The sequence below is a fragment of the Dendrobates tinctorius genome, unplaced genomic scaffold, assembly GCF_039654945.1.
Source record: "Dendrobates tinctorius isolate UK_male_01 unplaced genomic scaffold, ASM3965494v1 ptg000019l, whole genome shotgun sequence".
Classification (NCBI taxonomy): domain Eukaryota; kingdom Metazoa; phylum Chordata; class Amphibia; order Anura; family Dendrobatidae; genus Dendrobates; species Dendrobates tinctorius.
In genome coordinates, this window is record NW_027361687.1 from 64,465,203 (window position 1) to 64,537,291 (window position 72,089).

Here is a 72,089-nt window from a genome sequence, read left to right on the forward strand (position 1 = left end):
CACAGGGCCTGTATTGGGCCTGCTTCTTTTTAACCCCTTTACCCCCAATGGTGTTTTGCACGGTAATGACCGGGCCAATTTTTAAAATTCTGACCATTGTTCCTTTATGAGGTAACTCTGGAACGCTTCCATGGATCCTGGTGATTCTGACATTGTTTTCTTGTGACATATTGTACTTTATGCTAGTGGTAAAATTTCATTCATATAACTTGCGTTTATTTGTGAAAAAAACGGAAATTTGGCAAAAATTTAGAAATTTTCGCAATTTTCCAACGTTGAATTTTTATGCCCTAAAATCCATGTTGCCCAGTGACAAGCCCAAAACATCACTGCTTTAGAGGAGATCTGCATGGAGGAATGGGCCAACATACCACCAGCAGTGTGTGCCAACCTTGTGAAGACTTACAAAAAATGTTTGACCTCTGTCATTGCCAACAAAGGATCTATAACAAAATATTGAGATGAACTTGTTAATGACCAAATACTTATTTTCCACCATAATTTGCAAAATAAATCTTGCCAAATCAGACGTGATTTTCTGGATTTGTTTTCTCATTTTGACTCTCATAGTTGTGGTCTACCTATGATGTCAGTTACAGGCCTCTCTCATCTTTTTAAATGGGAGAACTTGCACAATTGGTGGCTGACTAAATACTTTTTTTTTCTCCACTGTATGTATATGCCTGTATGTGTATGTATGCATAGTATATGTGTATATATAGTCCCAAATTAATAAACTCTTTGAAGGAGTTGTTGCATTTCCATGGCTGTATGTCACTTATTTATGGGTCCATTTCTGTAATTGCATCTATTTAATAATTGAGGTGATTGGTTAAAAAAAATATACACATATATATATATATATATATGTATGCATTTGTTTGGAGGGACAGGGCTGTAGTCATGGCCAAAATTAACGGTTCAGGCGGCCCTGACCTCCCATCACATGGAAACAGTGTCCATTACTCTGCAAATCTGTGGCTCCTTCATCTGCACCGTCAGGGTCCTCTCTGCATTGCTGAAGGCTCCCTATAGACGGACTCAGTCCATTTCAACTTTCAAATGAACAACTTTACTGATTTCTTTACGCAGCACATCCATATTCTTCACAACATTAACAACAGGTTCTACATTGCACATTTCTTCCTCTTTCCCTGCACTTCTCTCTCTGTCCACAGCATGTACTCGGGTCAGACCAGCATCCTCCCTGTTCAGCTCTGCTGCATTTAGACGCTCCCTAGTCTGTTTTGCCCCAGACATGAGAGTATCTGCCTCCGAAGTCAGCTGCCACATAGTGAGCAACCTGCCCATCTGTATTGCCCCCTGCGGTGATGCAGCATCCTCTCGATCCAAACTCACTGCACCTGGGGGTTCCCTCAGCCATTTCACCCTGGACTTGAGGGCATCAGCCCATGCGATAAGTTTCCACATTATGGAGCCATCTGCGTCCCCGTACTGTCCTGGCCTTGTCCTTGGCTTCTGTTCCAACACTGCTGTAACCCGTTACTGCTGTTCTGGCCTATTGCTGTTCTGACCTGTTGCCCTGGATGGCTGGGCTTCTCTCTTAAAATGTTAAGTGGTCACTGCTCCTATTCCTGGCTCTATAGCCCGTCCAGACGGTTTGGGCACCCTGGCCTGACTGACTCTTATAGGAAGTTATCTCTCCCTTAACTGCAGCTGACCACTCCTATATTAACTATTTACAGTGCTATATCTAAAACTATAATGTACCCCATTTTGTGGCTAAATCTGGGTACTGCGCTTTCACTATGTCAAAACTATAATACATAGCAATACAAGCATAACATTTATACAAATATAAGCATAGGGAATATTTACACTAAGGAAGGGAGTAGAGTACTACGCGATCCCGGTACACCCCTTACATTAACCACACAGCTAGACATCACACTTGACACAGGTCACCTTGACTTCACAGTCCACCCAGCTGTGAGCTGATTGACATCTGAGTCTGGTCTCCCTGATTTTCCATCTAGACACCACCCTTGACACAGATCACCTTGTCATTTAGATTGTGAGCCCCATCGAGGACAGTGATGATAATGTGTGCAAACTGTAAAGCGCTGCGGAATATGTTAGCGCTATATAAAAATAAAGATTATTATTATTATTACCTTGTCTTCACTGCCTGAATTACTGTCCAGCTGTTGTGACCTGATCGACTTCTGTGCTTTTTCTACCTGACCTCACATTTAGATACCCCCTTTGATACAGGTCACCTTGACTTCCCTTCCAAAAAATTCTCTGCCCAGCTGTTGTGACTTGATTGACTAATCTGTCCTGTCTCTGTAAGGGTGGTTTCACATTAGCGTTTAAGGCCGCAGCATCGGCCTGCGCACGGCTGCCGCTAAGCCCCGCCCCTGCCGCGCCTCCACCGGTAGCTCCGCCTATGGGCGCAAGACGCTGCATGTGTCCTGCGTCCCCTATGTTTAGCACTGGGGACGCAGGCCGTGCGCAGGTATGCGATTGGCTGCGCATGTGTCCTTTTGACGGTGCGCCGAGTGCAACAAATTGCAACAGGTTGCGTTTGACGCACCTGTCAAAAGGACGCATGCGCCGCCAAACACATACCTGCGCATGGCCTGCGTCCCCAGTGCTAAAGATAGGGGACGCAGGACGCATGCAACGTCATGCGCCCGTAGGTGGAGCTACCGGCGGAGGTGCGGCAGGGGGCGGGGCTTAGCGGCGGCAGTGCGCAGGCCGACGCTGCGGCCTTAAACGCTAATGTGAAACCACCCTTAGAGGGACGACCAGACGGCGGGTACCTGCATGCCGGGTCTAGAACTGATGAAGCCGCATCCCCTGTACCCTGGGGGAAGCAATAGCGCGCCGGACCAACCTCCTGACAGTGGGGGGCTAAAAAGCAAAACCGCGCAGCAGGACAGTTCGGCGCGAAGTCACAGCAGCGCACAGTCAGGTGATCGGAGCGGTCTGCCTCCCTTCCCCAAACAAGGCACCAGCGCCGCGACAGGCCGCACTGACAGGATCAACTGACATCTGCAGGACAGCTCTGCTGAGGGGAGACATGCATCCAGCAGCAGTCAGGCAGAGGAGTGCTCCGTACTGGGAGCATCAGCAGCATGCATCTCCCACCACCAACAGCGGGGACCAGAGAGAGAGAGAGAGAGAGGAACGTGCAGTGTGTGCCCGGTGACTACAGAGAGAGGTGCAGTGTGTGCCCGGTGACTACAGAGAAAGCTGCAGTGTGCTGGTGACAACAGAGAACAAGGTGCCAAAAGTTTTGGGCCAGTGAGTAAAGCGCATGTGCCACATTAGAGGGATCGAGTACGGGAATGACACTTGTGCACTGAGTTTTGACAGTTTATATTTTCTGAGCCACGTTGGGCTCGTACAGCACTGTGGCCCGCACCCTTTTCAGCCACTGCAGCATATGGACTAGGCTCAGCGGACGGTACCGGAGCCCGACTGCTGCTGACAAAAGACGGGGCACTGATGTCCAGAGAACCCCATTGGAAAAGACACCGCGCAACCGCTGCCGACACCATCGACTTCTTGCAGGAGTCACAGTTTGCAATTAGAGTGATTAGTCCCGTTTAACCCATTACCTCCCTGCGTGGAGTATTCCCTGTTCATTAAAAATTGTTAAGTTAACCCTTGCTCTGCCTCCTGTCCGTCACTGCATCCTGCAACCTGCTTACATCTCTACTCACTTTCAACCAGTATATGAAAATGAATGAAACACGCTGTGTAAAGGCCAGGTTGTGATATTAATGAGTTTATTTGCATAAGAATAAGCAGATTATTCCAATATATACTATGACATGATACATAATGAGACTTGTAGACGCTCACAGTCTCCCCTGTAGCGATATCTTCATTATAGGCAAATACTAACTTTTAACATTGCCTGACTCAGAATTCTTTGCTGCAGACATCACTGGGATAATATTTGTTCATAAATGATGAAATGTATTTATACAATTGACTTATATAAAGGGTGACTCCACATTACATTGGAAATTCCTGTTTAGCCAAAAATTAATCTTTTAATTCTGCAAAGCTATAGATTTCCTTATTCCTGCCTCCTTATAGTTGTCGAGACCCTCTTATACTAGGCTTTTTATGTATAAACCTGCAGTAAAAAGGGGGAGAAGTATGACAAGCCATCATATGTGTAAATCAGGAATAGCTGCTTACTTACCACTGATTTTTGACTAGTAGAGTACTTTCAAAATGGCACCAAATTAATCAGAGTAGGCTTTCCACTTAAAAAAAAAATCAATTTTAAGTATGTGGCAAATATCACATAATGTGTTCATGGGCCACCAAAATAGAAAGCACAAAGAATTACACCTGGCAGAGAAAATAAATTCATAAATTGATCAACTCTATGTGAAGCTGCACCTTTAATTAACATTAGTACCAAAATACAAGATCGGGCATCTTGGGTCTTCTTAACAATGTATGTTCTCCATATCTCAAATCAATTCATGTAGCTTTCTGTAAACCACAAATAAGTAGCTTGATGATTCTGCTGCATTTAGTACTTTGAGTGCACAAGGGTGCACTGTTCTATGCTATCTGATTATGAAAGTAAAACCTAGATATACCACAAGGCCTGCCTCATTGTGCACTTTTGCACTTAGCTACAAGGAATATTTATCTGTTTGAGAAAGAACCAAAGACAATTAAAAAAAGTACACCCTTAGGTTCTCAAAGTACTAAATAGAGACCCAAATTCTGTAAATTGCCATCCATCACTAGCACCTTGGGTCTTGAAATTATATGTTCTTTATTGTTCAAATAAATACACATTTATTTCTGGAAGCCATGAACAGGTTGCTGTTGACTCTGGTGCTGCACCTAGTACTTTCAGTGCACAGAGGTGCATTGCTCTGATAATCAATCTAAAACTTAAATATACCACAAGGCCTGCCTCATTATGCACATATGATTCACTTTGTTACAAGGATTATTGAGCTGATAGTGAAAGACCCAAAGTGAATTCAACAAGGTACACCCTTGTGCTCTCAGAGTACTAAATTGAGATCCAAATATCAATAAATCACCGCCCATTACTAATTATTTGTAATATGAGATTTTTGTCTGTTTTCTACAGGAAAAAATATATGATATGGCCATAATATGAAGGTTACCTTTAGCTTTATATTTATGGTGCCATAAGGTGACATTTATATAATCATAGATAACCTATTATATTTTGTGCTCCTATTCTTTGCTACAATTTTTAGTATAAAATGTATGATGCATCTTTTGCTTAAAAAAAGTACAAATATAACAAGATAAAGGTGTAAAAAATATATATAATTTTTAAAAAATAACATTTGTTTGACCTTTCTAAAACAGTCAATGCCAAAAAGTTGTACAACATTAAGGCAGAAATCCTTTCGCCTTGTTGGCACCAGACTATACTACTTCCCAGCCATGAGCTCTGTGGCCAAATTTGGTAGCACCATCATCAATGTTGGTTGATTGCTTTGACCCATTTGTTGTCTCTCAGGATCAGCCCACATGTCATAAAACATAGATATCCAGGTGTCACTATGCCTGTGTCTGCTGCTCAGGGTCCTCAGTGAGCACAGAGACATGGCCTTCTTCATGAGGTACCTGGAATAAGAAAAATATGTTGGCATTCAGAAGTAGCAGAGTTGAATTTTTTCACAGAATTTTTTTTTTTAAATATTATTTTAAATGTCTAAAATAGTATTTTGCCACCATCTACTGGTGGCTAGTGAAACTGCAATTGCCATAGGTTGCTGGACAACAGGTGTCAAAAATTAGGGAGTAAAGTTGTAGGACCCTTGTTTTCTTCAGAAGTGCAACACAACTATGTTTGATGTTGTACACTTAGTTTTTATTACCATTTTCTTGATCCTTGTACCTGGAAACCATCAGCAAGATGTGAAATTATAGATTAGTTTTTTTTCTATCTTTCTGAGTGTCTTTCGAGCTTCAGATGTGGAAGTCTGCAAATTTGAAAAATCCTAACCACCCCCCCAAAAAAATAAAAATACAAAAATGTCCAATAACATGCGCAGAAAATATTTCGATAATGTGCTGGCTACTATTTATGTAAGGGGGTATTTGCATCTTTTTATATGGATGTTTTTTGATAGAGCTTGTAAATGCAAGCACTTTTGCAATTTACTGCTTATTCAAATTTTCAGTCGTTCTTAAGATATCAACACTTATCTTCTGTTTCTTTCAACTTGTTACCTTGGAGACCGGCCACTGCAGCTAGATAGCAGAACATGCGTAGTGCTTACAAGCTCTTTTATATTTAGCATGTAAGCACTGTTTTAAAGCTGGCCCGGATTGCTGGAGCGTGCCCTTACCTCGTAATCCAGTCCGGCTTCAAAGTATTGGTTATAAGCTAGACAGCAGCGGTGGTCGGTCTCCTAGGCAACGAACTGTAAAAATGTTAATATCTCAAGAACCGTTGTAAATGTTAATAAGCAATAAATTGCAAAAGTGCTTATATTTACAAGCTCCATCCAACAATATCCTTACATACGAAGATAGGAATAACCCTTAAGATATAACAGACTTAAAAATTGATTATGAAAGATCGGTTAAGGGTCAGTGTACACGTTGCGGATTGTGCTGCGGATTTTTCCACGCGGATTTGGCTAAATCCGCAGGTCAAATGACCTGTGTTTTACCTGCCAATTAGCCTGCGGTTTTCCCCTGCGTTTTGACACCTGGTGATGGAGAAGGTGTCAAACCGCTGCGGATTCCGTACAAAGAAGTGACATGCTGCGGATTTAAAACTGCAGCTAATCCGCACGGAAAAATCCGCAGCATGTGCACTGCGTTTTTCAATTTTCATAGACTACAAAAGGTACTGTACAATGCAGCAGAAATTGCTGCGGATCCGCAGGGCCAAATCCACTGCGGATCCACAGCAGAATCTGCAACGTGTGCACACACCCTAACAGTATAACACCTGCTTGCTGACGGTTTCCATGTACTGACAGATATTTTTCGACACTGTGCAATATAAAAACAGGTGATAAAGATAAATTATACATTTTCCTTTTATTAGGCCTCACCTCCCAATAAAGAGAATCAGCAAAACATTCAGCATCAGACGGAGCTCCAAAGATGGGTAGCTTCAAAATAAATCCTGTGCGTTAAAAGTAACAAAAAAAAATGAAATTCTGCATCATACTTTTTTCCCAAATTACAAATTTTTAAATAAAAATTATAACTTTCTTTTAAAATTTTAAAAATACATTTAACAATATTTCCATGTGGTGCAGCTGAAATATATGACTTTTTTAGTCGTGTTAATAAGGAAATTCATACAATGAACAGCAAATAGCATGGGGCTGAATGGTTCCTGATAGCAATCAAGTGCAATCAACAGATCTCTGGTTGATTGTGGGGATCGTAACATGATGTGGTAACATGTCGCCACCTAGTGGCTACATTATAGTATGCAATGTAAATCACTTTGCTCTGAACATGGTTCGCAAAAAAAAATAATATATATATATATATATATATATATATATATATATATATATATATATATATATATATATATATATATATCTCTTTAGAATTGAAAGTCTCCACTGATATCGGAATAAAATAACTCACCTACAATAATTCCCCCGAACAGAGCAAATCCCAATGCTACCATAAGGGCGAGACCCTGATAGAAGGCTTGAGAATGGGCAGTGCGCGAAGAGTCAGCAATTAAAGGGAACACATCACTCATTCTGGAGGAAATAAAAATGGGAAAAAAAGGAAATGTTTTGGATATATTGTGTAAAGCAGAAAGAAAGATAGATATCTAAATATGTATAGATGAATAATAGAGTGATGGATATAGACAGAGTCACTTACCCACCACCATAGATGTCGGCAGTTGCTGTAAATGCCACTATGGCGCCGATCATTGCCCCCAAGACGCCAGGCATACCGTGCAGGTTGTGGACCCCACACGTGTCCTGAATCTTCAGTTTGGAGTCTAGGATCGGCTGCAGATAAAATAGGAGAATAAAACATAACCACAAAACAATCGGGGCCTAAACTGAAGAGGCAAAAACAATTACAAAACAAATCATGTAATGAGAATGCTCCAGATTACTTCTACCCTGGTTCTGAAGTATTGCTGCTGAAATCTCACAACGCTCAGTACAGACTGCAGCTGTTGGTCAGCCTCAGTGGACAGAGACAAACACTTTCAAATGTGGAGTTATTAGTCATTGACATTAATTTGCTTATATATTGTGCAGGCACAAAAAAAACAGGGATTTTTGTGATAACTCACCGTAAAATCCTTTTCTCCGAGACACTCATTGGGGGACACAGAGACTGTGGGTATATGCTTCTGCCGCTAGGAGGCTGACACTAAGTGAAAAAAAGAGGTTAGCTCCTCCTCCGCAGTATACACCCTCGCCCCAAATCAGTTTGGTACCAAAGCAGTAGGAGGACAACAAAATCAACCTCAATACAGGTACAACATGTCCAAAGGAAAAAACACCACCCTTATATCAAATAAGTAGACACATATTAATTTAAACAAAACAAGAGCCAACTGGCTGTCAGGGTGGGTGCTGTGTCCCCCAATGAGCGTCTCGGAGAAAAGGATTTTACGGTGAGTTATCACAAAAATCCATGTTTCGCCTTCGCCTCATTGGGGGACACAGAGACTGTGGGACGTCCTAAAGCAGTCCCTGGGTGGGAGTTAACTCACCGATCCAAGCTACATGCACCTCTTGTTTAAAGGTGCGCCACCGCTGCTTGGAGAATCCTTCTACCCAGGCTCGCATCCGCAGAGGCCTGAGTATGGATATTGCAATGTTTGGCAAATGTGTGCAGGCTGGACCAGGTTGCTGCCTTGCAAACCTGTTCCGTCGAAGCCTGAAGCCAAAGCGCCCAAGAGGCGCCCACTGCCCGAGTAGAGTGCGCACTGATTCCTGCTGGAATCGGCGTGCCTCTTATGCGGTAGGACTCCTGAATAGTCAAACGAATCCATCTGGCTATGGTCGATTTTGAGGCAGCGAGTCCCTTCCTGCGCCCTTCGGGGAGCATGAACAGCGTGTCCGTCTGTCGGAAGGGTGCCGTCTTCGACACGTACCTCCGGAGGGCTCTTAGCAGGTCTAACGTGTGAAGAGCCTTTTCCACACAGTGCACCGGTGCTGGACAAAATGAAGGCAAGACAACATTTTCATTAATGTGAAAAGAGGACACCACCTTCGGCAGAAATGGAGGGGCTGGTCTGAGCACCACCTTATCCTTATGGAAAGCGATGAACGGAGCTCGGCAGAATAGGGCCGCCAGCTCTGAAACCCGCCTGATAGACGTGATGACCACTAGGAACACCACTTTCCAGGAAAGGTACCTAAAAGAGACATCCTGAAGCGGTTCAAAAGGAGCTTCCTGCAGAACACTTAGGACCAGGTTAAGGTCCCAGGCGTCCATAGGCGCCTATTAGGAAGGTACCAAGTGGGAGACTCCCTGGATGAAAGTCTTCACCTGCAGATTGGTAGCAATTCTGCACTGGAACAGGACGGATAAGGCCGATATTTGTCTCCTGAGGGAACTTGGGGCCAAGCCCGAGTCTAGCCCCGACTGGAGGAAAGCCAATATGCTGGGGATCAAGAATCTCAGCAGAGAAACACCGCGGCCTCGACACCAAGTGAAGAACACCTTCCAGGTGTGGTGGTAAATTCGTGCTGAAGCAGGCTTCAGGGCGCTAATCATTGTAGCGACCACCTTGCTCCCGAACCCTGCCTGGGTTAGAATCCAAGATTCAACGGCCATGCCGTCAAACACAGGGCCCCTGAGTTCGGGTGGCAAATCGGCTCTTGAGAGAGTAGATCCGGGCGCTCTGGTAGGTAAGGGACGTCGGCGAGCAGCAGCATTAGATCTGTGTACCACGCTCCACGGGGCCAATCTGGGGACAGCAGAATTGCCTGGACCCCTTTCATCTTGATCTTCTTGACGACTCTCGGAAGTAGTGGTAGCGGGGGAAGTAGATATGGGAGGCGAAACTGGTTCCATGGCAGAATCAACGCATCCACAGCGATTGCCTTCGGGTCCCTGGCCCGAGCGACATATGTGGGCACCTTGGCGTTCACTCTGGATGCCATCAAGTCCACATCTGTAGTTCCCCACCATTGACAAATCTGCTGAAAGACCTCGGGATGTAGAGACCACTCTCCGGATGCAAGACCCTCCCGGCTGAGAAAGTCTGCTGCCCAGTTTTCCACGCCCGGGATGTGAACTGCCAAAATCACCGAGTGGTTTGCTTCGGCCCACTGAAGAACGTGCCCCACCTCGCGCATGGTTGCTCTGCTGCGAGTGCCCCCTTGGTGAATTATGTAAGCCACCGCCGTGGCGTTGTCCGATTGAATTCGGACAGGGCGGCTTGCTAGAAAGTGATGGAACTTCTGCAGTGCCAGCCAGATTGCTCTTATCTCCAATAACTTGATCTGGAGGCATGCCTCCTGTGGCGACCACTGTCCCTGGGTTGTGTGGTGGTGAAACATCGCTCCCCAACCAAGGAGACTGGCGTCGGTTGTCACCACCAGCCAATGGTCTGGGGGAAAGGGTTTCCCCTGGGTCAGAGAGGAACTGGTTATCCACTATCCGAGCGACTGCCTGACTTGAGAGGACAGACGACACCGCCAATCGAGCGTGAAAGGGTTCTTGTCCCAGGCTGACAATAGGGCGGGCTGCAGGGGGCGAAGATGGAACTGGGCGAAAGGTATTGCTTCCATTGTTGCCACCATTTTCCCTAGAATCCTCATCCCAGATCGGATGGTATGAGGGACTGGTTGGCAAAGTGTCAGGACTCCCTGCCGGAGAGCTAATACCTTTTCCTGAGGGAGAATCACCAATCCTCGGCAAGTGTCGAAGATCATTCCTAAGAAGATTTTCTGAGCTGGCACAAGGGATGACTTCTTCGCATTGACCAACCACCCTAAGCGGGCAAGAGTATCCAGCGTGATGCTGACATTTTCCTCGCATGCCCGTATTGACGGGCCCTTGACCAAGAGGTCGTCCAGATAAGGGACGATGACTATGCCTTGAGAATGCAGTATGGCCATGACAACTGCCATAACCTTTGTGAACACTCTGGGAGCCGTGGCTAGCCCGAAGGGTAGCGGTACGAACTGAAAATGTCGACCGCTGATGGCGAAGCGTAGGAACCTCTGAAGAGGAGGAAGAATGGGAATATACAGATATGCATCTTGGATGTCTATTGAGGCCAAGTATTCTCCCTGCTCCATGGCCGATATGACTGAATGGGAGACTCCATCCGGAAATGTCTGATCCTGATGAATCTGTTTAGAAGCTTCTGGTACAACACAGGACTGACAGACCCGTCCTTTTTGGGAACCGCAAAAAGGTTGAAATAGAAACCCTGAGCCCTTTCGTGTTCCAGTACTGGAATAATGACTCCGTTGTGATGGAGCAATTTGATGGATCCCAATAGAGCCCTTGCCCGGGCATCTACCCTGGGAAGCTGGGAAAGAAAAAATGGTCTTGGGGAGTCTCTGATAAATTCCATTTTGTAACCTGAGGACACCAATTCTTTTACCCATGCGTCGTGAACGACGTTGGCCCAGACGTGGTGAAAACAGAGTTGGCGGCCGCCCACCTTGCTGGTGTCGTCTGGTAAAGACCTCGAGTCATTTGGCCGATGATCTTTGGGATCTGGATCCCCTCGACCTGACCTGTTGAGCACGCATTCTCCCCAATGGGTTGGCTCTATATGAGACTTGCCACTCCCTATCCTGGTTGGGGCGGCCTGAGGCGGCGGAATTGGGCCCCATAGTCCACCCGGGGTTGCGAAAAGCCCGAAAACGTGCCTGAAGCGGGTGACGAAAAAGCGGTTTAACCTTTTGTTGAGGGAGAAACCCGCTCTTTCCTCCATTGGAGTCTGAGATACGTTGATCCAACTTTTCCCCAAATAGGCGGCTGTACTGATATGGCAGGGAAGTCAAGGACTTCTTGGAAGTACCCAAGTTGCTGGGAACGAGGGTTGAGTGCAGACCCTGACGCATCATATACTGAACGAGCTAGGCTCTCAATAAGGCGGTCCGTGAGATCCTTAATCGAGGAAACAGTAGGGACAGATAACAGGGTCTTAGTGGCCAGGCGTGAAACCGGAGGATCCACAATCGGGGATTCCATCCATTTTTTACGGAGGTCCGGAGCAAACGGATACCTCGTTTCTAGTGCCTTTTGACCCTCGAAACGCCGGTCTGGACGTACTCTGTGCCGCTGCACTATGCCCTCAAACTCAGGGTGAGAGGAAAAAATTATGTGCGGCCGCTTCACTCGTTTAAATGGCACCTTATGCCCCGTAGCCACTGCTGGATCATCCTCAATCCCCAGGGTCTGATTGACGGCTTCTATGAGGCTGTCCACTGTTTCACGTGACCCTGGAGTGTCCAGGTCAAGGGGCTCCTCTGAGTCGCAATCTGAGGTCTGGTCGCTATCAAGCACTGGTGACGGGGAGAGAGAAGCAGAGCTTACGGATGCCAAGGCACCGGATGGACTGGGCAACACCGTGTGGATTCGTTTCCTCCATGTCTGCCTGGATTGAGAGCGGCCCCTGCAGGCCGGAGGCTCTAGTGAGGTGGAGGTTCCCTCTAAAGGCGGCGAGCCACTGTCCCTGCCCCTATCTGGGGCTTGAAGGGACTCTATTGCTCTCGTAAGCGACGCCACGGACTGTGACAGTGATCGGGCCCACTCAGGGGGATTTGACACATTGGTCGCTGTCGCAGGGGAGGGCTCCTGGGCGCGTTCGGATTCACAGGCTTTGCATAAACGCTTGCTCTGTGCCCGCGGAAGCGCAGCCCAACAATAGATGCATGCAGCGTAAAAGAACGTGTGCGTCTTTGCCTTTTCAGACATGCTGTATCTGTCCGCTGCTGGTATATGGGGAGGAGGTAGCACCTCGTTTTTCCCTGTAGCGTGGCCTCTCGGGCAGCACTTACCCCAGTCCTGCACCCCCCGACCTGGATGCTTCCTTTAAATTGCTTGCCGACATCTGTGGCGCGCGCCAGCCTGTAAAAACCGCTCTAGGGTTGGTACTTCCGCTTTGCGGCCTGGCCGCGCTCCGAAGCCGGGGCCTCGATTTTTACCGCCGCCCAGTGCAGGGCGGGCCATCGGAGGTGATGCGCGGCCCCGGGGGCGGAATTTCTGGCCGCGGCCTAGCTCCGGCCGAAGCCGCGGCCTCAATTTCTCCCCTACCCGACCGGGGGGGCGGGCACGGTACCACAAAAAAAGGCGCTACTGACCGGCGCGGCGTTCCTGACCCAGGCTGCTGCCTGACGGATTGGGCCCTCTCTTGCATGGCTAGTGGTCGCGCTGTGGGCTCCAGCCCGAAGTCTTCGTAGGAGCCCTCCCAGACCCTCTCCCTACCGATGATCCTCTTCAGCCTGAGCGCAGGTATGTGAGGGGGTCTTTGATAAAAAAAAAAAAATGGGACGGTGCAGGGACCCTTGCTACATCTAACCCCTTCAGGGGGTAAGGAGAGGGTCCGTCCGCCACCTTGCAGCACCGCAGTGTGAGCATTGGTGGAGCAGTGGGGGCTGCACGGACTAGTCTTGCGCCTCTGTACAGCCCATGGTTTCAATACCTAGGGGTGGTCAGGGCTAAGTCCGGCATTGTGTCCCACGACGCGGGAGAGGATACGTGGAGGGACACTCGCACGTGCTCGCCTATTGTTGGTTTGGGGAAATTGGACCCTTTCAATAGGATCCATTGCCCCTGTCACATCTTCATGGGAAAAAGATGGAAAAAGTCTGGAGAGAAAAAACAGACGTGTGCCTCCATGGACACTAAGCAAAAAACTGATTTTCGCCCGCAATAGGGGCGAGGTTGTATACTGCGGAGGAGGAGCTAACCTCTTTTTTTCACTTAGTGTCAGCCTCCAAGCGGCAGAAGCATAAAACCACAGTCTCTGTGTCCCCCAATGAGGCGAAGGAGAAATTAAATTCGAGGCAACCACCACAGCTCTTGTATGCATTTTCTAATTTACTACTGGATAATATAATAATGAAGATTGTACTAACCGTCAAAAATTTGTATCCAAGAGTAGAAATTATACCGGCTAGAGACCCAGCAATCATGGCGCCAAAGGGAGTCAACATCATTTCTGCAGAGGTTCCCACTGCAACACCACCAGCTAAAGCTGCATTCTGAATGTGAACCTAAAGGGAGGAGACATCACATTGTGTAAGCAAGGAAACATAGTAATGTATATTCTTGTACATAGGAGCAGTAGTATAGTAGTTATATTCTTGTACATAGAGGGCAGTATTATAGTAGTTATATTCTTGTATATAAGGGCAGTATTTTAGTAGTTATATTCTGGTACATAGGGGACATTATTATAGTACTTATAGTCTTGAAAATAGGAGCAGTATTATAGTAGTTATATTCTTGTACATAGGGGCAGTATTATAGTAGTTATAGTCTTGAATATAGGAGCAGTATTATAGTAGTTATATTCTTGTATATAGGGGCAGTATTATAGTAGTTATAGTCTTGAATATAGGAGCAGTATTATAGTAGTTATAGTCTTGTATATAGGGGCAGCATTATAGTAGTTATATCCTTGTACATAGGGGCAGTATTATAGTAGTTATATTCTTGTACATAGGAACAGTATTATAGTAGCTATATTCTTGTACATAGGAGCAGTATTACAGTAGTTATATTCTTGTATGCAGGGGCAGTATTATAGTAGTTATATTCTTGTATATAGGGGCAGTATTATAGTAGTTATATTCTTGTATAAACTGGGCAGTATTATAGTAGTTATATTCTTGTACATAGGAGCAGTATTATAGTAGTTATATTCTTATACATAGGGACAGTATTATAGTAGTTATGTTCTTGTACATAAGAGCAGTATTATAGTAGCTATATTCTTGTACATAGGGACAGTATTATAGTAGTTATATTCTTGTACATAAGAGCAGTATTATAGTAGCTATTTTCTTGTACATAGGGCAGTATTATAGTAGTTATAGTCTTGTACATATGAGCAGTATTATAGTAGTTATGTTCTTCTACATATGGGGCATTATTATAGCAGTAACATTCTTGTACATAGGAGGCAGTATTAAAGCAGTTACATTCTTGAATAAAGGTGCATTATTATAGTAGTTATATTCTTGTACATAGGAGCAGTATTATAGTAGTTATATTCTTGTACATAGAGGACAGTATTATAGTAGTTATATTCTTGTACATAGAGGACAGTATTATAGTAGTTATATTCTTGTACATAGAGGACAGTATTATAGTAGTTATATTCTTGTACATAGAGGACAGTATTATAGTAGTTATATTCTTGTACATAGGGGCAGTATTATAGTAGTTATATTCTTGTACATAGGGGCAGTATTATAGTAGTTGTATTCTTGTACATAGGGAGCAGTATTATAGTAGTTATATTCTTGTACATAGAGGACAGTATTATAGTAGTTATATTCTTGTACATAGGGGCAGTGTTATAGTAGTTATATTCTTGTACATTTCTCTATCTTTCTTACAAAATACACTTATTATGAAAATTATCTCCTCCTTGGGTATATTAAATATGTAATGTTTGCTCCATCCAAATACATGATGTAAATTATGCTTATTTTGATGCTTACCATATCCAGCTTTCCTTCATTATTTAACATGGATGACAAGGCAAATGTGGACAATGTGCAAGCAGCGAGAGAGTAGTAGGTGTTCAACACTGTCCGATGTTGGTCATCCCCATGGGCTGTGATGGCAGAATTGAAGCTGGGCCAGAACATCCACAGGTAGATTGTTCCTGGGTGAAAAAAAACGTTAAAGGAGAATTCCAGCTAAAGGAATCCCTTGACATGTTGTGTAGAGATTACTGTAAAAACTATAAATGGGGCTACCACTGATGCTGATTGTCTAATACAAGGACATTGGACCAAAAATAATACAATTGCATTGTGCTGAAAAACTAACATTTTACGTACTGCAATTAGTAGTGCCAAAAAGTGCAAAGGTAATAGTAGTGTTATAACAGATAGTGATCACAAGATCATGAAAACTCACTGTGGTCAAGTTTAGTTAGAATTCTATTTTGCTTGATGAACTAAATAAATTATTGCCGCAAATATTTGTGAAATGTAATTAGTGGGAATATACCTATCATCGCGAAGAGGTCCGAATGATAAACAGATCCTTCCCTTTTACGGCTCTTCTCCAGATGAGGTCTGTACAGCACACGAGATACCACTAACCCGAAATAAGCTCCAAATGTGTGGATAGTCATAGAACCCCCGGCATCTTTGGCCTTATGAATAGAAACCAGGCAAGAATGACATATCAAACATTCAGTATGAGTCTTAAACCTATGAATCTATGCTCAGAACGTCATTTTAAGGTGACCCTCTGTATTCTTTGTGACATGGGTTTCTAGAAATATGAGGAGCACTGCAACTAGGCCTGAAGAGCTGCATAGAGAAAAAGCAAGGAGCAACAGAAAAAGAAGAAAGGGGAGAGACGACATTGAGGTTTGTTTTTAGCCCTAGAGACTCTGTTACTGGATGTAACTCGTATGGACAGTATCAAGATCTGGCTACAAGACCTCAAACCTCTCAAGAATGGAAACCTGTGGGCTTTCGAGCCTAGGTGGGTCTTGTATGCTTTTCATTCTTGACCTATATTACTGTTAACAAGTTGAAGAAGTCTATGAGATAAGGGCAAGATTGGACATGATGACCACTTATGGTTCCTATTATGGGTCCAGTAACTCTTTGTCACTTACTCCAACTAGGTTGAGAATTATGTACTCGTTGATGCCAAATAGAGTCACTTCAAATAGAGTCATGACAATCAGCTGGACAGGACTTGTCTTGCCAAGGAGAGCTCCGAAGGAGATGAGAACAGCTCCAGTGCAGAAGTCGGCATTGATCATACTAAGAAGAAAAGAGATCTATATGTAAGTGACTAATAGTCTAAAAACCATCTCCCTTGACCATGTCCTTCAAAACCATAACCTTTTAGAATGGGTCCTCAAAAACTCTGCTAGTACAAATCTGTCTGAATAAGACCTAAACTCATTTTTCTCAAATGAATGGCCTACCTACATTCAGTAATGATGGTCCATTGGTTCGCAGACGACACAACCAGTACACGACTATAACTGCCGTATGGTATGAGGCAATGCTACCGTGAACCACCAATGTAAGTTTTTATCTTCACTTAGAGATCTGCTTGTCAAGGATTTAATTTATGTCACTTACTATGCTATCATCTTAGGACTATATGGCATTATTATTTGGTAATTGTATGGCGCTATATTAACACTGTGCGGAATATTTAAGTCAGCACTATACGTGAGTACTGTTGTGTTAGAAATGAATTATAGAGCGTCATATTTAGGAGCCAGAGTCCCGTTCTTGGGATTGTTGGTATGACCAATCAGTAAGTTATTCCCTATCCTACAGATAGGTAATAACTTTCAGTTGTTTGAATAACCCTTTAGTTAACCAACCAATCACTTAGTACTTAATAGGGACATATAAGAAATAGAGACCTGTCAACAGCTTGTTGATGGTTTCCGAGAATACATGATTGTTTTAATGGAAAATTAAAACACGAAAAATATATATATTTTTTTAAAATAAATTTTTAATAAATTTTTAGAATATTTGATACCAACTTTATAAATGTGAATCCAGGCTTTGCAAATAGTATAATGATTTATAATCCCCTCCCCCAAAAAACAATAAGTACACATAAGAATTAGAGATCTAACAACAGAAACTTGTTAATGGTTTTCCAGGAGCAACATTTATGTAGTATATATGTATGACATTGATGATTATTGCATCAGAAACCAGGTTTGGATTAAAATATATTCCAAAAATACACCGTAATAAGCACACATGAGAATTAAAGATCTGTCAACAGCAGCCTTTTGATGGTTCCATTACATACGTAAAGGATTAATGTATTAGCTACCTATAGTGTAAATGATTGTTTTAATGTGAACCCCAAAACACACCAATTAGTATAAATATATTGTGTTTATATGGCATAGATGATTATTATATTAGATAACTATAGTGAAAGTGTATGTTCAGATTTTTATTATTTTATAATCAGGGGAGGACACTGACAGCTCGGGGCCCCTGTGCAAGAATTGTGAGGGGACCAGGAAACAGCAGAGAGGACTGATTTAAGCTCAATGCACTGATGTGCTGTGAGCTCTTCTCCCCCAACCTCTTCTCTGTGAGGAGATGCTGCGGGGAATAGACCAGTGTACGGAGCAGAAGACCCACTGTAAGTGCTGCTCTTCCCCCACTGTTGTCCCTTGTGTGTGTATATATGTGTATATATATATATATATATACACACACACACACATACACACACATACATATATATATATATATATATATACACATACATACATACACACGCACGCACGCACGCGAGCGCACGCACGCACACACCTGCAGTGCATGCAGGGCCCCCTCCACCCTCCACAGTGCGTGCAGCCGGTCCCCCCTCCCTAGGGTGCAAAGTGCAGCCAGAGTGATTGTAAATGTAAAGTGCCAGGCTGCCAGCACAGTGAGGGGACACATTTAACAAAAAAAAAAATCCACCCCCAGCCGGGCTCACCGTCTTATGTGTGTGTCCCTCGCCCTGAGTGAGAGAGGCTCATGAATGTTTTCTGCTTTCTGCTTCCTGCAATGCACGTGTGCTGCTCTCTGGCTGCCAGGAGGCGTGGTGTTCTTATGCAAATCCAGCCAGAGACTTCAGCCAACTGCTGACCAGGAAACAAGGAAAGGGGAGCTTCAAGGGGCCAGGGGGTATACAGCGGCCGGCGCTTACATTTAATTAAAGGAGATAGTACTGTGTCAGCACAGCTGCCAAACCCCAGCGGCCATCGTGGGCCCCCTCACCCATCTGGGCCCCCTCACCTGTCCAGGCCCCATAGCAGCTGCATGGTCTGCTACTATTGACCATATGCTGCAGTTAGCGCTCTCACCAGTCTGGTGAGGAAAGCGTTCATTGGCCATCGTCTCGCCCTGCATTACACGCCCCCTTTTCCAATCCCTGCACTCTGTGCACTGCTCTCCCTGGCTCTGGGATCCACATGATTACGAGTGGGAGTGAGGGGAGCCTGATGCTGCATGACACTGGGCAACTCTCATTCCCACCCTTATGTTCACTGAGTGGCCCCATAGCAGCGGCGTGGTCTGTCTCTCTGGGCAGTACCCCCCTCCACCTCTGGCCCAAGTATGTCCACCCCTGTGTATAATGATTTATGTTCTTCCTTCATATCCTTCCCCAAAAATTATTTGGAACCATAAAAATAATTATTTCAATTTTACTCTGGAAGAAAAAAAGTCTTCAATAGAAAGTTTCTAATGACTTATTACTAAAAAAAAAAATATATATTTTCTATATTTTATCCAGCGAGCATTAGTAACTCCTGGACAATATCCAGCAGTGACAGGGTGCTGGTCTCAGGTTTCCATTGATCTATTGATATAGCCGATTATGACATGCTATATCAGCCTGTTTGAGAGAGTATTGTGTCTTTTCGAGGCTAAATTCCAATAGTATTAAGTTACATACCGGTAACGGTATTTTTCGGAAGCCCATGACAGCACCACGGGAGAGAGGGGATCCGCCCTTTAGGAACAGGAAACCTACAGATACAAAAAGGGCGGCACCTCTCCCACGCATCAGTTGGATTACAGACCTTGAGAGGCTACCATGGTTAGTACACAACCTATCTACCCTATTTATCAGAAATATTTTTATACCATCTCCCACATACAGTAAACTGTGGGCAATCTTCTAAAGGAGTGCACCCCTATATGTGAACAAGGGAGGGAACTAAGGGTGTTGTCATGGGCTTCCGAAAAATACTGTTACCGGTACGTAACTTAATACTTTATTCGGACTCCCATGACAGCACCACAAGAGAATTACAGAGATGTAAACTAACTTAGGGAGGGACTACAGCCTGCAGCACCCTTAGCCCAAAGGTGAGGTCTGAGGAGGCACCCATGTCTAACCAGTAGTGGTTAAAAAAGGTGGAAGGAGATGACCAGGTGGCCGCCTTACATATCTGATCAATTGACACTCCAGATCTTTCTGCCCAAGACGATGCCATGGCACGAGTGGAATGCGCCCTCAGGTTCTGCGGAGCCGGACCTCCACCTGCTGTGTAGGCAAGAGAGATAGCCTCCCTAATCCACCTTGCTAATGTGCGTTTCGATACCCTACAACCTTTCCTGGGACCTTGGAAGGATAGGAATAATGCATTCTCCTTCTTCCAAGGATCCGTGGCTGCTAAATATTTAAGTAAGCATCTCCTAATATCTAATGCCTGAAGTTTTTGCTCCTTAGGGTTGGTCGGATTAGGGAGGAAGGAAGGTAGAACTATCTCTTGTGTCCTGTGAAATTGTGATGCTACCTTGGGAAGGTGTGCTGGATCTGGCCTTAGGATTACTCTATCCTGTAAGAACTCTGTGTAAGGGGCCAATCTGGAAAGTGCCTGTATGTCGCTCACTCTACGTGCGGATGTTATCGCTACTAGAAACGCTGCCTTAAGAGATATAATCTTTAATGAGGCAGAATCCAAAGGTTCAAACGGACTTTCTGTCATGGCTGTAAGGACTAAGTTTAAGTCCCAAGGCACACATCTGTCTTTGTGTATGGGTCTCGATCTAGCCGCTGCTTTGATGAACCTTGCTACCCAATAGTTATTGGCAATATCACATGCAAACAAGGCTCCTAAAGCTGAAACCTGTACTTTTAATGTACTTGTGGAGAGACCCAATTCGAGACCCCTCTGGAGAAACTCCAGAATATGTTTCGTGGGAATTCCGTCTCTGACATCAAACTGAAAGGTGGACAGGAATCGCTTCCAGGTCCTAGCATAGATGTTAGTGGTAGTTAGTTTTCTGCTTTTTAGGAGGGTATCAATTAAATTCTTGGAGAACCCTCTATCCTTTAATAGTGTCCTCTCAAACACCACGCCATCAAATGGAGTCCCGCTACTTGCGGGTGGCTGACTGGCCCCTGGTAGAGCAGATCCGGAAGGTTTGGCAGTACCCAGGGATCGCATACCGACATGGTCCTCAACCAAGCGAACCAGGTCCTCCTGGGCCAAAAGGGGGCAATTAATATGACTCTTGCCCGATCTTCCCTACTACCAGAGGTAGAAGATTTAATGGTGGGAACTGGAAGGCGTATGCCAGAGAAAAGTTCCATCTTATCAGGAGGGCATCCACTGCCAGTGGATTTTCCCTGGGATTCAGAGAGCAGAACGATTTTTCTTTTCCGTTTTCTCTGGTGGCAAAGAGGTCCACCTCTGGCTGACCCCATCTGCTGACAATCTGGTGGTAAATATCCCTGTTCAAAGCCCATTCTCCTTGCTTCAGAGCCTTGCGGCTTAGAAAGTCTGCCTTCACGTTGTCTTTTCCTCTGATGTGGAGGGCTGTTAAAGATAGAAAACTTTCCTCTGCTATCTGAAGGAGACGTTCTGTTATCCGCATCAGGGCGTTGGAACGGGTTCCACCTTGGTGGTTGATATATGCTACCGCTACCTGGTTGTCCGAGAGTATCCTCACGTGATGGCCCTGTAGGTACATAATGAGTTTTTTGACTGCCCGCTCTATCGCCAATAGCTCTCTCTGGTTGGATGAGATCTCAGCATCAGAATCCCAATGTCCCTGTACCACTATGTTCCCCATATGGGCCCCCCAACCGAAGGGACTAGCGTCTGTGGTTATAATACGGGTTATCTGCGTTACCCAGGGCACCCCTGAGGCTAGGTTCTTGTCATCGAGCCACCATCTAAGCGACGTAACAGCTGAGGGGCTTAGCAACACTTGACCCTGTAAGGAGCCTCCCAAGGCCCTGCTATTAACCAGGACGTCCTTCTGAAGGGCTCTAGTATGGAATTGTGCCCACCTGACTGCTGGGATGCATGAGGTTAGAGAGCCTAACAGGGACATGGCCTGTCTGAGGGTCATAGAAGGATTATCAATCGCCCGAAGGACCTGCTGCTGTATATTTTGCAATTTATCCAATGGTAATAGACACTGCTGAGTTTCTGAATTTAATAGTAAGCCTAGAAACTTCTGTATCTTTAAGGGCTGGAGTCGGGATTTTTCATAGTTTAATATCCACCCAAGGTTTTCTAACCTTGATTTAGCTTTTTCTATCTGGGATATACAATGGCCCACTGATTTTCCCACAATTAAAAAAATCATCTAAATATGGAACAATTAAGATGTCCACTTCCCGTAAATGAGCCATAACCTCGGCCACTATTTTTGTAAATACCCGGGGTGCTGCTGAGAGACCAAAGGGAAGGGCTCTATACTGATAATGACGGACTGTGCCGTCTACTGAAACTGCCACTCTCAGGTACTGCTGGAAATCTGCATGGATAGGTACATGATAGTACGCATCTTTCAAATCTATGACTGCCATAAAACACCCTTTTAACAATATTTTTATTGTTGTATTGATGGACTCCATCTTAAAAGTACGATTAACCAAAACTTATTAAGGAAACGTAGATTAATAATCGTCCTAAATGTCTTATCAGGTTTTTGGATCAGGAACAAGGGAGAGTAGAACCCTCTTCCTCTCTCAGAATCTGGAACCTCTATCAGGACGTTTTTCTGGCAAAGGCTTAAGACCTCCGCTTCTAAAGCTGCTTGTTCGAGGGGTGAAGATCTTAAAGGAGTTGATTTAAAAGTATCCCGCGGGACCTGGGTAAACTCCAATCTAAGCCCGGTGGATATTACCTTGCGCACCCAGTCACTATTTGTAATCTGTAACCATGCCGGGAGGAAGGATGACAGTCTACCCCCCACGGGAATTACTAGTCATTGATTCTGTCTCTTTTGATCTCTCGACGAGCGTCTGAACATGTAGCCCGTACCTCTTCTCCTTCTATCTTCCCATCTGGGACGGTCTCTAATAAGCGAAGAATTGCGCCTTCTCCCCTGACCGAATCTCCTTCTACCAAATGGACGTCGGTAGGACGCAGACCAGAGATTTGGGAATTTTTTCTTGTCGTCCCCAGCTTTCTCAAGCAGTTCGTCCAGGGCTGCGCCAAACAAATATTCACCTTCACACGGAATAGCACAGAGCTTCGCCCTGGACTGAATGTCCCCCTGCCAGCACTACGAGCCGCATTAGAAAGACCTGCTGCCCTGGCGGCCATTCTTACTGCATCCGCTGAGGCATCTGCTAAGAATGCTGCTCCCTCTTGGATTGTTGGTAGGGCCCCAAGAATTGTTTGCCTTGATGTACCCTGTTTTAATTGTGACTCTAACTGGTCCAACCAGACCATCATAGACCTGGCCGTGCTTGTTGATGCCACTGCTGGTCTTAAGGACCCGGCAGCCATTTCCCAGGTATTCTTAAGGAAGGTATCTGCCCTCCTGTCTAGGGGATCTTTAAGGGATCCCATGTCCTCAAAGGTTAGCGAGGATCTTTTCGATGCCTTCGTAATGGCTGCATCTAATTTGGGGGCCTTGTCCCAAGTATTCACTGCCGGATCATCGAAGGGATATCTGCGTTTGAGGGCTGGTGGTAGTGACCCTCTCTTATCCGTTTTTTTCCCACTCTCTGTGGATCAGATCCTGGATTTTCTGATTTAATGGGAAGACTCTACGCTTCCTCTGCTCCAGGCCCCCGAACATGACATCCTGCATGGATAACTGGGGCTTAGGCTCCTCTACTTCCATTGTCCCTCTGACTGCTTTGACTAGCTTGTCTACACGGTCAAGTGGCAGACAAAACCGCCCAGATTCCTCTTCTCCTGAGGAGGACGAGGGAGATGAAGCCTGGGAGTCTCTACTTCTCCTCCATTCTGCCGAGGAATCGGACTCCACCGGGACCCCGCCCCTTAGACTTTCCGGCTGGGACAAAGACTTTAGGGTTTCCTTCATTTCTGCCCTGACTATGTCCCTTAAACTCGCCGCTACCGCGGGCGACTCTTCCGCCACTGTCTGCTGAATACAGGGGGGGCACAATTTTTTGGGGCATGAGTCAGGTAATGGGCATGCACAGAGTGCGCATTCCCTGTGTTTAGTTTTACTTGTAGCCTTCTTCCCCTAGAATAAAACACAGAAGGGGGGTCCCGTCACTGAGTGAACTTTCACGAAGATCACTTACCAGAGCCACAATCAAGTACTGGAGAATGAGGGGGATTCTTCTCAGTCGATGCTCCTGTCTGCCTAGAGGAGCTTTTATGACTGGATTGGTCACTTCGTCCCGCACGTTCCTTACTGTCACGGGACTCTTTCTTTTTCTGCTTGACCTGCCGAAGGTCATCCAGGGGCGGCAGTGATGCTTGTCGCTGCTGCCGCCGTTGCTGCTGCTGCCGCTGCTGCTGCTGCCGCTGCTGCTCCTGATCGCTCTCCATTACTGCTCACAATAATGTGGCTAAGGCAAGGCACCCTGCCAGGGTCCTGCCTATATACCCCTCCTCCGGACAGCAGTATTCCTACCGCGCTCCTCCCCACTTAATGGGGCTCCCTTCCCCAGCTGGCGCCCCACCTGGCCGGAGACCCGACGCTTATCGGCGTTTTCGATGGGCGCCGCCATCTTGGTTTTCTCGCGCCTGCGCAGTGGCGCCGCTGACCCGGAAGCGCATCCTCCGCCCGCCCCCTGACGTCACCGTGACCCCGACGTGACCGGAAGTCACGCGGGACGCCCGGGCGCTCCGGAATGTAGCGCTCCCCGGTCTCGGCACCCCGCAGCCGCGCCGGCCCCCGATACCACCGCACTTGCGCCGCCGGAGCCAGGAGCCCCCGGGGGGGCATACTCACCGGCGGCGGCCTTACGCTGGAGATGGACCTCCTCCGGACGCCGCTCCCTGCTGCATACGCCACCGCCGTGCCACCCATCCTGGGCCACCGTGGCGTCCTCCAGGAGTTCCGCACCAGGCCGAGGTAGGAGACCCCCTCGCTACCTGTATCGGCCGGCCTGGGATCCGGTTCTCTGTAGGATCCCGTCCCCTCAGGAACAGGAAACCAACTGATGATGCGTGGGAGAGGTGCCGCCCTTTTTGTATCTGTAGGTTTCCTGTTCCTAAAGGGCGGATCCCCTCTCTCCCGTGGTGCTGTCATGGGAGTCCGAATAAAACTGTGTTTTTTTTGTTTTCTTTTAATTTATTTATTTTTTTCATTTTTTTATTTTTTTCTGCTTAGTAAAATTACCTGCCGGATTGCAGTGGTTGTAAGCTTCTGAGCGTCCGTTTAATATGCATGAAGCAATCACCAGTCCATTTCTACTGTCTATGTAGACTATCATCAAAAGTGAATTAAAAGAAGTGATAACCAGAAATCCCCTACAGTATAGACTCAAGAGAACACTGCCCCCCAGTGGCCAAATTATCATAAAGTGGCCAAACAGAAAATAAAATGCAGAAATATTACAGCGGTAGATAACTTTCGCTTTATCTCTTGCCAAGCACATTTCATCATTTTTTTCCCTTTGTTGAGGACTTGAAAAAAGAAAAATGTTTGGCAACAATTCAAAGCAAACAGCGGATTTCTGCCAATTCCCAGCTATTTATTGATCAGTCTCAGGTGACCAGTTGTGATCATGGCCTTGTCACGAATCCTCACCTCTCTATACCAACATGGATTTTTCCATCATGGAAGCCATGAAAAAATCCTTGGATGAGCGTGGACCACTGGAGACCAAAGGATGCGATCAGGAAATTGAAGGCCACGCTGCTGAAACCGTAAAGCTTTAGGAAGGTCATCAGAAAGCCAAAGCCTATAAAGATCATGGTGTGGACATCTTGGAAACCTATAAAAAAAATATAAAATGGTGAATATAAACAATAAAAAGGTAATTAAATAATTCAAAAAACATTTCCCTGTACTTACTATTAATATACACCAGAGGGCGAAATAACTCAATATTCAAACATTTCTTTATAATCATTGGTTTAATAATTAAAAAAATTATAGTAAGAGATGCACGGAAAACATTTATAGTGCAACCAAACTCATACAGTACATTCCTATTCTTTTAATAAAATGCCATAATTGCTTAGTAAAAGAATACTATAATACTGCCCCTATGTGCAAGGATATAACTACTATAATACTGCTCCTATGTACAAGAATATAACTACTATAATACTGCCCCCTATGTACAAGAATATAACTACTATAATACTGCAGCTATGTACAAGAATATAGCTACTATAATACTGCCCCTATGTACAAGAATATAACTACTATAATACTGCCCCTATGTACAAGAATATAACTACTATAATACTGCTCCTATGTACAAGAATATAACTACTATAATACTGCTCCTATGTACAAGAATATAACTACTATAACACTGCCCCTATGTACAAGAATATAACTACTATAATACTGCCCCTATGTACAAGAATATAACTACTATAATACTGTCCCTATGGTCCCTATGTACGAGAATATAACTACTATAATACTGCTCCTATGTACAAGAATATAACTACTATAATGCTGCCCCTATGTACAAGAACATACTGTAACTACTATAATACTGCCCCCTATGTACAAGAATATAACTACTATAATACTGCTCCTATATACAAGAATATAACTATTGTAAATACAAACCTATGCTTTGTATCTCCCCCACCTCATTGTAGATTGTAAGCTCCACAAGCAGGGTCGTCTTATTTCGCTTTAATTATTGTATTGTTAACGTTGTTACTTATGACTGTTGTGTTTGAAACTGTTCAACTGTAAAGCGCTGCGGAATATGTTGGCGCTATATAAAGATTATTATTATTATTATTATTACTATAACACTGCCCTTATGTACAAGAATATAACTACTATAATACTGCTACTATATACAAGAATATAACTACTGTAACACTTCCCCTATGTACAGGAATATAACTACTATAATACTGCCCCCTATGTACAATATTATAGCTACTATAATACTGCTCCTATGTACAAGAATATATCTACTATAATACTGCCCTCTACATACAAGAATATAACTACTATAATACTGCCCCTATGTACAAAAATATAACTACTATAATACTGCTCCTATATACAAGAATATAACTACTGTAATACTGCTCCTATGTACAAGAATATAACTACTATAATACTGCTCCCTATATACAAGAATATAACTACTATAATACTGCCCCCTATGTACAAGAATATAGCTACTGTAATACTTCTATGTACAAGAATATAACTACTGTAATACTGCCCCCTATCATGTACAAGAATATAACTACTATAATACTGCCCCCTATCATGTACAAGAATATAACTACTATAATACTGCCCTATGTACAAGAACATAACTACTATAATACTCATAATAATACTATAATACTCATCCATAAACATAATGGGGATGTCAGCTTATTTGAGGTCTGCGGTATTGAAAGGGTTAAAGCTCCGTTTCAAGGGGGAGATATAAAAATAAAAATGACCAACAGTGAGATATTGTGGATGTATCAACTTAAGTCCAGAGCCCCCCTAGGCATGAATATTCGGCAAGATCTTATGAATTATTATGAATGATAAGTAGCGTTGAGCATTCCGATACTGCAAATATTGGGTATCGGCCGATATTCGCTGTATCGGAATTCCGATACCGAGTACCGATATTTTTTCAATATCAGAATCGGAAGTCCCCATAATGCAATGAGCCACTGTTGTGGCTGTGATTGGCTGCTGAAATGATGTCATCACGATGCGCGGTCTGCGCCGGCTGCCGGTGGTCTGTACGGGCCTCTCGGGGGTCTGTACAAGCCTGTCGGGGACGTGTGCCGGCTGCCGGTGGTCTGTACGGGCCTCTCGGGGGCCTGTGCCGGCTGCCGGTGGTCTGTACGGGCCTCTCGGGGGCCTGTACAGGCCTGTCGGAGGCCTGTGCCGGCTGCCGGTGGTCTGTACGGGCCTCTCGGGGGGCCTGTGCCGGCTGTCGGTGTTCTGTGCGGGCCTGCCGGGGGTCTTGTGTGTGTGTGTGCAGGCATCGTCCGATGGGACTACAAGTCCCATCGGGCGATGCCTGCTCCAATGACAGTGATTGACACATTAGCCAATGATGGGACAGTAGTAGTCCCATCATCCGGCTAATGTGTTGAATGTAAAAAAAAAAATATATACTACATTCATACAACATACATACATACTACATAAATACTTCATATATACTACATTCATACAACATACATACAGTGAGGAAAAAAAGTATTTAGTCAGTCAGCAATAGTGCAAGTTCCACCACTTAAAAAGATGAGAGGCGTCTGTAATTTACATCATAGGTAGACCTCAACTATGGGAGACAAACTGAGAAAAAAAAATCCAGAAAATCACATTGTCTGTTTTTTTTTTCATTTTATTTGCATATTATGGTGGAAAATAAGTATTTGGTCAGAAACAAAATTTCATCTCAATACTTTTTGATATATCCTTTGTTGGCAATGACAGAGGTCAAACGTTTTCTGTAAGTCTTCACAAGGTTGCCACACACTGTTGTTGGTATGTTGGCCCATTCCTCCATGCAGATCTCCTCTAGAGCAGTGATGTTTTTGGCTTTTCGCTTGGCAACACGGACTTTCAACTCCCTCCAAAGGTTTTCTATAGGGTTGAGATCTGGAGACTGGCTAGGCCACTCCAGGACCTTGAAATGCTTCTTACGAAGCCACTCCTTCGTTGCCCTGGCGGTGTGCTTTGGATCATTGTCATGTTGAAAGACCCAGCCACGTTTCATCTTCAATGCCCTTGCTGATGGAAGGAGGTTTGCACTCAAAATCTCACGATACATGGCCCCATTCATTCTTTCATGTACCCGGATCAGTCGTCCTGGCCCCTTTGCAGAGAAACAGCCCCAAAGCATGATGTTTCCACCACCATGCTTTACAGTAGGTATGGTGTTTGATGGATGCAACTCAGTATTCTTTTTCCTCCAAACACGACAAGTTGTGTTTCTACCAAACAGTTCCATTTTGGTTTCATCAGACCATAGGACATTCTCCCAAAACTCCTCTGGATCATCCAAATACTCTCTAGCAAACTTCAGACGGGCCCGGACATGTACAGGCTTAAGCAGTGGGACACGTCTGGCACTGCAGAATCTGAGTCCATGGTGGCGTAGTGTGTTACTTATGGTAGGCCTTGTTACATTGGTCCCAGCTCTCTGCAGTTCATTCACTAGGTCCCCCCGCGTGGTTCTGGGATTTTTGCTCACCGTTCTTGTGATCATTCTGACCCCACGGGGTGGGATTTTGCGTGGAGCACCAGATCGAGGGAGATTATCAGTGGTCTTGTATGTCTTCCATTTTCTAATTATTGCTCCCACAGTTGATTTCTTCACTCCAAGCTGGTTGGCTATTGCAGATTCAATCTTCCCAGCCTGGTGCAGGGCTACAATTTTGTTTCTGGTGTCCTTTGACAGCTCTTTGGTCTTCACCATAGTGAAGTTTGGAGTCAGACTGTTTGAGGGTGTGCACAGGTGTCTTTTTATACTGATAACAAGTTTAAACAGGTGCCATTACTACAGGTAATGAGTGGAGGAAAGAGGAGACTCTTAAAGAAGAAGTTACAGGTCTGTGAGAGCCAGAAATCTTGATTGCTTGTTTCTGACCAAATACTTATTTTCCACCATAATATGCAAATAAAATGAAAAAAAAACAGACAATGTGATTTTCTGGATTTTTTTTTCTCAGTTTGTCTCCCATAGTTGAGGTCTACCTATGATGTAAATTACAGACGCCTCTCATCTTTTTAAGTGGTGGAACTTGCACTATTGCTGACTGACTAAATACTTTTTTTCCCCACTGTATATACATGCTACATATATACTACATTCATACAACATACATGCTTCATATATGCTACATTTATGCAACATACATAGTACATACTACATACATACAACAGGCTACAGACATACAACATACATACTGCATACAATACATTCATACAATACATACGTAACGTAGACATATAGTACATATAACATAGAGAACATACTCACCATCACTTGTCACTTTGATCCCCGAAGCCAGTGTCAGCTATGAAAAAATATGAAAATAACAAACAAGCCATATACTCCCTGATCCGCAGAAATCCACGAGGGTCCCACGCCAATCTCCCGTGGAGAACAGCAGCATCAGCTGATGCGACCGCTCTCTAGGGGCTTCAATAATCCAATGATGGGAGGTAGGCATCCTTCCACACTGTATTCCTCCGCCACTGTAAAAAAAAATAGTCCCTAGTCTCACTTTTGGCATTGCTGTGTGAGAAAGTTCCCACACAGATTTTGCCATAAAGTGAGACCAGGGACTATTTTTTTACAGTTGCGGAGGAATACAGTGCGGAAGGATACCTAACTCCCGTCACTGGATTCCTGGAGCCCCGTAGAGAGCGGTCACATCAGCTGATGCTGCTGTTCTCCACGGGAGATCGGCGTGGGACACGCGTGGATTTCTGCGGATCAGGGAGTATATTGTTTGTTATTTTTGTATTTTTCCACAGATGACACTGGCTTAGGGGATCAAAGTGACAAGTGATGGTGAGTATGTACTCTGTTATATGTACTGTAAGTCTATATGTATGTATTGTATGAATGCTTGTATGCAGTATGTATGTATGTAGTATGTATGTTGTATGAATGTAGTATATATGTAGCATGTATGTATGTTGTATGAATGTAGTATATATGTAGCATGTATGTAGTATTAATGTATGCTGTATGAATGTAGTATATATGTAGCATGTATGTAGTATTAATGTATGCTGTATGAATGTAGTATATATGTAGCATGTATGTAGTATTAATGTATGCTGTATGAATGTAGTATATATGTAGCATGTAAGTATGTTGTATGAATGTAGTATGTATGTAGTATGTTTTTTTTTTTTTTTTTTTACATTCAACACATTAGCCGGATGATGGGACTACTACTGTCCAATCATTGGCTAATGTGTCAATCACTGTCATTGTAGCAGGCATTGCCCGATGGGACTTGTAGTCCCATCGGACAATGCCTGCACACACACACACACACAAGACCCCCGGCAGGCCCGCACAGACAGCCGGCACAGGCCCTCGGCAGCCGGCACAGGCCCCCGAGAGGCCCGTACAGACCACCGGCAGCCGGCACAGGCCCCCGAGAGTCGGCACAGACCCCCGAGAGGCCCGTACAGACCACCGGCAGCCAGCACAGGCCCCCGACAGTCGGCACAGACCACCGGCAGCCGGCACAGGCCCCCGACAGTCGGCACAGACCCCCGAGAGGCCCGTACAGATCACCGGCAGCCGGCACAGGCCCCCAACAGTCGGCACAGACCCCCGAGAGGCCCGTACAGACCACCGGCAGCCGGCACAGGCCCCCGACAGTCGGCACAGGCCCCCGAGAGGCCCGTACAGACCACCGGCAGCCGGCACAGGCCCCCGAGAGTCGGCACAGACCCCCGAGAGGCCCGTACAGACCACCGGCAGCCAGCACAGGCCCCCGACAGTCGGCACAGACCACCGGCAGCCGGCACAGGCCCCCGACAGTCGGCACAGACCCCCGAGAGGCCCGTACAGACCACCGGCAGCCGGCACAGGCCCCCGACAGTCGGCACAGACCCCCGAGAGGCCCGCACAGACCCCGCCCGCACACACAGACACGCACAGTGTCCGCCCACGCACCGCCCACACACTTCCCCCCTCCCGAACAGGATGTACAAGGCAAGAAAGGGTTTTTTTAATTCCGATAATTCTGTCCCATTGACTTGAATGGGACTTCCGGTATTGGAATCGGCGATACCCGATACTTTTTGTGTATCGGGCCGATCCAAACCGATCCGATATTTCTGAATATCGGATGGTATCTCTCAACACTAATGATAAGTTATAATTTTTGTATTTTTTTTTTTCTTCTCTTTCCTTAAGCATAGTATCTGTATATGCAAATTCCAGGCTGAACGCATTAATTTTCTGAAGGTGTTGCTCTGTTTCTGTTTGCAGGATCAGATGGTGGAACCTAATGGACCAAGTCCTTTATAGCAGCCCTTTTCCATTTTATTTTTATCACAATGATTAAGGTGGCACGACCGCTGAAACATGTATAATTTTAAATGCACTTTAAGCCTGTGACTGTCACTGGTAAAGAACTACCCGTTTTTTTGTGTCTCTAGATATAAAGATGGATTTTGGACTTATGTGCTTTTAATGAAAATGGAATAAAAGTTAATTTTTATGGATATCACCCACACTGGACTTCTGCTTCACCTTCATACTACTTGCAGCAATGCATGATCCGCGCGGTGGGACTGGAGAGGAGGTGAGCTGATCTTTGTTGCTTCTATTTTTTTTTTTTTACTATAATATTGCCCCTATGTACAAGAATATAACTACTATTATGCTGTCCCCTATTGTAGGGATTCGCTCTGGTAGGTAATGGCAGGGCTGCAGTAACGAGGTAACACACAGGCTTAAAGTCCAATTTCAGTGGTTTAATGTCACGTTGCAAACAGCAGATTAACAGAATGTAAGGAACATAGCTATACTCCAGCTTGGAAAACCACTGGTCCCAGACTCACCCCTTGCACGGGATTGGATTAACTAAGCGGCTGCCAGGTCCGCGGCATCCGCCAGGTGTCATTCAGAGGGTTGTTGAGAGTCTTGCTGCCACAGTCCTGCAGCACGGGAATCCTGTATACAAGTTCAGGCTAAATCCAGCCAAGTTCCTGTAACTTCCAGAAACACACTATCCCTGTGCCAAACATCAACCTCCATTACATAGCCCATAACCCCTCCCACAAGTGAGGTTAACATCACATGGGCTGATCACGTGACCATGACATCATCACAGGTCCTGTCTTTAGGGAAAAACCCCGCCAAACATTAACTTGCTGGGAGAAATGTATCTCCCATCCAGTAAAACACCCTTTACTGTACCACACTATGTACAAGAATATAACTACTATAATACTGCTCCTATGTACAAGAATATAACTACTATAATACTGCCCCTATGTACAAGAATATAATTACTATAATACTGCTCCTATGTACAAGAATATAACTACTGTAATACTGCCCCTATGTACAAGAATATAACTACTATAATACTGCCCCTATGTACAAGAATATACCTACTATAATACTGCCCCCTATGTACAAGAATATACCTACTATAATACTGCCCTATGTACAAGAATATAACTACTATAATACTGCTCCTATGTACAAGAATATAACTACTATAATACTGCCCCTATGTACAAGAATATAACTACTATAATACTTCCCCCTATGTAACAATAATATAACTACTATAACACTGCCCCCTATGCACAAGAATATAACTATTTGTCATGTCCTCCATGTCTGTCATGTCTGTTTTGCCTCGTGACCCCTGGAGCGGCGTGCACGCGCATCTCATGTCTGCTACCCTGCATGATCCCTAGAGCAGTGTGCACACTCACCTCATGACTGTTGAGCTGCAAGATGCCTGTGTTTCTGCTCTGCCTTCTGTGATCATCTCGTCATGTCTAGAACCCCTGATCATGTGTCCTTCCTATGTTCCAGCAGAGGCTGGTTCTGCATTCATCTCTGCATGTCTGGAACTCTGATCATGTGACCTGCCTAGGTTTCAGCACTGGTTCTGCAATCATCTCTGCATGTCTGGAACTCTGATTATGTGACCTTTCCTAGGATCCTGCACTGTCTGGTTCTGCAATCATCTCTGCATGTCTGAAACCTTGATCATGTGACCGCGCTCTGTGATCCTAGAGGAACTGAACTGGAAGTTCTTCCCTGAGCCTGACCCAGAAGTGGTGGTGCTATGCCCTATATTAGACCGCACCTTCCTATGCTCAGGGCCTGAGTATTGTGTTGCTTCCCTGCATGGCTGCTTGGTCTTCTGGGTCGCTCCCTCTAGTCTGTGCCCTTGCACTCTGCTCTGTCGTGCGTCTCTGCACACGCTTCGTGCTCGTATTCCGTCTCGTGTCTTGTCTGGTGTTTGTCCCTTGTGCCATGTTTTGTCTCTGCTCTGCTTTGCCTTGTAGTCCTTCTTTGCTCTGTGTCCGTTCTGTGTTTCTGTCTATGTTTCCGTGCTTTGTTTCCTGTCTTACCTTGCTTAGCTGCTTCGTGTACTCTGTCCCTGATGTGTCTCTCTACACGTGCAGGCCTTCGCTCTGTCCCTATCCCTGGCGTGTCTCCTACACATGCAGGCTCCGCTCTGTACCCTGTCTAGTCCCAAGGCTCTCCCTTGGCCCGGCTCTGGCCTACGCTCCGCTGCTAGATTCTGTCCCTGTCCCTGGCGTGTCTCTACACGTGCAGGCCTTGCTCTGTGTCTGTCCCTGGCTTGTCTCCTACATGTGCAGGCTCCGCTCTGTACCCTGTCTAGTCCCAAGGCTCTCCCTTGGCCCGGCTCTGGGCTTCGGCCTACGCTCCGCTGCTAGACTCTGTCCCTGTCCCTGACGTGTCTGTCTACACGTGCAGGCCTCCGTTCCATGCTCTGTCCCTGGCGTGCCCCTCGATACGCACTGGCCTCGCCCTGTACCTTTCACCCGGCATGTCCTTTGCATGCGCAGGGTCTGGTCTACTACTCTATGCCTTGTCTCTGATACTTCATGCGCTCTTGCACTTTTCGTACTAGGCTTTGCCGTGCTGTCTCGCACGTGTCTTGCCTAGCCCTGCCTTGTGGCTCTGTGCCTCCGTGCACGTGCCTGGTCACCTGTGCCTGCCTGTTGTGCCGCAGCCGTGCCGCCTCTAGTCGTCCTTGCCTGTGTGCCTCAGCCGTGCCCGCTGTCCAGTACTATAGTGGTTTCCGGCTGTGTGGCCGCAGCGTTGCCGCCTCTAGTCGTTACCACCTGCTTATGCCATCGTCGGTACCACCTGCCGGTGCCCCCAGCTGTGAACTCCGTGCTCCCTTGCACGCACGCTGGTTCTCGCACTGTGCCTTTTCGTGCTACTCTTGCACAAAGTCTTTTGCTCTCATTGCTCTGCTCTGAACCCTGTCTTGCCTGCCGGTTTCCGTAACCTGCCGACCGCTGCCAGAGGTCCGGACCTAGATGACTGCGGCCTGATGTCCAGTGCTGATGTCCGTAGCCTGATACCTGGACCCTGTCGATCGATGCCAGCACCCCGGTTTCCGATGCCACCGTTCCTGTCCCTGGTGTGCCCCCTGCATGCGCAGGCCTCCGTCCTTGTGCCTCTCCCTGGAGTGCCCTCGCACGCGCAGGCCTCCGTCCTTGTACCTGTCCCTGGCATGCCCCTCGGCATCCGCAGGCCTCGGTTCTGTGAATCTGATCCTGGCATGTCTCCTAGCACGCACCCTGTTTTTTCTCCTAGTTTGTCTGCCGGATTCCTGAAGCTTGCTGACTACTGCCGGAGGTCTGGAGCCAGATGTCTACACACTGATGCCTGGATCCTCTCAGCCCTTGCCAGCCTTCTGGAGTCCGATGCCCTCGCACCCTGTCTTGGACTTTGGCGTGCCCTTGCACGCACCTCGCTATATAGACTCTGCATGTTCACGTTTTGCACCTGTGTTACCTAGAAGAGTTTCTCATGCTTTGGACCTCGGCGTGCCCTTGCACGCATCTTGCTTTACGTATTTTGTGTGTTCACCTTTTCACCTGTTGTACCCTGAAGTGTTCCTGAATGAAGTTTACTTGGACTAATGCCTTGTCTCTTCTTGTCTTGCTTCCTGAGCCAGCCGTCTGGTCCAGTAGCCGTGGTGGCTCACCCCCTTGGTCCTGCCCCTGACACTCCCTGTATAGGGGGTGGTTCCTCACTAGGTCAGCTCGCCCTAGGTGGGTGGGTGCCACAGCCCAGAGGGTCCACTCTTTCAAAGAAAAATGACTCAGCTTAAGCTGACACTCGTCACACCACTATAATACTGCTCCTATGTACAAGAATCTAACTACTGTAATACTGCTCCTATGTACAAGAATATAACTACTATAATACTGCTCCTATGTACAAGAATCTAACTACTGTAATACTGCCCCCTATGTACAAGAATATACCTACTATAATACTGCCCCCTTATGTACAAGAATATAACTACTATAATACTGCCCCCCTATGTACAAGAATATACCTAATACTGCCCCTATGTACAAGAATATAACTACTATAATACTGCCCCCTATGCACAAGAATATAACTACTATAATACTGCCCCCCTATGTACAAGAATATACCTAATACTGCCCCTATGTACAAGAATATAACTACTATAATACTGCCCCCTATGCACAAGAATATAACTACTATAATACTGCCCCTATATACAAGAATATAACTACTATAATATTGCACCTGTGTACAAGAATATAACTATTATAAGGCTACTTTCACACATCCGGTGTGTGGGGTCCGGCGGCGTGCGGCGAAAAGCCGGGCCGCCGGATCCGGCCTGCAGCCGTGACACCGGATGTGTGTGCGGCGAGACGATACGGCTCGGACATTATTAAAGGAGCCGCAGGACGAGGTGGACAGAGGCAGCCAATGAGACAGCTGCTGAAAGGGAGGTGAGGGGAGGAGAGGATAGGAGAGGGGAGGGGAGGAGAGGGGAGGGGGGTGGAGAGAGAGAGACATGGGGGGTTAACACTTAGTGTCCAGGCAAGAGAATCTCTCTCTCTTGCCGGGCACTTGTGGGGTTAACCCCACAGAGAGATCTCTCTCTCTCACCCAGACACTGTGAGTGTTAACCCCACAAGTGCCCGGCGAGAGAGATCTCTCACAAGTGTCCGGGTGACAGAGAGAGATCTCTCTCTCGCCGGGCACTTGTGGGGTTAACATTCACAGAGTCCGGGCATGCGCTGTGGAAAAAGCCGGTCCGGCGCTGACAAAAAACGTTGCAGGGAACGTTTTTTGCAGATGCTGGACGGCTAATTTATGCCGTGTCCGGCAACAACCGGACACGACGCATAACCATCCGGCACGATGCGGCGCCCATGAAAGCTTATGGGACAAAACCGGATCCGGTGCTGGATCCGGTTATTAAAAATTTTGCCGCATCGTGCCGGATGACAAAAACCGGATGTGTGAACGAGGCCTAATACTACTCCTATATACAAGAATATAACTACTATAATACTGCTCCTATGTGCAAGAATATAACTACTATAATACTGCTCCTATGTGCAAGAATATAACTACTATAATACTGCTCCCATATACAAGAATATAACTACTATAATACTGCTCCTATATACAAGAATATAACTACTATAATACTGCTCCTATATACAAGAATATAACTACTATAATACTGCTCCTATATACAAGAATATAACTACTATAATACTGCTCCTATATACAAGAATATAACTACTATAATACTGCACCTGTGTACAAGAATATAACTATATATACTGTATATATACTTATAATACTGCCCCTATGTACAAGAATATAACTACTATAATACTGCTCCTATATACAAGAATATAACTACTATAATACTGCACCTGTGTGCAAGAATATAACTACTATAATACTGCCACTATGTACAAGAATATAACTACTATTATACTACTCCTATGTACAAGAATATAACTACTATAATACTGCACCTGTGTACAAGAATATAACTACTATAATACTGCTCCTATGTACAAGAAATATAACTACTATAATACTGCACCTGTGTACAAGAATATAACTACTATAATACTGCCCCCATATGCACAAGAATGTAACTATTATAATACTGCTCCAATATACAAGAATATAACTACTATAATACTGCTCCTATATACAAGAATATAACTACTATAATACTGCTCCTATATACAAGAATATACCTACTGTAATACTGCCCCTATATACAAGAATATAACTACTATAATACTGCTCCTATGTACAAGAATATAACTACTATAATACTGCTCCTATGTACAAGAATATAACTACTATAATACTGACCCTATGTACAAGAATATAACCACTATAATACTGATCCCTATGTACAAGAATATAACTACTATAACACTGCCCCTATATACAAGAATATAACTACTATAATACTGCTCCTATGTACAAGAACATAGGTACTATAGTACTGCCCTTATGTACAAGAATATAACTACTATAATACTGCTCCTATGTACAAGAATATAACTACTATAATACTGCCCCCATGTACAAGAATATAACTACTATAATACTGCCCCTATGTACAAGAATATAACTACTATAATACTGCCCCCTATGTACAAGAATATAACTACTATAATACTGCTCCTATGTACAAGAATATAACTACTATAATACTGCCCCTATGTACAAGAATATATCTACTATAATACTACCACTATGTACAAGACTATAACTACTATAATGCTTCCCCTATTGTAGAAGAAAGTGATTAGCGAGTGTCTGTAGTGCTGGATGCTCTCTCTGTAATTTTTGTTGGTCAGTGGAGTTGCTTTGTTCTACATGTCCTTTCCTTTTAATGATTTATCATGCCATCCAAGTATAAGTTTTTAATTTGCTCTGTTCCTCTCAGCAATGATCTGGAACAACAGCCTGTTAAAATCTATCAGGCATGAAATGTCCGGACCATAGTGGTTCTCTACCGTAACCTTGGTCGAGAGTTCAAAGGAAAACACAACTGTCTTATTAGAGAGACTATAATTTTTTGCTGAGCCCTGTATCTAATCCTCTCCTGTGTGATACTGTCTGCTGAGCCGTGTATCCAATCCTATCCTGTGTGATACTGACTGCTGAGCCGTGTATCTAATCCTCTGCTGTGTGATACTGTCTGCTGAGCCGTGTATCTAATCCTATCCTGTTTGATACTGTCTGCTGAGCCGTGTATCTAATCCTATCCTGTGTGATACTGTCTGCTGAGCCGTGTATCTAATCCTATCCTGTGTGATACTGTGTGCTCAGCCGTGTATCTAATCCTATCCTGTGTGATACTGTCTGCTGAGCCGTGTATCTAATCCTATCCTGTGTGATACTGTCTGCTGAGCCGTGTATATAATCCTATCCTGTGTGATAACGACTGCTGAGCTGTGTATCTAATCCTAACCTGTGTGATACTGTTTGCTGAGCCGTGTATCTAATCCTATCCTGTGTGATACTGTCTGCTGAGCTGTGTATCTAATCCTATCCTGTGTGATACTGACTGCTGAGCCGTGTATCTAATCCTATCCTGTGTGATACTGTGTGCTCAGCCGTGTATCTAATCCTATCCTGTGTGATACTGTGCTCAGCCGTGTATCTAATCCTATCCTGTGTGATACTGTCTGCATAGCCGTGTATCTAATCCTATCATGTGTGATACTGTCAGTTAAGCTTTATATGTAAGTCAGTCTGGCATGAGCTGGTCACAACCATGAAATTGTCATGTTGAGTGATGGCTTCATATGTTTCCATTCATTGACAGCAAGCAGATAGTTAAAAAATAAAACCATGAAGTATATAGAAAACCCAGATTATTTGCCTTTTTATAAAGGGTCTCACTAGTGACAGCTGCTTGATTTTGATGATAGGGATTTAGTGCCCTCTTTCCAGACATGACATGCCTATTTTCCGTTCACCGCTCACTGCCCTCGAATGAATGACAATTTCTTCTTTTTAATGTCAGGTCTGGTTTTTCAGGTTGTATCATGAAGATGGAAACTGCCTGTGAAATCTCACAAGTGTTTTCATCTCTATAGAACGTGTGGCTGACAGTCTGTCACAAACTTCTCTTTACTTTTCTTCCAGTTGAAAGATTTCCAAATCCTGGAAAGTCCTGATACCTTCAAGGTTCTTCAGCCCACCAGGGAATAAATTGTTTAGCATGTTTTAGCAAGGTACTACCAGTGGGTCATACACATAATCACTGGGCCTAAACAAGAGGGCCACTGGGGCATGGTTGCTCAAGCTGAGGACCACCAGAAAAGTGCTGCTCTACCAGAAGGCCAAAAGGGTCTAAATGCTTGACCACAGAGCCACCTGGGCATGGATGTTTACCCACAGAGCCACCAGAGAATGGCTGCTTAAACACCAGACCACCTGGGAATTGTTGCTTAACAGTAAAACTATTTAGGACCCAGCGAGCCACATGGGAATAAATGCTTAACCACTGGGCCTCCAGGAACAAGATACTTGACAGAAAGGCCATCACAGAGTGGTTAATTACACACAGGACCACTAGGTAGTGAATGAATTATTGAGAAACCATCATGAGAACATGAAATGGCCATAGGACTACCAGAAGGACTACCTACTTAACCACATGGCCACCTGGGAATAGATGCCAACCGAGAGTGGTTTCTTATCCACAAGACCTTGAGGAAGTCATTGTCAGTCACCTGGGAATGGATGCTTAACCAGAGAGCCACTAGGGAATAGTTACCTAACCATAGCGCTACCTGAGATGCTTAACCACAGGGCAACCAGGGGGTTGTTGCTTAACCTTGGAGTCACCAGATAGTGTTTGCATAACCTCAAGGACACCAGAGACTAAATGCTTGACTACAGAGTCCCATGGATATCAAGGTTAACCACAGCTCCAACAAGGACTAGACACTTGACAATAGGGCCATCACAGAGTGGTGTTTACCAAAATGTCCTCCAGATAGTGAATGCCTTACTATGGGACAATTATGGGACCGGAGGATGACCAGACAGTAGATGTAGTAGACATTATGCCAAGTGCATGTGAAATTGGGTCACTCATGATCAGGCACTATCCCATGAGATCCCTCAGGATTTGGAAACTATCCCATAAGGTTCGGCAGTGCTGAGTGGAAGTCTACGAGGTCAGGTAGGAAAGACACTATCCCATGGGGTCATTTGAGAATGGAAACTACGGTATCTTGCACGACTGGAAACTTTCCTATTGGGTCACCAACATTGGATACTATTCCATGGAGGTCTACCAGAAGTGGATGTATTTCCACCGAGTCACCCCGGACTGGAATCTCTCCCACTGGGTCACAAGGACAGGTCGCTATTGATTCGCCCCTTGGAGGTGGAGTACACAGTCCTGAGTCTACGGAGGTCCGGATGTATTGGTTCAGGGGCAATTAACTGGAAATCTAACCAGAATGGAAAATCCCACCCAATTTTCAAGGTGCACTATCAATATACGATAACTCCTTCCGTCCTTCATATTTCACATATCCTAAATAATGTAGTGTATATGATGGTGTGAGTGGTTATCATTTTAGGAAGGGGTCCCACTTCCCTCCTAAAAGTGTCTCCAAATATAATGACGTTGACAATGCGTGCTGTCACTGAAGTGGAACATTCTTGTATAAATTACAGTTTGTTACAACTGAGACTCTCTTTCAATGTATCAGCGCAGGTCAAATGTATCTAGACTGACAGATTCTCTCTTGACTCAACTCACTTCCAACAAAACCCTCAGTTCTGGTTTCCATTCAGTGACAGCAAGTGGAGTTAATATCTGCAGTGGTGAAATGACCCCTTGAAATTAAGGGTTAAGACCCCAATAAAAGAGTGATCGGTACTTACTTGGATAACGATAGTAGAAATCATTATCGTAGTCGGAGACGTTTTTGTGGTGCCAAGCGCTGGCGTCCGTTTCGTGGTCGTACCGCACGAAGATGGCGAAAAGAATGATAGTGATGGCTTCTAGGAGGAGGCAGAAGAGGGGCAGCTTGACCCTCATGTTGGTGGCATGAGTGCCCATGATGACTGTTGGTAGAGGAGCGCAGCAGAAGACGTAGAAAGTGAAATCCTATATGAGTGAGACATTTAATGTCAGAGCTGATCCCGCCCTGCACTCAGTACAAGGACTTCCCTACCTGGGAAAGGGGCACACCCTCCACCCCCTCGCCCAGACGTGTCCTAGCATATCTGACACTCCAAAGGTCTCCAAATCCCAACCCAACAGATGTGATATGGAGTCCGCAGCGCACAAAGTTCCTGAAACTACAAGAAGAGCTTAGGTGCACGGGAACATCAGCTTACACACACCACAGGCTTAGCTACAGCAGCTCACACTGTCACTCATGCTAGCATTAGATACAGCAGCTCAGCAGAGAGTATCACACATGATGGCATCAGCTTCACTTTACTTTCACTATACAACCTTTATAATAGGTGATCAACAGGATGTGAAAGTCGCGTCAGTGCGTAATGGTGTCTGCTGCATTATCTGTTACACACTTAGCAGGAAACAGATGGGTCACATATACAAACTATTATAATACTGCTCCTATGTACAAGAATATAACTACTGTAATACTGCTCCTATGTACAAGAATATAACTACTATAATACTGCTCCTATGTACAAGAATTTAACTACTGTAATACTAACCCTATGTACAAGAATATAACTACTATTATACTACTCCTATGTACAAGAATATAACTACTATAATACTGCTCCTATGTACAAGAATATAACTACTATAATACTGCCCCTATGTACAAGATATAACTACTATAATACTGCTCCTATGTACAAGAATATAACTACTATAATACTACCCCCTATGTACAAGAATATAACTACTATAATACTGCCCCCTATGTACAAGAATATAACTACTATAATACTGCTCCTATGTACAAGAATATAACTACTATAATACTGTCCCCTATGTTCAAGAATATAACTACTATAATTCTGCCCCCTATGTACAAGAATATAACTACTATAATTCTGCCCCCTATGTACAAGAATAAAACTACTATAAAACTGTTCCTATGTACAAGAATATAACTGCGATAATACTGCCCCTATGTACAAGAATATAACTACTATAATACTGCTCCTATGTACAAGAATGTAACTACTATAATACTGCTCCTATGTACAAGAATATGACTACTATAATACTGCTCCTATGTACAAGAATATAACTGCTATAATACTGCTCCTATGTACAAGAATATAACTACTATAATATTACTCCTATGTACAAGAGTATAACTACTATAATATTACTGCTATGTACAAGAGTATAACTACTATAATACTGCTCCCTATTTACAAGAATGTAACTACTATAATACTGCTCCTATGTACAAGAGTATAACTACTGTAATACTGCCCCATGTACATGAATAAAACTACTATAATACTGTTCCTATGTACAAGAATATAACTACTTTAATACTGCCCCCCATCTACAAGAATATAATACTATAATACTGCTCCTATGTACAAGAATATAACTACTATAATACTGGCCCCTATGTACAAGAGTATAACTACTATAATACTGCTCCCTATTTACAAGAATGTAACTACTATAATACTGCTCTGTACAAGAGTATGACTACTGTAATACTGCCCCATATACAAGAGTAAAACTACGATAATACTGTTCCTATGTACAAGATTATAACTACTATAATATTGCCCCTATGTACAAGAATGTAACTACTATAATACTGTCCCCTATGTACAAGAATATAACTACCATAATACTGCCCCTATGTACAAGAATATAACTACTATAATACTGCCCCTATGTACAAGAATATAACTACTATAATTCTGCCCCCTATGTACAAGAATATAACTACTATAAAACTGTTCCTATGTACAAGAATATAACTGCGATAATACTGCCCCTATGTACAAGAATATAACTACTATAATACTGCTCCTATGTACAAGAATGTAACTACTATAATACTGCTCCTATGTACAAGAATATAACTACTATAATACTGCTCCTATGTACAAGAATATGACTACTATAATACTGCTCCTATGTACAAGAATATAACTGCTATAATACTGCTCCTATGTACAAGAATATAACTACTATAATATTACTCCTATGTACAAGAGTATAACTACTATAATATTACTGCTATGTACAAGAGTATAACTACTATAATACTGCTCCCTATTTACAAGAATGTAACTACTATAATACTGCTCCTATGTACAAGAGTATAACTACTGTAATACTGCCCCATGTACATGAATAAAACTACTATAATACTGTTCCTATATACAAGAATATAACTACTTTAATACTGCCCCCCATCTACAAGAATATAATACTATAATACTGCTCCTATGTACAAGAATATAACTACTATAATACTGGCCCCTATGTACAAGAGTATAACTACTATAATACTGCTCCCTATTTACAAGAATGTAACTACTATAATACTGCTCTGTACAAGAGTATGACTACTGTAATACTGCCCCATATACAAGAGTAAAACTACGATAATACTGTTCCTATGTACAAGATTATAACTACTATAATATTGCCCCTATGTACAAGAATGTAACTACTATAATACTGTCCCCTATGTACAAGAATATAACTACCATAATACTGCCCCTATGTACAAGAATATAACTACTATAATACTGCCCCTATGTACAAGAATATAACTACTATAATACTGCCCTCTATGTACAAGGCTATAACTAGTATAATAATGCCCTCTATGTACAAGGCTATAACTACTTTAATACTGCCCCTATGTAGAAGAATATAACTACTATAATAATGCCCCTATGTACAAGAATATAACTTCTATAATACTGCCCCTATGTAGCAGAATATAACTACTATAATAATGCCCCTATGTACAAGAATATAACTACTATAATACAGCCTCCTATGTACAAGAACATAACTACTATAATACTGCCCTTATATACAAGAATGTAATTACTATAATACTGCCCCATGTACAAGAATATAGCTACTATAATACTGCCCATATATAAAAGAATATAACTTTTATAATACTGCTCCAAGTGCAAGAATATAACTACTATTTTACTGACCCTTTATAGAATAGTATAACTACTATAATACTGCCCCTATGTACAAGAATATAACTGCTGTAATACTGCTCATCTATACAAGAATATAACTACTATAATACTGCCCCAAGCACAAGAATATTACTACTATAATACTGTTCCTATGTACAAGAATATAACTACTAAAATACTGCTCCTATATACAAGAATATAACTGCTATAATAATGCCCCTATGTAGAAGAATATACAGTAACTACTATAATACTGTCCCTATGTACAAAAATATAACTACTATAATACTGCCCCTATGTACAAGAATATAACTACTATAATACTGCCCCCTATGTACAAGAATATAACTACTATAATACTGCACCCTATGTAGAAGAATATAACTACTATAATACTGCCCCATATATAAAAATATAATTACTATAATACTGCCCTCTATGTACAAGAATATAAATACTATAATACTGCTCCGTATTTACAAGAATATAACTACTATAATACTGCCCCTATGTACAAGAATATAACTACTATAATACTGCTCCTATAAAGAATATAACTACTATAATACTGCCCCTATGTACAAGAATATAATACTATAATACTTATCCCTATGTACAAGAATATAACTACTATAATACTGCTCCATATTTACAAGAATGTAACTACTATAATACTGCCCCCTATTTTTTATTACCCTACGTTTGCATGAATGCTTTTCGCAAGAGTTATCCAATTCTTTGGGTCAAAAGTGCTCCACTCGTGGACCTGACTTTAATTTGTCTAAACCCATTGCCTTGCAAGAAAGAACCGGATCTTTACAGCCATCTGTGGGTAGCATCGGGTACTGCAGTATCTATATTTTGTACAATTTAACTGTAATTATAATTCTATTGTCCAAGGGCAGTAGAAAATTTATGTTCATTTATCAAATAAACCATGATGCTAAAGGAAGTTGATAGGAGGTAGTGACTGTGATTTTCATTTTAGAGGGCAATGTCCTTTTATGAACCACACAAACTAATATGATCACTAGAGATGAGCGACTTTGCCTTTTTTAGGGTCGAGTCGGGTTTCATGAAATCCGACTTTCTCAAAAGTCGAGTCGAACGAAATCGGCCGATTATCTGGTAAAGTTGGAGGTCCGACTGAAACACGAAACCCAATGCAAGTCAGTAGGGAAGCAAAGTCGGCAGGGAGTGGAGGACAGTAAACACACCTACAGTGCCCATTTCAATGCCAACAACATCAATTCTTATTACTGAAGCTTGTCAACCTTAATTTACTTTATAATAATAGTTACGCATTGAAAACTGGGGGTTATTTGGCTAAAGTTGTGGGGGGGGGGGTAGGGCTGGCTCCAGGTTTTCGTGTATCCCGGGCGAAAGAGTGTCAGTGGGCCCCTTTAACACATACCACAATTCATGATGCTCCGATGCGGCAGAGAAATATTGGTATAGTGCAATGACAAATACTTCACTTCTTACATTACATGACTGATATATATATTTTAAATTCTACAATAGCTCAAAAACCAGACAGTATATTCCTCCATACAGTATTATGGCCACCACATAGTGCACCATACAGAATAATGAGCCCCATATATTGCTCCATACAGAATAATTGGTCCCATATAATGTTCCATACAGTGTATGATGAGCTCCACATAATCCTACAGTATATGATGGTCCCCATATAATGTGTCGTACAGTATAGGACGGTCCCCATAGAGTAGAATGAGCCCCACATATTGCTTCATACAGTATAATTAGTCACATATCAAGCTCCATACAGTATATGATGGGCCCCATATATTGCTCCATACAGAATGGGCTCCATATAATGCTCCATACAGAATAGGCCCCATATGTGCTACATATAATGCTCCATACCCTATATGATACCCCATAAATAATGAACTCCATATGATGCTCCAGTATATGATGGGCCCCATGGATGATGCTCCATTGTATGAATGGCCTATATAATGCTCCATATATAATGGGCCCCATATGATGCTCCAGTATATGATGGGCCCCATGGATGATGCTTCATTGTATGATGGGCCTATATAATGCTCCATATATAATGGGCCCCTTATGATGCTCTAGTATATGATGGGCCCTGTATGATGCTCCAGTATATGATGGGCCCCATGGATGATGCTTCATTGTATGATGGGCCTATATAATGCTCCATATATAATGGGCCCCTTATGATGCTCTAGTATATGATGGGCCCTGTATGATGCTCCAGTATATGATGGGCCCCATGGATGGGGCTCCATTGTATGATGGGCCTATATTATGCTCTATATATAATGGACCCCATATGATGCTGCAGTATAAGATGGGCCCCATGGATGATGCTCCAGTATAAGATGGGCCTATATTATGCTCCATATATAATGGGCCCTATATGAGGTTGCAGTATATGATGGGCCCCATAGATGATGCTCCAGTGTGTGATGGGTCTATACACTGTGTGCAGAATTATATGGCAAATGAGTATTTTGATCACATCATCCTTTTTATACATGTTGTCCTACTCCAAGCTGTATTGGCTTGAAAGCCAACTGCCAGTTATGTAAATCAGGTGATTTGCATCTCTGTAATGAGGAGGGGTGTGGTTTAATGACATCAACACCCTATATAAGGTGTGCTTAATTATTAGGTAGCTTCCTTTCCTTTGGCAAAATGGGTCAGAAGAGAGATTTGACGGACTCTGAAAAGTCAGAAATTGTGAGATGTCTTGCAGAGAGATGCAGCAGCCTTGAAATTGCCAAACTTTTGAAGCATGATCACTGAACAATCAAGCGTTTCATGGCAAATAGCCAACAGGGTCGCAAGAAGCGTGTTGATAAAAAAAGGCTCAAAATAACTGCCCATGAATTGAGGAAAATCAAGCATGAAGCTGCCAAGATGCCTTTTGCCACCAGTTTTGCCATATTTCAGAGCTGCAACGTTACTGGAGTATCAAAAAGCACAAGGTGTGCCATACTCAGGGACATGGCCAAGGTAAGGATGGCTGGAAAACGACCACATTTGAATAAGAAACATAACATAAAACGTCAAGACTGGGCCAAGAAATATGTTAAGACAGATTTTTGTAAGGTTTTATGGACTGATGAAATGAGAGTGACTCTTGATGGGCCAGATGGATGGGCCCGAGGCTGGATCAGTAAAGGCCAGAGAGCTCCACTCTGACTCAGATGCCAGCAAGGTGGAGGTAGGGTACTGGTATGGGCTAGTATCATCAAAGATGAACTTGTGGGACCTTTTCGGGTTGAGGATGGAGTGAAGCTCAACTCCCAGACCTACTGCCAGTTTCTGGAAGACACCTTCTTCAAGCAGTGGTAAAGGAAGACGTCGGTATCGTTCAAGAAAAACATGATTTTCATGCAGGACAATGCTCCATCACATGCATCCAAATACTCCCTTTTTTTGGTTTTGAATGTCAGAAATGTTTATTTCTAAATTTTGTGTTGTTATATTGGTTTACCTGGTGAAAATAAACAAGTAAGATGGGTATATATTTGGTTTTTATTAAGTTGCCTAATAATTATCCACTGCCGCTCGACGACAAAGCCAGAAAGCAAGCGCGATGTCGGACGCTAGCATAGCGGTGCGGTGAGCACCGAGGCTTAAGGCTTGCCACTGACTGGTGCTGACTGCTAAACTAATTCCCTATCGACATGCGTATTATCAGAGGGAAGGGGTTTCAAATGAGTCAGTCACCAGAATCATGCATCAGTCACCATTCACACATAGCAAGTATAGTCTATACTAGCAAGTATAGTCTATACTAGCGCATGGCGGAACGGCCATATGCGCTTTTTATAGCCGTGCGGGACCTTCCATATCTCCGAGATGGACCAATGAGATCTGGAACAGGACCTGGGCACATAACTCCCGATCTCCAATGGGAGATCGTCTCGTGAGCGTGCCGAGGAGCAGCACAGAGGAACTTAGTCTCTGGAGCGGTCTGCTGCAAAGTAATCTTCTCTGCAGTAGATGGGAAGCAGGAGACCGCAGAATGTGAGGCTCTGGATTCCTGCAGAGCAGATGCAGAAACCAGACGCCTAACATTTCCTTAGTCACACACAGACGCTTTCCCAGTATGGATTTGACTGTAATACAAACAGCAGATATATGGTACTGTATCAGAAACGTACAGCTGTATATGGTGTAGGGGAAAATTTAAATCTCCGTAATTATTTCCGGAGTCACACACAGACGCTCTCCCAGTATGGATTTGACCGTAATACAAACAGCAGATATACGGTACTGTATCAGAAACATACAACTGTATATGGTGTAGGGGAAAATTTAAATCTCAGTATTTATTTCCGGAGTCACACACAGACGCTCTCCCAGTATAGATTTGACCGTAATACAAACAGCAGATATACGGTACTGTATCAGAAACTTACAGCTGTATACGCTGTAGGGAAAAATTTAAATCTCCGTATTTATTTCAGGAGTCACACACAGATAGTCAGCATGTATTTGTCCGTGATACCAGCCGGTACATGATAGTGTGTGAGGAGCGTACAACTCTATGCAGTGTGGGAAAAAATGAGCGGTCGGTAACTGTGCTGAAAAAAAAGAATAAAAGTATTAGTGCTGTGTAAAAAGCAGTCTGCACAGCAGTGTACACACAGCAATGCAGCTATCAGGGAGCCTAATAACCAGCGCTGCTGCACACAAGAAAATCCTCCCCTGTCACTGCACACTAACTGTACAGCTCAATTGCTATCAGCAGAAGCAAAGAATCACTTTTCTTTCCTGCCTAACTCTCTCCCTACTGAGATACAGCGGCAGCAACCTCTCCCTATGCTAAGATCGGCAGAAGTAAAATGGCGGTCGGCGGTCAGGGCTTTTATAGCCACTGTGACGCCACACAAAGCAATGCCCTTCTCTAAGATGGTGGTGGCCGCTGCCCATGTCATCTCGTTGCCCACAGTGTGCGTCCTTGCTCACTGGCTGAAAAAAGGCGCCTGCAAGCATTATGGGAAACGCGACTTTGGCGCTCGGGTCGACGACCGCATGGCCGACTTCACGCTATGGTCAGGTTTCGCTCGGTGAAACCCGACTTTGGCGAAAGTGGGGATTTTTGAATCTGACCGACCTGTTTCGCTCAACTCTAATGATCACTACATTGTTTTTTTACATCTGACAATTCTCCTAGATATATTTATATTTTCAGTAAAAAAAAATCTCCCAGAGTCAAGGATAAGCTGGTAAATCTCATAGGTTCCATCACATAGCTTTTTCCTGCAAATTACAATGCTTTTGGGGCCACTGCAGACATATTCATGTCTGGGATCTCATGGCTGCTTAGAGTACTTATTTTCGTCTATCCAATTGTATCTGGTTTAAAATCTATTTTCTCTTATTCTAACATGTTCTAAGACAAAGTTTTATGCAATGTACCATTCTTATATATCAACTACTAGAAACATTTTGGTAAAATTGAAGGGCGAAAATTGTGCCCACTAGTGGTATATTGGCTCTATTTGACATTGTTTGCCTATATACCTGTGTAGACCATCAGAATTGTATAAAAGCATTGAAGAAATTAATTAAGTAAAGCAATACACAACTGACTGTAAGAGAATTCTGATGCTTTAAAGGGATATCTGGGACTTAGAAAACATATATGTGCTTAGGCATAACAGGCAGGTAGTTGCTACCTACCAGCCTGTTGTGCCCGGCACCATTTTCCATCAGCACAGAGCGGTCACAGACTTCCGCTGACGTCCCATCAACCGAGCGGAAGTTTGTTTTCTTACTGACAGAACGAGACTAGTATCATGCTGATTGACAGCTGGTTCTCTGCTGCCTAATTGGGGAAGCTGGCCGTCAATCAGCATTAGGCCAGTAGACCCGTCCTGTCAACAGTAAGAGAAACTACTACTCTGTTGACAGGGAGAGTTGAATCTCTGGAAGAAGTAGTCAATGACCGGTGTCAGGTACCATAAACAGGTAGTTACAGTTGTGGCCAAAAGTATTGACACCCCTGCAATTTTGTCAGATAATACTCAGTTTCTTCCTGAAAATGATTGCAATCACAAATTCTTTGGTATTATTATCTTCATTTAATTTGTCTTAAGTGAAAAAACACAAAAGAGAATGAAGCAAAAAGCAAAACATTGATCATTTCACACAAAACTCCAAAAATGGGCCAGACAAAAGTATTGGCACCCTCAGCCTAATACTTGGTTGCACAACCTTTAGCCAAAATAACTGCGACCAACCGCTTCCGGTAACCATCAATGAGTTTCTTACAATGCTCTGCTGGAATTTTAGACCATTCTTCTTTGGCAAACTGCTCCAGGTCCCTGATATTTGAAGGGTGCCTTCTCCAAACTGCCATTTTTAGATCTCTCCACAGGTATTCTATGGGATTCAGGTCTGGACTCATTGCTGGCCACCTTAGAAGTCTCCAGTGCTTTCTCTCAAACCATTCTCTAGTGCTTTTTGAAGTGTGTTTTGGGTCATTGTCCTGCTGGAAGACCCATGACATCTGAGGGAGACCCAGCTTTCTCACACTGGGCCCTACATTATGCTGCAAAATTTGGTGGTAGTCTTCAGACTTCATAATGCCATGCACACGGTCAAGCAGTCCAGTGCCAGAGGCAGCAAAGCAACCCCAAAACATCAGGGAACCTCCACCATGTTTGACTGTAGGGACCGTGTTTTTTTCTTTGAATGCCTCTTTTTTACTCCTGTAAACTCTATGTTGATGCCTTTGCCCAAAAAGCTCTACTTTTGTCTCATCTGACCAGAGAACATTCTTCCAAAACGATTTTAGGCTTTTTCAGGTAAGTTTTGGCAAACTCCAGCCTGGCTTTTTTATGTCTCAGGGTAAGAAGTGGGGTCTTCCTGGGTCTCCTACCATACAGTCCCTTTTCATTCAGAGGCCGACGGATAGTACGGGTTGACACTGTTGTACCCTCAGACTGCAGGGCAGCTTGAACTTGTTTAGATGTTAGTCGAGGTTCTTTATCCAACATCCGCACAATCTTGCATTGAAATCTCTTGTCAATTTTTCTTTTCCTTCCACATCTAGGGAGGTCAGCCACAGTGCCATGGGCTTTAAACTTCTTGATGACACAGCACACGGTAGACACAGGAACATTCAGGTCGGTCTTTAGAGATGGACTTGTAGCCTTGAGATTGCTCATGCTTCCTCACAATTTGGTTTCTCAAGTCCTCAGACAGTTCTTTGGTCTTCTTTCTTTTCTCCATGCTCTATGTGGTACACACAAGGACACAGGACAGAGGTTGAGTCAACTTTAATCCATGTCAACGGGCTGCAAGTGTGATTTAGTTATTGCCAACACCTGTTAGGTGCCACAGGTAAGTTACAGGTGCTGTTAATTACTCAAATTAGAGAAGCATCACATGATTTTTTGAACAGTGCCAATACTTTTGTCCATCCTCTTTTTTATGTTTGGTGTGGAATTATATCCAATTTGGCTTTAGGACAATTCTTTTTGTGTTTTTTCATTTAAGACAAATTAAATGAAGATAATAATAACAAAGAATTTGTGTTTGCAATAATTTTCAGGAAGAAACTGAGTATTATCTGACAAAATTGCAGGGGTGTCAATACTTTTGGCCACAACTGTACCTCTGCTAGCAACTATATGCCTTTTTATATCCCATTTAAGGCAGTCCTTGAATGTAATTACATTGCTTTTAATAATTATTTTTTGTCCAATTTAGGGGCGCCGCCATGAAGTCAAACGTCATAGCTAAACTCACAAATATCTATATGTTTTCACTTCATGAAATGTTTATCTATGTACCCTACCCTTTCTATTATGTTTTGAAGTTATGGTGGTACATACATGACATTCAGTGGGGAAAATAAGTATTTGATCCACTGCCGATTTTGCAAGTTTTCCCACCTACAAAGAATGAAGAGGTCTGTAATTTTTATCATAGGTACACTTAAACTGTGAGAGACAGAATCTTTAAAAAAATCCAGAAAATCACATTGAATGATTTTTACATAATTAATTAGCATTTTATTGCATGAAATAAGCATTTGATACAATAGAAAACCAAAATTTAATATTTCATGCAGAAACCTTTGCAATTGTAAAGGTCAGATGTTTCCTGTAGTTTCTGACCAAGTTTGCACACACTGCAACTGGGATATTGTCCCACTCTTCCATACAGATCTTTAACAGATCTTTCAAGTTTTGGGGCTGTCGCTGGGCATCATTGATTTTCAGCTCCCTCAAAAGATTTTCTATTGGGTTCAGGTCTGGAGACTGGGTAGGCCACTTCAGGACCTTGAAATGCTTCTTACGGAGCCACTCCTTAGTTGTCCTGGCTGTGTGTTTCAAGTCAATGTCATGCTGGAAGAACCAGCCATGACCCATCTTCAATGTTCTCACAGAGGGAAGGAGGCTGTTGGCCAATAGCTCGCGATACATGACCCCATCCATCCTCCCTTTAATACGTTTCAGTTGTCCTGTCCCCTTTGCAGAAAAGCACCCTCAAAGTATGATGGTTCCCCAACATGCTTCATGGTTGGGACAGTGATCTTGAATTTAATTACACTGTACTCATCCCTCTTCTTCGTCCAAACAAGACGAGTGAAGCTGATGCTAAAAGTTCTTTTTTGGTCTCATCTGACCACATGACCTTCTCCCATGCCTACTCTGAATCATCCAGATGGTCACTGGCGAATTTCAAATGGGCATGGCGTTGTGCTGGCATGAGCAGGGGGACCTTGTGGGTCACCCGCCAGGGCAGTGGGGTACTCGGTACCGGGCCAGTAACTCAGAGGGAAGTGTCACAGTAGCGGTGACCCGGTCCGTGGCCCTGGGCGTCCGTGTAAAAAGGGGTTAAAGTGTGGCTGGTTAAAGTTTATGAGTGGATGATACGTGACGCCACCTGTGGTGCTCGGCAATAAAGGGGTTAAGCCGACGCTGCAAACAGATCCTCTGGGACAGATGGTGTGGTGCAGCAATGATGTTGTAGCCCTCCACAGGTAGGGCTGCAGTCCCAGGGCAGAGTAGATGAAGAGGATAGGTGTTGAGGAAGAGGGTGTAGTGTCTGGCACAGAGATGTAGCAGTGCTGGAGAGTTTGCAGGAAGAAGGCAAGGATACAATAGGTTGCGGTTTCATTTACCTTTACTTTGCTTGGTAAATGCAGTCCAGAATTCCAGATTACAGATGGAACAGAGGCTGGCCGGCCTGGAAGCAACTTAGGAATCTCTCTATCAGATGGGTTGTGTAGTCTCCTTTCTAGCGCTTATCTTAGGTACTTGCAGTACGGTGTTACACTGAAGTTCCACTTGCTTGTTCTCATTTAGAACTCCCTCGTATGGCAGACAGCTGTAGCCTTCTTCTTCTGGCTCACCCGTTGCTGTTGTGCCTCCGAGTCTTATATGGGAACAGAGCATTTACAGCTTCCTATTCCTCCGGTTTCTGCTGCAGGAACATCAGTATCCATACAACCTTGGAGACCGGGCTCCAGATCGTGCGCTATAGCTAGAAGTTAGCACTCAACTCTGCTCAATCTTCCAGCTCCTCTCCTCACGTCCACACACGTTGCCCTCCTCACACGAACTCCTAATTTCCCCTTCCCGGCCCCCAGAGAGTAGCTCTTCCCCCAGTTTTGGGTTCAGAGCTCCCTCTGCTGGCCTGGAGTGGGAACTGTGTTGTGTGTTGTATTTAACTGATAGAGAGACCCTTTATTGCTTCCAAGAATGACATCACACTCCCTAGGAGGAAGGTAATGCCACTGTGGCGACCATACTCCTGGGGGCGCCACACTTGCGTGCCCTGCAGGATTTTATTCCATGACGACATAGTGTGTTACTAACGGAAATGTTTCTAACTGTGGTCCCAGCTCTCTTCAGGACATTAACCAGGTCCTCCGCATAGTACTGGGCTGATTCCTGACCTTTCTCAGAATCAATCTTAGCCCACGTGATGAGATCTTGCATGGAGCCCCAGACCGAGGTGGATTTACAGTCATCTTGTGTTTCCTCCATTTTCTAATAAATATGCCAGCAGTTGATATACGTGGAAGTAAAATAAACCAGCTCACCCCGGCTTTAGGCATTCTTGGAAGCATGGAACTGCAAGTGACTGTTTGTGTGGACGAAGAAAAAGAGGAGACGATCCAGCTTCCAAACTTGCAGAATTTATTGAATTAAAAAAGAGGTTTCATCATGAGTGTAGACACAGCTACGTATTTCGAACATCCATTGCGTTCTTTAACAAAGCTTTACATGTACTGAATACAGAGTAACCATCAACCAAATAGAATACATATAGTCAGTCACATGATAAAGTGTCATGATTGGATAAAAACACCACATGAGAATATTTACGAAAAGTGCAAATAAATAGTAATAAAAACATCATCGGATTATAATCGACAAAGTACATGTGAATCAAACAAAATATTGAGCATCAATAATGAAACATCAATTCCCGTTTCAAGTTGAGACCATTAGGGTAGCAGGTGTCCAGGCTGTACATCCAGAAAGCTTCTCTGGCCAGGAGTTGTTTTCTGGTGTCACCGCCCCTGGCGTTTCCAGCTACTCGCTCTATTCCAAAGACCTGCTTTGATGAGGTATCTCTTTTGTGTTGTGAAATAAAGTGTCTTGATCCACGAGAACCGATGCGATTGATATTGGATGTGCTAGAAATGTCTGTAAGGTACGCAGTGCTTCTTTAATAGGCATGTCTGTCTTGCTAACTTTATGGATTCCACTGAAGATAGAGTACGAAGAGCTGCAATGGTATTTTCCACTAATGTCACAGCTGATGGTGTTGCGGCGAAATGCTTGGTGTCTTTGACAAATTGCAAAAAGTAACTATAATGGAAACCATAGTTTGGTGGGATTATAAAACACTGAAAAGCTATATCAGTAAAGATATGATACCAAGGGGCTTATGCCTGAAGAAAATACCTACTACTATTTTTCCCCCGCTTTTGTCGAACAATGGAATCAAATATTATCTAATTGCTCCACAAAACTAATACATTTAATTGTGAAAGAAAAGGAAAGTAAGCTAAACTCTCTCAACAAGGAGATTGAGCTGATTAAAATTTCTCTAAAAAAATTAGTTCAGCACAGCGAACAAAATCAAAAACAATGTCATGGAATTAGAGGATATCATTACAACCTGAAAAAAAGAACAAATTTATGAGGGAAAGGTAACAATTACTCATTGAATCAAATTTATTAGTGGAGCAAATGGGAGAAATCCCCAAGAACCTTCAAATTGATTCTGAAATTTAACAACTTTAGCAGGAAATCCCCTCAAAATTTTCGGGTCAGCTTTAGCTCTGACTTTTCAGATAGGAACACCAGCAGAATGGATCCTTGAACCAGGATTTTTAATTTTTTCGCAAAACAAAAAAACAAAAAAAGCGCAGTAAACGCGGCTGACCCAAGCACACCAAGCACTTTAAGCATGTCTACTCGCTGCAGGAAACATCCTTAGAACAACATCAAACATTCAATGTTCTAAACCTTTCTAAGGCTACTTTCACATTAGCAATTTTATCGCTGCACTTCGTGCGCAATAGAAATGCATGCAAAAAACGCATCATGCGTTTTTATGCGCAAGCTTTTTAACCAGTTTCAAGCCATGTTAACTCTTAAAACGCATTCATTTTTTAACGCAGGCGTGCCCATGTCCATGAGCACGCCTGCGTTTCCATAGACTGTAATGCGTTATTTTGTCGCATTCCGTGCACGTGCGCATGCGTTTTTTTACGCCGTTGGACGGACCCAAAAATGCCACAGGTTGCTTCTGGCGCTCCTGGACGCACACCTTAAAAAACCGCATGCGCACGAAAACGCATATGAACGCGTGCAAACGCTAGACCATGCACCCCCCATGTTAAACATAGGTGTGCATGACGCATGCGCATGGACGCGCGTGATGCGCTGCGCAAAAAAACGCTAATGTGAAGCCAGCCTAAGACAGTTCTTACATTTGAACAAATTAAAGTTTTATTGTACGGTATGAGCTTTGTACGAGATGGAAAATTCCACCTTTTCAATACATTGCTTGACATCAATAAATTTGTTAGAAACCTTACCACCAAAATACATTTTTACTCTAAAGAGACAACCAAAAACGCTGTTGCCAGTGATCAAGAATATCACAATGAACATATTCAACTTAATTTCCCAGAGCAAATGGCCACATTAGATCTGCAGGATCTACAATGTAACGATGCACTAGGTAAATCCACCACAAACTCGGCACTAACCTTCCAAGTTAAGATTCCATGTTTTTACCCAGTTCATTCCAGAACAGAATCCATGGATAGATTTCAAGAAATTATACAAGAGCTCAAGAAACTACACCCTTCTACTAATAGCGGAACTGTAAACAAAAACATCATTTAACAAAAAAAGAACTTCAAGCTCTACATGAACTCAAAATTATGAAAAACATCATTATCAGAACGTCTGACAAAGGCGGTCTTGTTGTAGTAATGGACTCTGAAATGTATGACTCACAAATTAATAATATGCTCCTGGAGGATACAACATATGAACACATTCTACATAATCCGTTATCAGTTCTCACTAAACCTCATGATTTAATCGCTCAAGGTTATGCCCTTGGAGGAATCACTGAGAAACAAACAGACTATTTAATTGTGGATTATCCTATGCTTCCCTGCCTATACAGTCTCCCAAAAACCCACAAAGCAACCAATCCCCTTCTTATGTGACCCATAATTTCAAGTATAAACTCGGTCACAGAACACTTGGGGGACTAGATGGGTACATTGTACATTGCTACAACCTCTTGTACAAAGGGTGCCCGGTTTCCTAAAGGACTCATGTGATGTATTAAAACAACTTGCCAATTTATCATTGGCTCCCCGATATACTTGGGTAAGCTGTGATGTATACCTGTATTCCGCAGGACAGGGCGGTGCAATTGGTAGAATACCATCTAAAAAAACATGGTAAATACACAACAGATTTATGTAACTATATTATGCATGTAATTTCATATCTCATATTTCGCAACTTTTTCATGTATTCTCAGAGTTACTTCCTACAATGCAAAGGCATTTCCATGGGCGTGAAGTATTTGCCCTCACTTGCAAATCTTGTCATGTTCTTTTGGGAGGTGAATTATCTATATAATGTTAATTATTAATATTATTTATTCCATGGTGCTTTACATGTGAAAAGGGGAATATATATTATAAAAAATAAGTACAATAATCATGAACTGTTCTGCCTTCTTCCACGTATGTATGCAGTCCAGTACAGTCTATGCAATCACTGCGTGTGACCGGCGGCCCTTTACTGAGCCCTGGGCTTTTATCCCTGCGGCTGTATGGCGGCTGCTGTAATACCTGTATGCGGAGCAGTCTGGGTGATAGCGGACCCGTATAGCCTGGGTAATCACCGCGTGTGACCAGCGGTCCGTTTTTACTGTTCTGCTGTCTTCCACGTATGACGCTGTGTGGATTCCAGCATACGGCTAAACCTTTCATCCACTCCCAGTAAGAAGACAGTATGGGTGCTTAAGTCTATTATTTATTGGGAAGATATGGACAACAATGGGAGGTGATAACAGATGCAATAGTAGAACACAGTACTAGATGATATCAGAGGTTGTTGAACAAAGTTGTGGATGATTTCGGAGATTTTTGAACACAGTTGTGGATGATTTCGGGTAAAAACTATAAGAAACAGACAATACAGTATATCAGTGCTAGCAGATAATATCACAGCAATACACAAGTTGCCATCATGACAGTAAAGCAGTGATACAGAGTGCTATTTTTTCAGTAGCATGCATTATTCAGAGCAATACAACATACAATGCAGTGAAACAAATTTACAGTAGGCTGCTACCATTGCTCTAACTGAACAGAAAATGCATATAACTTCATGCAGAGCAAGAGCATTACAAGGAACTGAGAATGTATTGCAAATATCATGGGGCATGCACTATAGCCAGCTAACAGAGATGCATGGCACATAATTGCATTTAACCTTACCGGAATCCGCTTGATATAAGCAGTGGTTTTGCAGGGAGCTGAGCACATGTGAGCCCCTCAGAGATCCGGTAGAAATGGTTACATGTTGTTGACCCGGGAAGGAAGACGGGGCAGTTCTGAACAGAATAACCATTAAGGAGAACAGAGGATTCTAAACACATGAATAGGTAAGAGAAGGGCAACTATGACATCTAATGGCCATAGCTGCAACACAGAAATGTCTTGCTGCACAGAGTGGGCAGAACATGAACAATGCAAGTCAGCGACTGGTACAGGAGGAGAGAGGAACCTGCCAGTGAGGTCTCACAATCTACAATGGATGGGTGAGTAATCCATTTATATAGGACGTGTTTTGGCATGGCAGACACATCGATGATCTCCTCCTCAATTTTGTTCAATATATTAACAATAATGAATATAATCTTTCCTTCACTCACACACTCAACCGAAATACAATTTCTTTTTTAGATCTAAAACTAGAGAGAACACAACATAATATACAGCTCTGGCAAAAATTAAGAGACCACCACATCAAAACCCTGTTATGGGCAGCCCATTCTCCAGATCTTAACCCCATTGAAAACCTCTGGAATGTAATCAAGAGGAAGATGGATAGTCACAAGCAAACAAACAAAGAAGAACTGCTTACTTTTCTGCGCCAGAAGCAGTGTGAAAGACTGGTGGAGAGCATGCCAAGACGCATGAAAGCTGTGATTAAAAATCACGGATATTCCACAAAATATTGATTTCTGAACTCTTCCTGAGTTAAAACATTAGTATTGTTGTTTTTAAGTGATTTTTGCAATATTTGAGGTCTGAAAGCACTGGGTTTTCTTTTTTTAATTTTGACCATTTCTTCTTTTCAGAAAAAAAACTCAAAATTTATTGTTTGGAAATTCGGATACATGTTGTCAGACATTTATAGACTAAAAGAAGAATTTACATTATACTCAAAAATATACCTATAAAGAGAAAAATCAGACAACCTGAACATTTGAAAGTGGTCTCTTCGTTTTTGCCAGAGCTGTATCTACATCCACTTATTTTAAGCCTATGTCAGGCAATACTGTTCTTCACGCAAATGGTGTTCATCCGCGACACACAATTAAAGCATATCGGAACACCGTACAGACATTTATAGCACATCCAATATCAATCGCATCCGTTCTCGTGCATCAAGACACTTTATTTCACAACACAACAGAGATACCTCATCAAAGCAGGTCTTTGGAATAGAGCGAGCAGCTGCAAACGCCAGAGGCGGTGACACCAGAAAACAACTCCTGGCCAGAGGAGCTTTCTGGATGTACAACCTGGACACCTGCTACCCTAATGGTATCAACTTGAAACGGGAATTGATGTTTCATTATTGATGTTCAGTATTTAGTTTGATTCACATGTACTTTATTGATTATATTCCTACTATGTTTTTATTATTATTTATGTACGTTTTCCGTACATATTATCATGTGGTGTTTTTATCTAATCATGACACTTTATAATGTGACTGATTATATGTATTCTGATAGATACTTAAATTACTCTGTATTCAGCACATGTTTAGCGTTGTTAAAGAGCACAATGGATGTTCGAAACGCGTAGCTGTGTCTACACTCATGATGGAGCCTTTTTAAATTCAATACATTTTGAAAGTATGGAAGCTGGATCATCTCCTCTTTTTCGCCAGCAGTTGTTTACTCCTCACCAAGCTGCTTGCCTATTTTCCTGTAGCCTTGTGCAGACCTACAATTTTTTCCCTGGTGTCCTTAGACAGATCTTTGGTCTTGGCCATGGTGGAGAGTTTGGAGTGTAATTGTGTGGACAGGTGTCTTTTATACAGGTAACGAGTTCAAACAGGTGCAATTAATACAGGTAATGAATGCAGAGTAGGAGGCTTCTTAAAGAAATCAATAATATCATTCACAAACTTAAATCGTTGAAGTCTCCTGGTCCCGACGGGTTTGCTAACGAATACTATCAAATATTTTCTAAAACTCTCTCTCCTCAGTTAAAAATTTTATTCGATCACGTAGCAAATCTAGGTTCATATCCGGCAGACATGTTGGAGGCTACTATAACACTAATTCCTAAAGAGAAGGGATAATCAGAGTGTGTAAAGGATTATAGGCCTATTTCTCTGATCAATGGAGATATAAAAATATACTCAAAGATCTTAGCGGAAAGACTTAAGCATATTTTGCCTCACCTGATCAGAGAGGATCAGGTGGGTTTTATTACTGGGAGGCAAGCGACTGACGGTACCAGACGCGTTCTTAATCTACTTCATTAGGCCCAATCCACTAATGTTCCCTCTCTCTTTTTAACATTAGATGCGGAGAAAGTATTCAATAGAATCAATTGGTTGTATCTCAAGAATGTCCTGTTTAAATTTGGCTTTGATGACAAATTTGTCTCTTCCACCCTTTCATTATATTCTAATCCCAATGCCAAAATTTATATAAACAATCATTTATCCAAATCCTTTAACATTACTAATGGTACTAAGCAGGGATGTCCCCTGTCTCCCCTTCTTTTTGCATTGGCTATAGAGCCATTAGCCGAAAAAATAAGAACAAATCCTTCAGTATCGGGTTTCCATACTAAAAATCGTTCACACAAATTGAGCCTTTTCGCTGATGATTTATTTGTTTCAGTAACTAATCCTGTCAATTCTGTGGTAAATTTGATGGAAGATTTGGGGCATTTCTCAAATATTTCCTTTTTCAAGATAAATACGCAAAAATCTAAAGTTTTCCCTTTCAATTTATCAAAAAGTGATATCAAGCTGATTTTAGATCAGACTAAGTTCCAATTGGAAACAAAAAGTTTAAAATATCTTGGCATTGAAATCACCAAAACTTTGAGTCACATTGTCCCTGCTAACTTTGAAAATCTTATAAATACCTTATCTAGGGATTTTCTTCACTTTGATCTCATAGATCTTACACTTATGGGCAGAGTTCTAGTTGTAAAATCGATTTTATTGCCCAAAATTCTCTATATATTCAGGTCTATTCCTTTGAAATTTAATGTGAAGCTCTTGCATAAAATACAGACTTTGGTGAAATTGTTTGTTTGGAAAAACAAGAAACCAAGGGTTTCTCATAACATATTGTATAGGGGTAAGAAGCATGGAGGCTTGGCGTTGCCAAACATTGAGGCTTACTATCAGGCGACTCTTGTTAAAAATAGTGTGCATTGGTTCACAAAAGGGGTTTCTCCTATGTGGTTAGATCTGGAGCTTGCAGGTAATAATTATAAGCCTCTGCAGGATACTTTCTTTAGTTTTCTTTTAGAGACTAAGAACAGAAATCATACGCACCCGATTCTGGATGCTATCTTAGGAATATGGTTGAAATTCTCTAAATTAAAAAGAAAAGAAGATAGAACTTCCTCCTTCAAAAATTTTCCTTTTAAATTGCTAGCTGATATATGCCAATTCTCTCTGCCCAGTGTCTGGTCTGATTGGAAAGTAACAAAAATAGGGGATATATGGGATGGTTCTCAGGTCATTTCATTTTCCGAGATAAAGGAAAAGTTTCATATACCCTCTGACGAGTTTATGTCTTATCAGATTTTAAAAGATATTCTCCATAAATTATTACGCAAAAAGTCTTTGAATCTAGATGTCGTCGTCTCTTTGCTTGGTAACATTAACTCTAGGACTAAATGGTCTCTTAGAAACATTTACTCTCGACTCAATGGAGACATTACTTTCTCCAAACATACTTATATGGAACGGTGGGAGGCGGACTTAAGAATGACTTTTAGTCTAGAGCAATGGGAATATGCTATAGATCACTCATATAGATCTACTGCATCCATGGCCTTGATGGAAACTTATTACAATGTATTAGTCAGATGGTACTATACCCCAGCGAGATGAGCCCATATAAGTCAGGATGCTTCTTCTTTATGTTGGAGGGATTGCCATTTACCAGGGAACCTTTATCATATTTTTTGGACTTGTCCTAAGCTAAAATTGTTATGGTTAGAGGTTAAAGCTCATGTGGAAAAAAGCTATCACCAGTTAACATTATTGTTACGCCCCAGATGGTACTGTTATCAATGGACATGGAACAGGTGGATGCTTCAATAAAGTATGTGTTGTTACACTTGTTTATTACGGTTAAAAACATAATAGCTCTTTGGTGGAGGAAATCTGATGCACCACCTTTTTCCACCGTTGTTGACAATTTACGATTGCATAGCCAGATGGAGGAAAGAATTGCTCTCAATAGCAATGGCTTGTCTAAATACCATCTGAAATGGGCTGTCTGGAATTCTATCTTTATGTAAACTTGTTCTCACTCTGGAAAAAGTATTATTTTATGCATTAAGTCTTGACTGTATATTGTATCTATTTCTGTATCAATTTGTAGTTCTCTATTTTTTATTTAATTTCCTTTCCCTTACCCCTTGTTACCCCTTCTTTCCCTTATGAATTAAAAATTAATAAAATATTATTTGAAAAGAAAAACTAACAGGTTTGTGAGAGCCAGAATTCTTGCTGGTTGAAGGTGATCAAATACTTACTTCATGCAATAAACTGGAATGTAATTATGTAAAAATCATACAATGTGATTTTTTGTTTTTTATTTTTAGATTCTGTCTCTCACGGGTGAAGTGTACCTACGATAAAAATTACAGACCTCTCCATTCTTTGTAGGTGGAAAAACTTGCAAAATTGGCAGTGTATCAAATACTTATTTTACATGTGATTAGTGTTCTGCCTTCTTCCACGTATGACGCTGTGTGGATTCCAGCATACGGTATAACCCTTCATCCACTCCCAGTAAAAATACTGTATGGGTGCTTAAGTCTACAATACCGTTCAAAAGTTTAGGGTCACTTAGAAATTTCCCTATTTTTTAAAGAAAAGCAGTTTTTTCCAATAAAGCTAACATTAAATGATTCAGAAATACACTCTATACATTGTTAATGTGGTAAATGACTATTCTAGCTACAAATGTCTGGTTTGTATTGCAATATCTTCATAGGTGTATAGAGGCCCATTTCCAACAACCATCACTTCAGTGTTCTTATGGTACTTTGTGTTTGCTAACTGTGTAAGGAGGCTAATGGATAGTTAGAATACCCCTGAAAATCCTTGTGCATGCATGTTTGCACAGCTGAAAACAGTTTGGCTGATTAGAGAAGCTATAAACCTTTGAGCTAGTTGAGAATATGGAGCATTACATTTGTTAGTTCCATTAAACTCTCAAAATGGCCAGAAAAAAAGAACTTTCATGTGAAACTTGTCATTCTATTCTTGTTCTTAGAAATGAAGGCTGTTCCATGCGAGAAATTGCCAAGAAACTGAAGATTTCCTACAACGATGTGTACTACTCTCTTCAGAGGAGAGCACAAACAGGCTCTAACCAGAGTAGAAAGAGAAGTGGGAGGCCCTTCTGCACAACTGAGCAACAAGACAAGTACATTAGAGTCTGTAGTTTGAGAAATCGATGCCTCACAGGTCCTCAACTGGCAGCTTCATTAACAAAATGCCAGTGTCAACGTCTACAGTGAAGAGACGTCTCTGGGATGCTGGCCTTCAGGGCAGAGTGGCTAAGAAAAAGCCATATCTGAGACTGGCTAATAAAAGGAAAGATTAATATGGGCAAAAGAACGCAGACATTGGACAGAGGAAGATTGGAAAAAAGTGTTTTTGACAGATGAATCCAAGTTTAAGGTGCTTGGATCACACATAACATTTGTGAGATGCAGAACAACTGAAAAGATGCTGGAAGAGTACCTGATGCCATCTGTCAAGCATGGTGGAGGTAATGTGATGGTCTGGGGTGGCTTTGGTGCTGGTAAAGTGGGAGATTTGCACAAGGTAAAAGGGATTTTGAATAAGGAAGGCTACCACTCCATTTTGCAACGCCATGCCATACCCTGTGGACAGCGCTTAATTGGAGCCAATTTCATCCTACAACAGGACAATGACCCAAAGCACACCTCCAAATTATGCAAGAACTATTTAGGGAAAAGCAGGCAGCTGGTATTCTATTTGTATTGGAGTGGCCAGCGCAGTCGCCAGATCTCAACCCCATTGAGCTGTTGTGGGAGCAGCTTGACCGTATGGTACGCAAAAAGTGCCCATCAAGCCAAACCAACTTGTGGGAGGGGCTTCTGGAAGCATGGGGTGAAATCTCTCCAGATTACCACAGCAAATTAACTGTTAGAATGCCAAAGGTCTGCAATGCTGGAATTGCTGCAAAGGGAGCATTCTTTGACGAAAGCAAAGTTTGAAGGCGACAATTATTATTTCAAATAAAAATCTTTTTTCAAACCTTGTCAATGTCTGGACTAGATTTTAAATTCATTTGGCTACTCATTTGATTAATAAAAGTATGAGTTTTCATGGAAAACACAAAACTGTCTGGGTGACTCTAAACTTTTGAACGGTAGTGTAAATTTATTGAGATGATGTGAACAACAATAGTAGATGATAACGGATGATATAGTGGAGGAGATTGGTGGACACAATATTGGATTAGATCGGGTAAAAACTACAAAGAAATAAACAGTGTATCAGTACTGGCAGATAGCAGAGACAACAGCATGATACAGAGTAACAGGTAATAACACAGGGTTTAGCAATACAACACACAAGGTAGTGAAGAGAGATATCTAAGCAACTTAGGCTGCAACATTGCACTACCTGAACATGAATGTATCTAACTGGAGCTGGAAATACATTGCACATATCAAGGGGGCTGCAATAAGGCTAGCTAACACAGACACATTGCAAATATCACGGGGGCTGCATTAAGGCTAGCTAACACATACATAGCACAACACATAACTGCACTAAAACCTCACCGGAATCCGCTTGACAGAAGCAGTGATTTTGCAGAGAGCAGGACATGTGTGTGTAGCTCAGGGATCCGGGAAGAAAATGGCTACAACTTCCTAGCCAGGGAAAGATGAAGGGGCGGTTCTAAACAGAACAACTATTAAAGGGAAAGGATTCTAAATCCATGAACAGGAGAGGGGCAACTATGACATCTAATGGCTATAGCTTGAACAGCACTTGAGAAATTACTTGCTGCACATAAATGGGCAGAACAATTAGGCTTCATTAAAGGATTGAAAGTAGACAAAAGTTGAGCTTCTGTACCTCAGAATGGCCATGATGCAGTGTACAAAGCTTTGGTGATCAGGCTCAAAGTAAGCAACAGCAGAACTTGCTAAATGGTGGGAGTAATGAGTGTCAGACCACCCCAGATCTGATATTGAATACATATTAATATTGTAATCCTGGATAATCCCTTTAAAACATGTATCAGAGATTGACAAATAAATTAGTGATCACAGATCTGTAAGTTGTGATAGGTAGGTCAAACTACACTTTAGTGTAAGACTCATGTTAGGCTGGCGGAACGCACCAAATAATAAAGGTGTTAATAAGGTGCGTTTGCAGCCTGGGGTCCACGGTGCAGAGATGGAAACTGCTGCTAGACAATGACGGATACGACATAACAGGTGGGAGCCGGACACCGGCGGGTAACCACTGACCCGGTGCTTGCAAGAGTGGACTCCGTTACCACACGGAGTCCGCTGTAGCCGGCATATAGCCATGCACTGTTAAGCTTCACAGGACACGACTGAGTAGTACACCGCACAGAGCCGATGCTACGACTACACTGGCAGTCACCACTAACCAGCGTGAGAACAGTGCGGGAAAGCACTAGTAACTGCGCACGGCACCGCATGGATAGCCGCTGCGGTAACTGCGGAGTTATGGCGTCTGCACTGACTGATGCCCACTGACGCTAATGGAACCAGAGCTAACTGCACTGCGGTGCTAGGCAGTACTAGTGCTAGGTGCTGAGACTAACTCTAAGACCCTAACTCATACACAACCGAGGAAGGGGGATCTTAATGAGTCAGTCACCAGAATCATACATCCATCATCAGACACACGGAGCGAGAAAGAACATCGGCCCGGACGTTCTTCTCACCGGATAGATAATGAAGGGTAAAACGGAAGCTGGAGAAGAATAGCGACCATCTGGCCTGGCGAGAATTCAGCCGCTGGGCCGTTTGCAGGTATACCAGGTTTTTATGGTTTGGTGTACACCTGGAAGGGAAAACGGGCTCCCTCCAGGAGGTGTCTCCACTCAGAAAAGGCCAAATTCATTGCCAGCAACTCCATGTCCCCGATTGAATAGTTTCTCTCCGCCGGTGAACGGGTCTTAGAGAAGAAGCAGCAGGGATGCTTCCAACCTTGAGCGTCCTTCTGAAAAAGGACCGCTCCGGCACTGACGGATGAGGCATCTACCTCTAGGAAAAAGGGTTAATCCACTTCGGGATGGTGGAGGATAGGAGCACCAGCAAAAAGGGTCTTGATGGAGGAGAAGGCCTCGGAGACCTGTTCCGACCATACCTTAGGATTGGCTCCCTTTTTGGTGAGGGTGACCAGAGGAGCCACCAAGTTAGAGAAGTGGGGAATGAACCGGCGGTAGTAGTTAACAAACCCCAAAAAGCGCTGCACCCCCTTAAGGGAGTGGGGTTCTTGCCAGTCCATTACCACGTGTAGTTTGGCAGGATCCATAGCCGAACCCTGGGCCGAGATGATATAGCCCAGGAAAGGCAAGGACTCCTGTTCAAACTGGCACTTCTCTAACTTGGTGCAGAGGGAGTTCGCTCGCAAGCAGTCGAAGACCTTGCAAACGTCTCTCCGGTGGGAGTCCAAATCTGGAGAGAAGATAAGGATATCATCCAGATAGACCACCACTGATGTGGAGAGCATATCTCGGAAGACATCATTTACAAAGTCTTTTAAGATGGCTGGGGCATTACAGAGTCCAAAGAGCATGACCAGATACTCTTAGTGGCCAACCCTGGTGTTAAAGGCCGTCTTCCATTCGTCCCTCTCACAAATACGTATCAGGTTATAGGCCCCTCGTAGATCTAGCTTGGAGAAGATACTCACTCCACGCAACCTATCGAACAGCTCTAATATCAGGGGCAGAGGGTATTTGTTCTTAACGGATATGGCGTTAAGACCCCTGTAATCATTACAAGGACGCAGCTCTCCACTCTTCTTCTGTACGAAGAAGAATCCCGCCCCCGCTGGTGACACCGACTTCCTAATGAACCCTCTTGCCAGATTCTCCCTGATATATTGCAACATGGCCTCCGTCTCCGGGAGAGACAGGGGATACACGCGACCCTGAGGAGGCTCCGCACCTGGCAAAAGGTCTATAGGACAGTCATAGGGGCGATGCGGCAGAAGAGTCTCTGCCGCCTTTTTGGAGAATAGGTCTGCATACTGTTGATAGTGCTTAGGGAGCGAGGAAAGATCCGTGGGGACCTCAGTGGAAGCTTCCTGAACGCACTCCCTCAGGTATCTACCCTCACAGGACTTGCTCCAGCCAAGAATTCTCCCCGAGAACCACTCTATGTGAGGAGAGTGGCAACACAACCAGGGAACTCCTAGGAGAACCTGATCGATGCCCTCAGGCATAATGAGGAGAGACAAGGTCTCGCGGTGGGACAGAGACAGTGAGAGCCTAAGTGGAGCAGTCTGATGTGTAATTTGTGAGGGTAGTGTTGAGCCGTTTACCACCTTGATGGTAAAGGGATGAGGTTGCAGAACTAATGGGACTGCATGCCATTGGGCAAAGGCTGAAGACATAAAATTGCCCTCCGCCCCGGAGTCCATGCAAACCTCTACCACCAAGGTAGAAGAACCACACTCTGGTGTCCTTTTAAAGGACAGCTTGGAGGAGAAAGTTTCAGTGTCTAGTAAACCTCCTCCAATTACCACTGGACGCTGGCATTTCCTGACCGCTGTGGGCACCTGTTAGCCAGGTGACCAGACTGTCGACATTGGAAACAAAGCACTTGGAGCCCGTGCGAGACACCTCCATGGCCTCAGAAGGCTCGAGCGCCCGATTGGGAAGGTTTAGAGGTTGGGGCCAACCTAAACCTCAGTCTGGACTGGGAGCGCTCCAACCCCCGCTCCGTGAAACGGAGATCTATGCGGGTGGAGATGGAGATAAGCTCCTCTAGAGAAAGTGGAACTTCCCTGGCGGCCAGAGTGTCCTTGACATGTTCCGCCAAACCCCTCCAGAAGACTGGTATAAGCGCCTTGTCAGGCCATTCCAACTCGGAAGCCAATGTCCGAAACAGGACGGCATAATTGCTGACCGAGGAGGATCCTTGCACCAGTGCCAACAACTGGAGAGCGGTATCGTGTGTGACTCATGGCCCCAGAAAGACCTGTTTCAGGGAGACCAGGAACTGGGCAGCACTCTGCACCACACGGTCACCACGCTCCCACAGTGGAGTGGCCCACTCCAGAGCCCCTCCCGATAGGAGGGAGATAATGAATTCCACCTTGGCCCGTTCTGAGGGAAAACGTGTAGCCAGCAGCTCAAGCTGATTAGAGCACTGGCTCACGAAATCCCAGCAGTGTCACGTCACCGTCAGACTCAGGGCCTGCTGTCCCGGCCTCGGCCACTAGGAGGCGCCGGACTGTCACATCACCGTCAGACTCAGGGCCTGCTGTCCCGGCCTCGACCACTAGGAGGCGCCGGACTGTCCCATCACCGTCTGACTCGTGGCCTGCGGTTCCGGCCTCGGTCTCTGGGAGGCGCTGTGCTTCAACCCCGAGTGATGGCGGCGATAGTTATGAGGCTCCTGCGCAGGCGTCCGCTGGACGCAGGCTTCGCTCCTCGGTCAGTCTTGAAGGGGCTGGTGCATCACCATCCAGCCTGGTCCTGGGGGCGGTCCGGATGACATCATCAGCCCAGGAGCCTGTGAGGGATGACCTGATCCCTCAAATACCTTGGGACTGCTCTTGCAGGCCGCTGGATATATTCTTGGTTCCCCTGCGTGTTACTGTGTGAATTACTGTTTGACTGACTCTGACTTTTGCCTGGACTTCTGACCCTGCTTCTGCCTAACGATTCTGTACCTCTGCGACTCTCCTGGTTTATGACTCTGACTTCGGCCTGGATTCTGACTCTGCTTCAGCCTAACGATTCTGTACCTCTGTGACTCTCCTGGTTTATGACTCTGGCTTTTGCCTGGAATCTGACTCTGCTACTGTCTACTGTTTTTATACCATTTCTGCCTGACTGGTTTAGTCTCGGATATCATTGCCTTTGTGTCCTGTGTTGGAACACCTTTCTGGCGACCGTCCTGTTCTGGTCATTGCTCCTATTCAGACAGTGCCTCCTGGGCTCTGCTATAAATCCAGATCCCTGTATAGGGGTAAAGGGTATCAGTGTTTCTCGGGGTGTTGTCTGGCTGCAGCCCAGACCGCAGGCAGACGTCACATTATATCCGGCCCAAAAAATAAAACTGCTTTTTGTGTCTATACTTAACACATATAAAATCAGTTTTCCTTACCTTTTTTTTTTTCCTCTTCCTCCTGACTGAGCTGATTCTTGGCCCAAACACCTGTTAGGCTACTTTCACACATCAGGTTTTCGGCGTCAGGCGCGATCCGGCGTCGTGCCGGAATGCTGGATCCGGCAAATGTTTTGTAAAACCTGATGTGCCGGATCCGGTTTTCTGCCGGATCCGTCTTGTTCTTGACAGACAAAACCGGATCCGTCTCATCCGGTTCATCCGTTTTTCTATCCGTTTTTCGACGGATTACGTTTTTAAAATTGACCCTCAAGGCAGAGTACACTGGCAGGATGACAGAGTGTGAAAGATTTGTGCCCTAACCAAACTTGTGTACCTTCTGGACCAACAGTATATACCTTTGCCAACCAAAGTTGGCTATCTTGTCATGGTCTACTATTTTTAGCTTTAGGCCACAGGTGTGTACCTGGTTGTGTTTTATGCAAAGTATTTCACCTTTTAACAAAAGTTGTGTACATTGTTAGGAAATCACCAACAATAAACACAACTTTTTAGGTGAAATACTTTGCTTCAAACACAACCAGGAACACAACTGTGGCAAAAAGCTAAAATTTACCCACAGTTATATACCTGGTTTTGAATACCTTTTTACCTTTGAAATACCCTGTATTTAACCTTTTTTTTAAACATAGTTCGCCGCAGAAAGAAAAGACAGACAACCATTGTGAAACGATAATTTAACTTTTATTTAAAATTTTTTTTTTTTTGTAAAATGTTTTTAAAGTGCAAAAAACTTTTTTAATAAAGGTTTTAAACCCAATGGGCATTTTTATTAAAAAAAAAAAAATTACAAATCTGTGTAGTGTGGGGTGGAAATACTGCTGGAGGGGCTGCGGGACACTTCGACACTGGGTGTGTGGAGAGAGGACTGGGATCGTGGTGGGGAAGGAACAGTTAGAGGTGAAGGTGTGGAAAAAGCTACAGAATGGGTGGACATGTTGGAGGCAGAAGAGGTGGTGGGCGGTGGAGTGGAGGGTTGGGCAGGGACTGTAGGAGCAGATGATGTTGATGGAAAGTTGTATGGGGAAGGAGTTTGGTACGGGGAAGGAGTTTGGTACGGGGAAGGAGTTTGGTACGGGGCAGGTTGCTGGAAGTGGGGAGATGTCTGGTACTGGGGAGGTTGCTGGTACTGGTGAGGTTGCTGGTATGTAATAGGAGGGGGAGGATGGAAAGTGGCTGGAGGGGGTGCAGATGTAATAGGAGGGGGAGGATGGAAAGTGGCTGGAGGGGGTGCAGATGTAATAGGAGGGGGAGGATGGAAAGTGGCTGGAGGGGGTGCAGGTGGAGGAACTACAGTGGTGGGAGGTGGAGGTTGGGAGGTAACCTGCTGTAGAGCACCGTGGCACGAATGCATTACATGCATCTGCTGGGTAGGAGATAGTGTTGCCATGCGCTCCACAACAGACCTGAAAAAGGTGTGGTTTGGCGAAGATCTTGCTTCTGAATGCATGGTTTGCAGAAGTGTCTTCACCTCCAGAATGCTGGAGTTGATCTGCTGAAAGCCTGCGGAGATTTGCTCTGACAAGACTTTTAGACAGTTCTGGAAAGATGCATTCAGATGCAAGAACTCTTGCGCATAACTCTTTTCCTGACCCCTCTGACGCTGCCGTCCAGTACCCGCAGGTGTACTAGAGGTGGCAGGGGCAGAAGGGTGGGGTAAAGGGAAAGCGATCTCCTCACCAGCAGCTTCATGTAATGTAGGCGGCCACGATGCTCCTGTGCTGGTGGATGGGACAGATGGGTCGAATGTGTGGGAAGGCTGGGAAGGTGCAGATGTACCGGGGCGGTCGAAGTGTCCCTCGGTGCCGGTCTCCTCAGGGATCGCCTCAGAAGGGTCCAATCGTGCAGGCTCCCGAGTGCTGCTCACCGTGCTGTGGAATAAAGAGAAAAAAAAACTATTAAAATACTGACATGGTATGGCCCTGGCTGAAAAAAAAAA

The 72,089-nt window shown here is 43.7% G+C and overlaps 1 protein-coding gene and 1 long non-coding RNA gene across 2 annotated transcripts; one reads left to right on the forward strand and one right to left on the reverse strand.

Moving 5' to 3' along the window:
• Nucleotides 1-3,741: 3,741 nt before the first annotated feature.
• RHBG (Rh family B glycoprotein) lies at nucleotides 3,742-41,732 on the reverse strand. The gene is made up of 10 exons (XM_073567149.1): nucleotides 41,479-41,732; nucleotides 25,635-25,821; nucleotides 16,781-16,931; nucleotides 16,159-16,306; nucleotides 15,642-15,808; nucleotides 14,049-14,186; nucleotides 7,858-7,991; nucleotides 7,609-7,730; nucleotides 7,056-7,129; nucleotides 3,742-5,610 (listed from the first exon to the last, which is right to left on the reverse strand). The coding sequence occupies exons 1-10, from the start codon at nucleotides 41,654-41,656 to the stop codon at nucleotides 5,545-5,547; spliced, it is 1,365 nt and encodes a 454-aa protein (XP_073423250.1). The 5' UTR covers nucleotides 41,657-41,732; the 3' UTR covers nucleotides 3,742-5,544.
• Nucleotides 16,843-36,495, forward strand: LOC141083013 (uncharacterized). The gene is made up of 3 exons (XR_012230624.1): nucleotides 16,843-16,954; nucleotides 32,184-32,329; nucleotides 35,347-36,495. It is a non-coding gene; the product is annotated as an uncharacterized lncRNA (long non-coding RNA).
• Nucleotides 41,733-72,089: the final 30,357 nt, after the last annotated feature.

What these genes read in the sequence shown, in the direction of transcription:
- RHBG (XM_073567149.1), bottom strand. Translation starts at nt 41,656, where the DNA reads ATGGGCACTCATGCCACCAACATGAGGGTCAAGCTGCCCCTCTTCTGC. An exon ending in TTGGATACAAATTTTTGACG is followed by an intron (nt 7,992 to 14,048) that starts GTTAGTACAATC and finishes TTTTATCTGCAG; the next exon opens with CCGATCCTAGACTCCAAACT. An exon ending in GTTCGGGGGAATTATTGTAG is followed by an intron (nt 7,130 to 7,608) that starts GTGAGTTATTTT and finishes TTTAACGCACAG; the next exon opens with GATTTATTTTGAAGCTACCC.